Genomic DNA, 72,089 nt, shown 5'->3' on the forward strand with positions numbered 1-72,089 from the left:
TCCCAAATAATTTGAAACCCTTCGGGGTAGCCCTAGATCAGAAGTTCCGCCGCCGAAAGGTCTCTGTATCCACGAAAACCAATCTAGACCCCGTTCCGGCACCCTACCAGAGGGGGAATCATCTCCGATGGCCATCTTCATCATCCCGGCGGCCACCACGATGAGGAGGGAGTAGTCCACCCTCGGGTCTGAGGGTTTGTACCAGTAGCTATGTGTTTGATCTCTCTCTCTCTCGTGATCTATATCATGGGCTTTGTTAATATAGTCAGATCATATGATGTTTCTCCCCTCTATACTCTTGTTATGATGAATTGAATCTTTACCCTTCAAAGTTTTGTCTTGTCGGATTGAATATTTAGAGATGAGAACACATGATATATGTCTTGCAATATGAATACTTGAGGTGACAATGAGGTATCTTTTGATTCACTTGATATGTGTTATGGCATGCAACTCGCGGATTCCCGCGGTGATATTAGGTTAATCTATGCATAGGGGTTGATGCACGTTTTTCTTCGACAGAAACTTTGGGGTCTCTTTATAGTTCTTTGTGTGGATTGAGTATTATGAATATGAATTTGCTTTGGTGTTATTCTAGTACGAACTCTAGGATAGATCGAACGGAAAAAATAGCTTTGTGTTATTTTAGTACGAACTCTTGAATAGATCGAACGGAAAGAATAGCTTTGAGGTGGTTTCCTGACCTACAAACAATTCCTATCTTTTGTTCTCCGCTAATAGGAACTCGGGAGTGATTCTTTATTGCACTTCGAGGGATAATCATATGATCCAACTATGTTAGCATTGTTGAGAGGTTGCACTAGCGAAAGTACAGGGCCCTAGGCCTCATTTTTAAGCATTGCAACACCGTTTTTGTGCCCGTTTACTATTTGCTACCTTGCTGTTTTTATTTATTCAGATTATAAAAATATATTTCTACCATCCATATTACACTTTTATCAACATCTCTTTGCCGAACTAGTGCACCTATACAATTTGCCATTGTATTGGGTGTGTTGGGGACACAAGAGATTTCTTGTATTTGGTTGCAGGGTCGTTTGAGAGAGACCATCTTCATCCTACACCTCTCATGGATTGATAAACCTTAGGTCATCCACTTGAGGGAAAATTGCTACTGTCCTACAAAACACTACGCTCGGGGCCCAACATGTGCCTACAAGAATAAAGTTGCGTAGTAGACATCAAGGTGTGGGTCATCCGAAAAGTAATGTCTTAAATCATAGAAAAACTTTTTCTCTTGCTGGTATGTGAAACTAGGTGGTATAAATTTAGCAACAATGTAATTAGCATAATCAACATACCATGGAGTATTATGAGAAGCATTTATGATAGCTAGTTGTTCATCAGGAAAACTATCATCAATAAGCAGTGGGTCATCAAGAACATTTTCTAACCTAGACAAGTTGTCTGCAACGGGGTTCTCATCTCCCTTTCTATCAATAATATGCAAACTAATTTCTTGTAGCAAGAGAACCCATCTAATAAGTCTAGGTTTAGCATCTTACTTTTCCATAAGATATTTAATAGCAGCACGATCAGTGTGAACAATCACTTTGGAATCAACAATATAAGATCTGAACTTATCACAAGCAAATACAACTGCTCAAAATTCTTTTCAGTAGTAGCATAATTTCTCTGGGCACTTTCTAGAGTTTTACTAGCATAACGAATAGCATCACACATAATTTCAAAGGGTAAATTCCAATCAGGTGGCTGAACAATAGTTGCAAAAATCAAGGCTTTCTTAAGTATTTCAAATGCTTCTACACAATCATCATCAAAAACAAAAGGAACTTCTTTTTGCAAGAGATTAGTGAGAGGCCTAGAAATTTAAGAGAAGTCTTTAATAAACCTCCTATAGAAACCATCATGACAAAGGAAACTTCTTATACCTTTGATATATTTAGGACATGACATCTTTTCAATAGCATCTAGTTTAGCTTTATCAACTTCAATACCACTTTCAGAAATTTTATGGCCCAAGACAATACCTTCATTAACCATAAAGTGGCACTTCTCCCAATTCAAGACAAGATAGATTCTTTGCATCTCTGCAAAACTCGATCAAGGTTGCTTAAGCAGTCGTCAAAAGAAGTTCTGTAACGGAGAAATCATCCATGAAAACCTGAACAATCTTTTCATAGAAGTCAGAGAATATAACAGTCATACATCTTTGAAAGGTAGCAAGTGCATTGTATAAACGAAAAGGCTTACGTCTACGAGCAAAAGTACCGAAAAGGAAAGTAAAAGTGGTCTTTTCCTGACCCTCTTTTGACATAGGTATTTGAGAGAAGCCAGAATAACCATCTAGAAAGCAAAAAATATATATGTTTGGATAATCTTTCTAGCATTTGATCAATAAAAGGTAGAGGGTAATGAACTTTCTAGTAGCTTTATTTTAATTTGTAGAAATCAATTACCATTCTATACCCTGTAACAATTCTTTGTGGGATCAATTCATTCGTATCATTAGGAACAACAGTAATGCCTCCGTTCTTAGGGACACAATGAACGGGGCTTACCCACTGACTATCAGCAATAGGATAAATTATATCTGCCTCCAGAAGCTTTAGTATTTCATTTCTTACCACTTCTTTCATCTTAGGATTTAACCGTCGTTGATGATCAACAACTGGTTTAGCATCTTTCTCCAATTTTATTTTGTGCTGGCATAGAGTGGGGCTAATGCCTTTAATATCATCATGAGTATATCAAATAGCGGCACGGTGCTTCATTAGAGCTTTTAATAATTTCTCTTCTTCGTGCTCTAAAAGGTTAGCACTAATAATAACAGGATATATCTTATTTTCATTGAGATAAGCATATTTAAGAGTATCAGATAATTGTTTAAGATCAAACACGGGATCACCCTTGGGTGGAGGAGGATCTCCGAGAATTTCAACAGGCAAAATGTGTTTCAAAATAGGTCCTTTCTTAAAGAATACTTCATCTATTTTCCTTCTTTCATTCATAAACATATCATTTTCATGGTCTAGCAAATATTGTTCTAAAGGATCATTAGGAGGCACGACAATAGAAGCAAGACCAATTATTTCATCTTTACTAGGCAATTCTTTATCATGGGGTTGTCTACGAAATTTGGAGAAATTAAAATCATGAGACATATCCCCCAAACCAATAGTAGCAACATCCTTTTCGCAGTCTATCTTAGCATTAATAGTATTCAAGAAGGGTCTACCAAATATAATGGGACCAAAGTTATCTTGTGGGGAACCAAGAACAAGAGAATCAGTAGGGTATTTTAATTTCCCACACAAGACTTCAACATCTCTAACAATCCCAACTAGTGATATAGTATCTCTATTTGCTAGCTTAATATTAACATCAATCTCTTCTATTTCAGCAGGTGCAATATCATTCATAATTTATTTATATAGGGTATAAGGTATTGCACTCACACTAGCACCCACATCACACAAGCCATGATAACAATGATCTCCTATTTTAATAGAAACAACAGGCATGCCAACATCAGGTCTATGTTTATCTTTAGCATCGGCTTTAGCAATCTGAGTAGCTTCATCACATAAATAAATAACATGCTGCTACCTCTTGAGCACTGCGTTGGTTTTCCATGAAGAGGAAAGGGTGATGCAACAAAGTAGCGTAAGTATTTCCCTCAGTTTCTGAGAACCAAGGTATCAATCCAGTAGGAGGCTCCTCAAAAGTCCCACGCGCCTACACAAACAAACAAGAACCTCGCAACCAACGCAATAAAGGGGTTGTCAATCCCTTCACGGTAACTTGCGAAAGTGAGTTCTGATAGAGATAATAAGATAAGATAAATATCTTTGGTATTTTTATGATATAGATTGGAAAATAAAAGATGCAAATAAAAGATAGATGAAAAACTTATATGATAAAAGATAGACCCGGGGGCCATAGGTTTCACTAGTGGCTTCTCTCAAGATAGCATAAGTATTATGGTGGGTGAACAAATTACTGTCGAGCATTTGATAGAAAAGCGCATAGTTATGAGATTATCTAAGCATGATCATGTATATAGGCATCAAGTCCGTGACAAGTAGATCGAGACTATTCTGCATCTACTACTATTACTCCACACATCGACCAACTCCTGCCTGCATCTAGATTATTAAGTTCATGAAGAACTGAGTAACGCACTAAGAAAGATGACATGATGTAGAGGGATAAACTCATGCAATATGATATAAACCCCATCTTTTTATCCTCGGTGGCAACAATACAATATGTGCCTTGCTGCCCCTGCTGTCACTGGGAAAGGACACTGCAAGATTGAACCCAAAGCTAAGCACTTCTCCCATTGCAAGAAAGATCAATCTAGTAGGCCAAACCAAACTGATAATTCGAAAGACTTGCAAATATAACTTAATCACACATAAAAGAATTCAGAGAAGATTCAAATATTTCTCATAGATAAACTTGATCATAAACCCACAATTCATTGGATCTCGACAAACACACCGCAAAAAGAGTTACATCGAATAGATCTCCAAGAAGATCAAGGAGAACTTTGTATTGAGATTCAAAGAGAGAGAGGAAGCCATCAAGCTAATAACTATGGACCCGAAGGTCTATGGTAAACTACTAACAACTCATCGGAGAGGCCTTGGAGATGATGTAGAGGCCCTCCATGGTCGATTCCCCCTCCGGCGGAGTGCCGACGAAGGCTCCAAGATGGGATCTCGCGGATACAGAAGGTTGCGGTGGTGGAATTAGGTTTTCGTGGTGCTCCCCAATGGTTTCAGGGTACGGGAGTATATGTAGGAGGAAGAAGTAGGTCGGTTGACCCTCGAGGGGCCCACGAGGGTGGGGGCGTGCCCACCCCCAAGGGGCGCGCCGGGCACCCTGATGGCCGCCTTGTTTGTTGCTTGACGTCCACTCCAAGTCTCCTGGTTGGCATTTGTTCCAAAAAGATTGCTCCCAAAGGTTTCATCCCGTTTGGACTCTGTTTGATATTCCTTTTCTTCGAAACGCTGAAATAGGAAAAAAACAGCAATTCGGGTTGGGCCTCCGGTTAGTAGGTTAGTCCCAAAAATGATATAAAAGTGTAAATTAACGCCCACAAACATCCAAAACGGGTCATATAATAGCTTGGAACAATCAAAAATTATAGATACGTTGGAGACGTATCAAGCATCCCCAAGCTTAATTCCTGCTCATCCTCGAGTAGGTAAATGATAAAAACAAAATTTTTGATGTGGAATGCTACCTAGCATAATCCTTAATGTAATTGTCTTTATTGTGGCATGAATGTTTAGATCGAAATGATTCAAAATAAAAGTTCATATTGACATGATAAACAATAATACTTCAAGCATACTAGCAAAGCAATCATGTCTTGTCAAAATAACATGGCTAAAGAAAGTTATCCCTACAAAATCATATAATTTGGTTGTTGCTCTATCTTCATCACATAAAGTATTTAATCATGCACAACCCCGATGACAAGCCAAGCAATTATTTCATACTTTAGTAATCTCAAATTTTTCAACTTTCACGCAATACATGAGCGTGAGCCATGGACATAGCACTATATGTGGAATAGAATGTTGGTTGTGGAGAAAAAAAGGAGAAGATAGTCTCACATCAACTAGGCGTATCAACGGGCTATGGAGATGCCCATTAATAGATATTAATGTGAGTGAGTAGGGATTGCCATGCAACGGATGCACTAGAGCTATAAATGTATGAAAGCTCAACAAAAGAAACTAAGTGGGTGTGCATCCAACTTGCTTGCTCACGAAGACCTAGGGCATTTTGAGGAAGCCCATCATTGGAATATACAAGCCAAGTTCTATAGTGAAAAATTCCCACTAGTATATGAAAGTGACAACATAGGAGACTCTCTATCATGAAGATCATGGTGCTACTTTAAAGCACAAGTGTGGTAAAAAGGATAGTAGCATTGTCCCTTCTCTCTTTTTCTCTCATTTTTTATTTGGCCTTTCTCTTTTTTTATTTGGCCTTTCTCTTTTTTTTGTTAAGTCTGAAGTCTCACTCCGACTTGTGGGGGAATCATAGTCTCCATCATCCTTTCCTCACTTGGGACAATGCTCTAATAATGAAGATTATCACACTTTTATTTACTTACAACTCAAGATTACAACTCGATACTTAGAACAAAATACAACTCTATATGAATGCCTCTGGTGGTGTACCGGGATATGCAATGAATCAAGAGCGACATGTATGGAATTATGAAGGTGGCTTTGCCACAAATACGATGTCAACTGCATGGCCATGCAAAGAGCAATATGACAATGATGATGCGTGATATAATAAACAGAACGGTGGAAAGTTGCATGGCAATATATCTTGGAATGGCTATGGAAATGCCATAATAGGTAGGTATGGTGGCTGTTTTGAGGAAGGTATATGGTGGGTGTATGGTACCGGCGAAAGTTGCGCTGCACAAGAGAGGCTAGCAATGGTGGAAGGGTGAGAGTTCGTATAATCCATGGACTCAACATTATTCATAAAGAACTCATATACTTATTGCAAAAATCTACAAGCCATTGAAAACAAAGTACTACGCGCATGCTCCTAGGGGGATAGATTGGTAGGAAAAGACCATCCCTCGTCCCCGACCGCCACTCATAAGGAAGACAATCAATAAATAAATTATGCTCCAACTTCATCACAAAGCGGTTCACCATATGTGCATGATACGGGAATCACAAACTTTAACACAAGTATTCTTTAAATTCCCAATTACCCAACTAGAATGACTCTAATATTACCATCCTCATATCTCAAAACAATTATCAAGCATCAAATTGATCATAGCATCCAAATCACTTTTTATGATAGTTTTTATTATAGCCAACTTGGATGCTCATCATTCTAGGACTAATTTTATAACCATAGCAAATACCATGATGTTCTAAAATACTCTCAAAATAATATACGTGAAGCATGAGAGATCAACAATTTCTACAAAATAAAGCCACCGCCGTGCTCTAAAAGATATAAGTGAAGCACTAGAGCAAAATTATCTAGCTCAAAAGATATAAGTGAAGCACATAGAGTATTCTAATAAATTCAAAATCATGTGGGTATTTCCCAAAAGATGTGTACATCAAGGATGATTGTGGTAATCTAAAAAGCAAAGACTAATATCATACAAGACGCTCCAAGCAAAACACATATCATGTGGCGAATAAAAATATAGCTCCAAGTAAAGTTACGGATAGACGAAGACGAAAGAGGGGATGCCTTCTGGGGCATCCCCAAGCTTAGGCTTTTGGATATCCTTGAATATCTTGGGGTGCCATGGGAATCCCCAAGCTTAGCCTCTTGCCACTCCTTATTCCATAGTCCATCAAATCATTACCCAAAACCTGAAAACTTCACAACACAAAACTCAACAGGAAATCTCATAAGCTCCGTTAGTCGAAGAAAGAAAAACCACCACATAAGGTACTGTAATGAACTCATTATTAATTTATATTGGTGTTAAGCCTACTGTATTCTAACTTCTCTATGGTTCATACCCCCCGATACTAGCCATAGATGCATCAAAATAAGCAAACAACACACGAAAAACAGAATCTGTCAAAAACAGAACAGTCTGTAGCAATCTGTAACTTTAGAATACTTCTGGAACTCTAAAAATCCTACCAAAATAGGAAGTCCTGGAAAATTTGTCTATTGATATACAACAAAAAGAATCAATGCAAAAGCATGTTTCTGTGAATTACTAAAATTATTTTTGTGCGTGCAAAGGTGTTTATTTTTCAGCAGAATCAAATTAACTATCACCGTAGGTTATCCTATAGGTTCTACTAGGCACAAACACTAACTAAAACATGAAAACACATCTAAACAGAAGCTATATGAAAATTTTATTACTAAACAGAAGCAAAAAGTAAGAAACAAAAAATAAAATTGGGTTGCCTCCCAACAAGCGCTATCGTTTAACGCCCCTAGCTAGGCATAAAAGCGAGAATAGATCGAAGTAGTGCCATCTTTGGCATTTAATTCTTCAATAGAGCACTTATAATCCTTAGGAGTTTCTTCATTTTTACCAATGATTAAACTAATAAAATTGGGTGATTTGATTGTGGATCTTTTTATCCAAATTTTCAATTAACTCAACAGTGGCAACTTTATTTTCAATAATTTCAAGCCTTTGCATCACATGTTCTAGAGTTAAGATAGTTCCATTAACTAACAAAGGTGGTGGACCAAACAAATCCAACATAGCATTATAAGCATCAAAAGTGTGGCTACCCTAGAAATTCCCTCCGGTAATGGCATCAAGAATACATCTATTCCAAGGAGTAATGCCTACATAAAAATTGCGAAGAAGAATGGAAGTAGATTGCTTCCTAGTAAGATCTATTTTGAGCATTGCAAATTCTATGTCAAGCATATTTTAAATTTTCTCCCTCCCTTTGTTTAAAATTGAGAACTTCATGATCGGGAGTATTAGCAATGATAGGAGGACTAGCCATAACGACAAAATAAACGATCTAACACACGAGCACACAAAAAGGCAAGTGAAAGAGAGAGGAGAGATTGGGAAATAGAGGGTGAATAAAACGGCAAGGGTGAAGTGGGGGAGAGGAAAACGAGAGGCAAATGGCAAATAATGTAATGCGAGGGAGATAAGTTTGTGATGGGTACTTGGTATGTCTTCACTTGAGCAAAGACCTCCCCGGCAACGGCGCCAGAAATCCTTCTTGCTACCTCGTGAGCACTACGTTGGTTTTCCTTGAAGAGGAAAGGGTGATGCAGCAAAGTAGCGTAAGTATTTCCCTCAGTTTTTGAGAACCAAGGTATCAATCCAGTAGGAGGCTCCTCAAAAGTCCCACGCACCTACACAAACAAACAAGAACCTCGCAACCAACGCAATAAAGTGGTTGTTAATCCCTTCACGGTAACTTGCGAAAGTGAGATTTGATAGAGATAATAAGATAAGATAAATATTATTGGTATTTTTATGATATAGATTGGAAAATAAAAGATGCACATAAAAGATAGATGGAAAACTTATATGATAAAAGATAGACCCGGGGGCCATAGGTTTCACTAGTGGCTTCTCTCAAGATAGCATAAGTATTACAGTGGGTGAACAAATTACTGTCGAGCAATTGATAGAAAAGCGCATAGTTATGAGATTATCTAGGCATGATCATGTATATAGGCATCATGTCTGTGACAAGTAGATCAAAACGATTCTGCATCTACTACTATTACTCCACACATTGACCGACTCTTGCCAGCATCTAGAGTATTAAGTTCATGAAGAACAGAGTAACACATTAAGAAAGATGACATGATGTAGAGGGATAAACTCATGCAATATGATATAAACCCCATCTTTTTATCCTCGATGGCAACAATACAATACGTGCCTTGCAGCCCCTACTGTCATTGGGAAAGGACACTGCAAGATTGAACCCAAAGCTAAGCACTTTTCCCATTGCAAGAAAGATCAATCTAGTAGGCCAAACCAAACTGATAATTCGAAGGGACTTGCAAAGATAACTTAATCACACATAAAAGGATTCAGAGAAGATTCAAATATTTCTCATAGATAAACTTGATCATAAACCCACAATTCATCTGATCTCGACAAACACATCGCAAAAAGAGTTACATCGAATAGATCTCCAAGAAGATCGAGGAGAACTTTGTGTTGAGATTCAAAGAGAGAGAAGAAGCCATCAAGCTAATAACTATGGACCCGAAGGTCTATGGTAAACTACTCACAACTCATCGGAGAGGCCTTGGAGATGATGTAGAGGCCGTCCATGGTTGATTCCCCCTCCGGCGGAGTGCCGGCGAAGGCTCCAAGATGGTATCTCGCAGATACAAAAGGTTGCGGCAGTGGAATTAGGTTTTCGTGGTGCTCCCTGATGGTTTTAGGGTACGGGAGTATATGTAGGAGGAAGAAGTAGGCTGGTTGACGCTCGAGGGGCCCACTAGGGTGGGGGGTGCACCCACCCCAAGGGGGCGCGCGAGGCGCCCTCGTGCCCGCCTCATTTTTTGCTTGACGTCCACTCTAAGTCTCCTGGTTGGAATTTGTTCAAAAAGATCGCTCCCGGAGGTTTCATCCCATTTGGACTCCATTTGATATTTCTTTTCTCCGAAACACTGAAATAGGCAAAAACAGCAATTCGGGCTGGGCCTTCGGTTAGTAGGTTAGTCCCAAAAATGATATAAAAGTGTAAAGTAAAGCCCATAGACATCCAAAACGGGTAATATAATAGCATGGAACAATCAAAAATTATAGATATGTTGGAGACATATCACATGCCCATCAATATTATCGACCAAGAGATCATTAACCATAGCAATGCTAGGTTCAACTTCAATTTGTTCAGGGGGTCTAGTGTTCTAGTATAACTCTTAGGAACCAAAGTTGAAGATTTAGCATGATCCTTTATTCTAACAAGAAAAGGTGGTTTCTCAATATAAGCAGTAGGAACAATAGGATAAATATTATAAGTAATAGTTTCTTCTTCAACTTTAATAGGTTCTACTACTTTCACTTCAATGGGAGGATGATATTAAACCACTTCTCCTTAGGGAGATCAACATGAGTAGCAAATGATTCACAAAAAGAAGCTACTATCTCAGAGTCAAGTCCATATTTGGTGCTAAAATCACGAAAAACATTGGTATCCATAAAAGATTTAACACAGTCAAACTTAAGGTTTATACCTGACTCCTTACCTTCGTCGAGTTCCCAATCTTCAGAGTTGCGTTTAATTCTTTCCAATAAATCCCATTTGAATTCAATAGTCTTCATCATAAAAGAACTAGTACAAGAAGTATCGAGCATGGACCGATCATTATGAGAAAGCCGAGCATAAATTTTTTGAATAATAATTTCTCTTGAGAGCTGATTGGTGCATGAATATAACATTGACTTAAGCCTCCCCCAAGCTTGAGCGATACTTTCTCCTTCACGAGGCCAAAAATTATATATATAATTACGATCACGATGAACCTAATGCATAGGATAAAACTTCCAATGAAATTCCAATTTCAATCGGTTGTAGTTCCATGATCCAATATCATCACATAGCCTGTACCATGTCAACGCCTTTCCCTTCAAAGATAAAGGGAAGAACTTCTTCTTGACAACATCCTCGGGCATACCTGCAGGCTTAAATAATCCACAAACTTCATCCACATAGATTAAGTGCATAAAGGGATGTAATGTTCCATCTCCTGTATAGGGATTAGCTAGCAGTTTCTCTATCATATCCGAAGGAATTTCAAAGTAAATATTTTCAGTAGATTTAGTAGGTTGAGGAGCAACTCTTTGCTTTTCTGGTTGAGGTGAAGATACCCCGAACAAGCCCCTCAAAGTATTATTTTCCATAGTAACAAGTGATAGTAAATTTCAGCACACTATATAAATGTTTCCTTACCAAATTCCACTTACCAAAGGCGCTTCACTCCCCGGCAACAACGCTAGAAAAGAGTCTTGATGACCCACAAGTATAGGGGTTCGGGATCTATCATAGTCCTTTCAATAAGTAAGAGTGTCGAACCCAACGAGGAGCAGAAGGAAATGACAAATGGTTTTTAGCAAGGTATTCTCCGCAAGCACTGAAATTATCGGTAACAGATAGTTTTGTGATAAGGTAATTCATAACAGGTAACAAGTAACAAAAGTAGCTAAGGTGCAGAAAGTTGGACCGATCCTTTTTGAAGCAAAGGACAAGACTGGATGAACTCTTATATAAAGCAAAGCACTCCCGAGGACACATGGGAATTATTGTCAAGCTAGTTTTCACCATGCTCATATGATTCGTGTTCGTTACTTTGATAATTTGATTTATGGGTGGACCGGTGCTTGGGTGTTGCCCTTCCTTGGAAAATCCTCCCACTTATGATTAACCCCTCTCACAAGCATCCGTAACTATGAAAGAAGAATTAAGGTAAACCTAACCATAGCATGAAACATATGGATCCAAATCAGCCCCTTACGAAGCAATGCATAAACTAGGGTTTAAGCTTCTGTCACTCTAGCAACCCATCATCTACTTATTATTTCCCAATGCCTTCCCCTAGGCCCAACTCATGGTGAAGTGTGATGTAGTCGATGTTCACATAACACCACTAGAGGAAATACAACATACATCTCATCAGAATATCAAACGAAAACGAAATTCACATGATTACTTATAACAAGACTTCTCCCATGTCCTCAGGAACAAATGTAACTACTCACAAAGCATAATCATGTTCATAATCAGAGGAGTATTGAATAACATTAAGGATCTGGACATATGATCTTCCATCGAATAAACCAACTAGCATGAACTACAAGGCATAATCAACACTACTAGCAACCCACATGTACCAATTTGAGGTTTTGAGGCAAAGATCGGATAGAAGAGATGAACTAGGATTTGAGAGAAGATGGTGCTAGTGAAGGTGTTGATGGAGATTGACCCCCTCTCGATGATAGGATTGATGGTGATGATGATGGTGGTGATTTCCCCCTCACGGGGGATGTTTCCCTGGCAGAATAGCCCTGCCGAAGCCCTAGATTGGTCCTGCCCAGGTTCCGCTTCGAGAAGGCGGCACTTCGTCCTGAAAGCTTCTCTTTGATTTTTTAGGGCAAAATACACCATATAGCAGAAAATGGGTGTTGGAGGCCTGCTAGGGGGCCCAGGGGGCGCGCCCAGGGGGGTAGGGCACGCCCTCCACCCTCGTGGCTGGCTGGTGGCCCCCTCTGGTGCTTTCTTCACCCAATATTCTTTATTTATTCCAAAATGGATCTTCGTGAAGTTTCAAGACTTTTGGAGTTGTGCAGAATAGGTCTCTAATATTTGCTCCTTTTCCAGTCCAGAATTCCAGGTGCCGGCATTATCCCCTCTTCATGTAAACCTTATAAAATAAGAGAGAAAAGGCATAAGTATTGTGATATATTGCGTAATAACAGCCTATAATGCAATAAATATCAATATAAAATCATGATGCAAAATGGACGTATCAAACATTCGTGCCACAATAAAGAAGATTACATTTATAAATATGTTAGGTAGCATTCACACTTCATAAATTCTTTCTTTTATCATTTACCTACTCAAGGACGAGCAACAATTAAGCTTGAGGATGCTGATACGTCTCCAACGTATCTACAATTTGTGAAGTATTCATGCCATCTTTGCAACAAATTAATATGGTTTTGGTATGATTTTATTAGAACTAACTCGGACTGAAGCTGTTTTCAGAAGAACTACCATGGTGTCGTTTTTTTGTGCAGAAATAAAAGTTCTCGAAATGGGCTGAAAATATACGGTCATATTTTATGGACCAAAAGAGACCCCCGAAGCACCGGAGCTGGGCCAGGAAGTGACCAAGGTGGCCACAAGCATGGGGGCGCGCCTCCCGAGCTTGTGGGCCCCTCGGGCACCCCTCTGACTTGTTTCGAACTTCAAAAATTCTTATAAATACGGAAACCCCCGAAAAGAACCCTAGATCGGAAGTCCCGCCGCCGTAAGCCTCTGTAGACACGAAAAACCAATTGGGAGCCCATTCGGGCACCCTGCCAGAGGGGGAAATCATCACCAGAGGCCATCTTCCTCATCTCGGCGATCTCCATGACAAGGAGGGAGTAGTTCACCCTCAGGGCTGAGGGTATGTACTAGTAGTTATGTGTTTGATCTCTCTCTCTCTCTCTCTCTCTCTCTCTCGTGTTCTTGATTTGGCACGATCTTGATGTATCACGAGCTTTGTTACTATAGTTAGATCATATGGTGTTTCTACCCCTCTACCTTCTTGTGATGAATTGAGTATTGCTCTTTGAGATTTCGTTATGTTGGATTGAGTATTGGATTTGAGAATACTTGATGTATGTCTTGCGATGGGATATCTGTGGTGACAATGGGATGGTCTATTGATTCACTTGATGTATGTTTTGTCACTCAACTTGCGGATTCCCGAGGTGACATTGGGGTAATCTATGCATAGGGTTGGTGCATGTTTTTGTCCTACATTCTCCGATAGAAACTTTGTAGTGATTCTTTGTCGCACGTTGAGGGATTGCCATATGATTTAATTATGTTATCATTGTTGAGAGACTTTGCACTAGTGAAAGTATGAATCCTAGGCCTTGTTTTCAAGCATTGCAATACCGTGCTTGCTCACTTTTATTACTAGTTACCTTGCTGTTTTTATATTTTTAGATTATAAAAACCTATATCTACCATCTGTATTACACTTGTATCACTATCTCTTCACCGAACTAGTGCGCCTATACAATTTACCATTATATTGGGTGTGTTGGGAACACAAGAGACTCTTTGTTATTTGGTTGCAGGGTTGTTTGAGAGAGACCATCTTCATCTTACGCCTCCCACAGATTGATAAACCTTAGGTCATCAACTTGAGGAAAAATTGCTACTGTCCTACAAAACTCTACGCTTGGAGGCCCAACACGAGTCTACAAGAATAAGGTTGCATAGTAGACATCAATGCCCAGTCACAAAATGAAAAAGAAATTTACTTTATGTTGTCAAATAATAAATTCCTTGGAAAGTGATGGTATGGACGGCACCCGTGGATACGACTAGCCGTGGAATGGGAAAGAATGGTGGAAAAGGAATAAACTTTATTTTCTGTTTGGGAACCGCCTTTGATATATCTAGCATGGAAAGTGTTTGGAATTACTCGATCGTTTTTGTTGACAGGAAAAGTATACGTCTCAAAAAATGTATCTCTCAATTTTTGTTTTGAGCTCTGGCACCTCTACAAATCCCTACTTTCCTCTGCGAAGGGCCTTTCTATTTACTTTATGCAATTTTTATTTTTATTTGAGTCTCCATCTTCTCTTATAAAGCACCAACTAAGGGGCACTATGATCGTATGTGAGCATTGGATGTAGCTAATATGCGAGTGTGTTTCATGAATGGATCAATGATTGAGCATGATGGGCTAGGGATAACTTTCTTTAGTGTTGATATTTTGAAAGACGGTTGCTTGTTGATATGCTTGAGTATTGAAATCTTCATGACAAAACTAGACTACTACTTTGAACCATATAAAGGCCATATGTCCATGCTACAAAGAAAAGAATATGTGATGAACATGTTAGGCAGCATTCCGCATCAAAAATTCTGTTTTTATCATTTACCTACTCGAGGACGAGCAAGAATTAAGATTGGGGATGCTGATACGTCTCCAATTTATCTACAACTTTTTATTGTTCCATGCTGTTATATGATCATCCTTGGATGTTTTACAATCATTTTATAGCAACTTTATATCATTTTATGGGACTAACCTATTGACATAGTGCCCAATGCCAGTTGTTGTTTTTTTGCTTGTTTTTTACTTCACAGAATATTAGTACCAAACGCAGTACAAACGTAGCGAAACTTTTTGGAGAATTTTTCTGGACCAGAAGACACATGTTGGGCCAAAGAAGTACCAGAGGGGCGTCCCGAGGGGGGCAGAACCCACCAGGGCGCGCCTGGGGGCCTAGGCGTGCCCTGGTGAGTTGTGCCCACCTCGGTGGCCCCCCCCACCACCATTTCACCCTATAAATACCCAAGTATTCCACAAACCCTAGGGGAGTCGACAAAACACAATTCCATCTGCCACAAGTTCCTGAACCACGAGATCCAATCTAGACACCATCATGGAGGGGTTCATCATCATCATTGGCGCCTCTCCAATGATGCGTGAGTAGTTCATTATAGACCTACGGGTCCGTAGGCAGTAGCTAGATGGCTTCCTCTTTCTCTTTTGATTCTCAATACAATGGTCTCTTGGAGATCTATTTTATGTAACTCTTTTTGCGGTGTGTGATACGTCTCCAACGCATCTATAATATTTTTATTGTTCCATGATGTTATATTATCATTCTTGGATGTTTTATAATCATTTTATAGCAACTTTATATCATTTTTTGGGACTAACCTATTGACATAGTGCCAGGTGCCAGTGCTGTTTTCTGCTTGTTTTTCTACATCACAAGAAATCAATATCAAATAGAGTCCAAACGCAACGAAACTTTTTGTGGATTTTTTAGACTAGAAGACATTCAGTGGGCCAAAAATGTACCGAAGAGGGGGGCCCGAGGTGAGCACAACACACCAGGGCGCGCCTGGAGGCCCAGGCGTGCCCTGATGGGTTGTGCCCATATCGGTGACCTCCCGCACAGCCTCTTTGCTCTACAAATACGCCAATATTCCAGAAACCCTGGGGAAGTCGACGAAAGTCAATTCCAGCCGCCGCAAGTTCCAGAACCACCAGATCCAATCTAAACACCATCACAGAGGGGTTCATCATCCTCATTGGTGCCTCTCTGATGATGCGTGAGTAGTTTATTGTAGACCTACGGGTCTGTAGTTAGTAGCTAGATGGCTTCCTCTCTCTCTCTCTCTCTCTCTTGATTCTCAATACAATGGTCTCTTGGAGATCTATTTGATGTAACTCTTTTTGCGGCGTGTTTGTTGGGACCCGATGAACTTTGAGTTTATGACCAGATCTATGTTTTTATCCATGAAAGTTATTTGAGTCTTTTGATCTCTTATATGCATGATTACTTATAGCCTCGCATTTCCTCTTTGAATCTTTGGTTTAGTTAGGCCAACTAGATCCATTTTTCTTGCCATGGGAAGAGGTGCTTTGTGACGGGTTCGATCTTACGGTGCTTGATCCCAGTGACATAAGGGGAACCGACACCTATGTATTGTTGCTATTAAGTATAACAATATAGGGGTCTATTTCTACGTAAATAGATCTTGTCTACATCATGTCATCGTTCTTATTGCATTACTCTGCTTCTCCATGAACTTAATACAATAAATGCATGCTGGATAGGGGTCGATGTGTGAAGTAATAGTAATAGATGCAGGCAGGAGTCGATCTGCTAATCTTGGACGTGATGCCTATATAATGATCATTGCCTGAATTTCGTCATGATTATTTGAAGTTCTATCAATTTCCCAACAGTAATTTGTTTGCCCACCATATGCTATTTTTCTCAAGAGAAGCCACTAGTGAAATCTACGGCCCCCGGGTCTCTTCTTAATCATATTTGCCTTCGAGATCTATTTTCATTTGCTTTTATTTTCAGATCTATTAATACAAAAATACAAAAATACCTTGCTGCATTTTTATTTATTTATTTTATCTTGCATTCCCACGAGATCTATTTATCCAAACTACTACAATTTTACCTATCTTTTTACCCATGAGGGATTGGCAACCCTCTCTTACGTCGGGTTGCAAGTATTTGTTCTTTGTGTGCAGGAGATGTTTATGTGGTGTTACGTGGTTCTCCTACTAGTTCGATAACCTTGGTCTCATCACCGAGGGAAATACCTACCGTTGTTGTGCTGCATCATCCCTTCCTCTTTGGGGAACACCGACGTAGTTCAAGCAAACATCAAAAGGAATTTCTGGCGCCGTTGACGGGTAGATATCATCAACATCTACTAGGTTCCTAATCACAAATCTCATCTCCTTGCAATTTATATTATTTACCAATTGCCTCTCATTTTCCTCTCCCCCACTTCACAAAAATTTGTCATTTTATTCGCCCTCTTTTTTGTTCGCCGTTTTTCTCGTCAGATCTATTTTTGAGTGCAATCTTGTTTGCATAGTCATGATGCCTCAACGAGGATATTATGATGTTCCTTACCCCAATATTTTGCTTGAAATTGAGAAAAGTACTAAGGAATATATGACTACACAATTTGAGAATAATAAATATTTTACCGAAGAACTTAAGGAACACTCTATTGTGCTGGAAGCTATAACTAAGCAACTTGATGATATTAGTAGAGAAGTTTGCAATCTCCAATCTAAGTATGCTTTTGCTGAAAGTTTTCTAGGGAAAAATATCCGATGCACAAGCCACCCTAGTAAATCAAATGGTCGCTAAACCAATCTCGTTAGAAGATAAAAGTGACGAAGATCTTAAAATGATTGGTGTTTCTTCTATTGATTCTTTGTTTAGCAAAATTAAAATTGATGATTAAGGAACTGAAGAAGAGTCAACTTTAGCTAGAGGGCGTACCTATAATTTGGAGGGTGAAAAACTTGTTGAGAAAATTGATAAAAGTGGGTTTGAAGAGGTCAAAACTTTAACTAGTGATGTGCCCACTCTTTTTGGATTATAAAGACTTTAATTATGATAGTTGCTCTTTGATTGATTGTATTTCTTTGTTGCGATCCATGATAAATTCACCCCATGCTTATGAACAAAATAAAGCTTCTACTAAACATATCATTAATGCTATGATGAAAGATTTACAAGAAAAGTTGGAATTAGAAGTTTCAATTCCTAGAAAATTGCATGATGAATGGGAACTTACTATCAAAGTCAATATTAAAAATTATGAGTGTTTTGCTTTATGTTACTTGGGTGCTAGTGTTTCTACTATTCCGAAATCTTGATGTGATCTGCTTGGTCTTATCGATATTGAAGAGTGTTCTCTAAATTTGCACTTGGTGGATTCTACTATTAAAAAACCTATGGGAAGAATTAATGATGTTCTTATTCTTGCAAATAGGAATTATGTGCCCATAGATTTTGTTGTTCTTGATATTGATTGCAATCCGTCTTGTCCAATTATTCTTGGTAGACCATTTTTATGTACTATTGGTGTCGTGATTGATATGAAAGAAGGCAATATTAAATTTCATTTCCCACTAAGGAAGGGTATGGAACACTTCCCTGGAACTAGAATTAATCCACCATATGAATCAATCATGAGAGCATCATATGGATCTAGAAACAAAGATGACAACACTTAGATTGTTTGCTTTATGCCTAGCTAGGGGCGTAAAACGATAGCGCTCATTGGGAGGCCCAACTTGTATCTTTTTGCTTTTTAGTTTTCTTGTTGTTTTCAATAAAGTACCCAATTATGCCTCTGTTTAGATGTTTTTTTGTGGTTTAAATTAGTGTTTATGCCTCTGTTTAGATCTAGAAACAGAAACTTTTGCGCTTAGAAAAATAATTTTCATAGATCACAGAAACGTGATTTTGCTCTGAATTTTTTACGCAAGATTTTATACAAATTTAACACGTTGTCCTAATTTTTCATAATTTTTGGAGTTACAGAAGTATACGAAGTTCCCTGATTACTACAGACTGTTCTGTTTTTGACAAATTCTGTTTTTGTTGTGTTATGTGCTTGTTTTGATGATTCTATGGTTTCCTTTGAAGAGTTTTTGCCATGGAAAAGTTAGAATACATTAGATATAATACAATAACAAAATATGAATGGGTTTGCAACAATACTTAAAGTAGTGATTTGCTTTCTTATACTAACAGATCTCAAGTAGGTTTTGTTGAGTTTTGTGTGATTGAAGTTTTCAAGTTTTGGGTGAGATCGCGATGGATGAAGGAATAAGGATTAGCAAAAGGCTAAGAATGGGGATGCCCGAGGCACCCCAAGATAATATTCAAGAAGTATCAAGCAACTAAGCTTGGGGATGCCCCCGAGTGGCATCCCCTCTTTCTTCTAACAACCATTGGTATTTTACTTGGAGCTATATTTTTATTCGTCACATATTATGAGTTTTGTTTGTAGCGTCTTGTATGATATGAGTGTTTGCTTGTTTTTCTTTGTGTTTCAAGTCATCTATCCTTGCTGGACACACCTAGTTGAGGGAGCCAAAATTATGCTATGACTTGTTAGAATTGCTCTTTATGCTTCACTTAAATCTTTATGAGCTATGGAATTGCTCTAGTGCTTCACTTATATCTTTTTGAGCATGGTGTGCTTTACTACTTTTTAAGAAATTCTCTCTTGCTTCACTTAAATTATTTTGAGAAAAGGAAATCTTTATGCTCATGTTCTTTACTTAAATTTTTTTGAGCTATCAAAAGCAACATATGAAATTAGTCTCAAAGTGATAAATATTCAAGAAGGATATAATAAAAACTTTCATGAAGATCATTGGACAAAATAAACTTGATTCTTTGTAATAGTTTTGAGATATGATGATAGTGATATGTGAGTCATGTTGATGAGTAATTATGCTTTAGTAAGAATATTGGTGTTAAGGTTTGTGATTCCCTATGCAAGCACGAAAGTCAATAGTTATGCAATGAAATTACATCCTACTTGTGGTGCATTGTTCGGTGTTAGTTATGCTTAATGGTCGCTTACGAGATTTTTCGTTTCTTGGTTGGATGCTTCCCAATCTTTTGCTAGACTTCATTTGCACTAAGTATGATCACTACTTGTGCATCCAAAATCCTTTAAACCAGTTTTTGCCACATGAGTCCATTATACCTACCTATATGTGGTATTTCCGTGCCATTCTAAGAAAATTTGTATGTGCCATCTCTAATTTTCAAAATAAATTTCTATCTTGTGTGCTCATACTACTCATGAAATGGTAGGGGGTGGCTGATATATTTCCATGCTAGATATGTTATTCTCAAGATGAGTGTTTATTCAATCGTCATTGCATGAGAGTACGACAAAGGTATTAGGGATGTCTAGTCCCGAAATGAAAAATGAATTTACTTTATGTTGCCAAATAATAAATTCCTTGGAAAGTGTTGGTATGGAAGGCACCCGTGGACACAGTTAGGCATGGAAAGTGAAAGTATGGTGGAAAAAGGAATAAACTTTATTTTCTGTTTGGGAACCACCTATAATATATCTAGCATGGAAAGTATTGGGAACTACTCGATCATTTTCGTTGACAGGAAAAGCATGCCACCCAAAATGTTTTATCTCTATCTTTTTCGCTTTGAGCTATGGTACCTCTACAAATACCTACTTCCCTCTGCGAAGGGCCTTTCTATTTACTTTATGCAATTTTTTTACTTGAATCTCCATCTTATCTTATAAAGCACCAACTAAGGGGCACTATGATCGTACTTGAGCATTGGGTGTAGCTAATATGCGAGTGTGTTTCATGAATGGATCAATAATTGAGCATAATGGGCTAGGGATAACTTGCTTTAGTGTTGATATTTTGAAATACATGGTTGCTTGTTGGTATGCTTGAGTATTAAAGTCTTCATGTCAAAACTAGACTATTGCTTTGAACCATATAAAAGTCCAAATGTCCATGCTACAAAGAAAAGAATATGTGATAAACATGTTAGGGAGCATTCCACTTCAAAAATTCTGTTTTTATCATTTACCTACTCGAGGACATGGGTGAAGTCTTGCTATTAGTAGTCATGTGAATTTGGTATTCGTTCGATATTTTGATGAGATGTATGTTGTCTTTCCTCTAGTGGTGTTATGTGAATGTCGACTACATGACACTTCACCATTATTTGGGCCTAGAGGAAGGCATAGGGAAGTAATAAGTAGATGATGGGTTGCTAGAGTGACAGAAGCTTAAACCCTAGTTTATGCGTTGCTTCGTTAGGGGTTGATATGGACCCATATGTTTAATGTTGTGGTTAGTGTCGGTGTCAAAACTGGCGGATCTCGGGTAGGGGGTCCCGGACTATGCGTCTAGGGGGATGGTAACAGGAGACGAGGGACACGATGTTTTTACCCAGGTTCGGGCCCTCTTGATGGAGGTAAAACCCTACGTCCTGCTTGATTAATATTGATGATGTGGGTTACAAGAGTAGATCTACCACGAGATCAAGGAGGCTAAACCCTAAAAGCTAGCCTATGGTATGATTGTTGTTCGTCCTATGGACTAAAGCCATCCGGTTTATATAGACACCGGAGAGGGCTAGGGTTACACAGAGTCGGTTACAATGGTAGGAGATCTACATATCCGTATCGCCAAGCTTGCCTTCCACGCCAAGGAAAGTCCCATCCGGACACGGGACGAAGTCTTCAATCTTGTATCTTCATAGTCTTGGAGTCCGGCCGATGATGGTAGTTCGGCTATCCGGACACCCCCTAGTCCGGGACTCCCTTAGTAGCCCCTGAACCAGGCTTCAATGATGACGAGTCCGGCGCGCATATTGTCTTCGGCATTGCAAGACGGGTTCCTCCTCCGAATAATTTATAGAAGATTGTGAACACCAGGATAGTGTCCGGCTCTGCAAAAATAAATTCCACATACCACCGTAGAGAGAATAATATTACACAAGATCAATCTGCTGACGTATTCTGCGGCGTGACGTCACACCACTTCCAAGCCTTTACTCGAATTGTTTTTATTGTTCCACCTCAGCGCGTAGCGAGGCGGTTTCCTTGGCACGTCTTGTCGAAGCAGAGATAGTGTTCCCCTTATTCCGGGATTCCCATCAATACGGACGTGGGTAACCCAACCGCGCCATTGATTGTGACGCTTCGGAGATAAGCGAGTTTTACCAGGCCGGTGGGGACGCGTGTTTCTGTCCGCCCATATAAGGGGATAAAGATCCAACCTTTTTACCTGCGCCTTCTTCCTCCTTGGCTTATCCATCTCTGCGAACTCGAGCCCTAGCGCCCAAGCCCGCACATCTCACCTCAACCTTCTCCAAATATGTCCGGAGCGGGAGGCAAGTGGATGGCCTCCTCCGTCATGGAGGGGCATATCCAGAAGCTGCGCAGCGCCGGATACTTGTCCAGCAACATCGCGCATCGGCTCCCCGACAAGGGAGAGCTCATCCCCACCCCTAGGCCCCATGAGAGGGTAGTATTCCTTCCCCATTTCATCCGCGGACTGGACTTCCCACTTCATCCCTTTGTCCGGGGGCTCATGTTCTACTACGGCCTAGATTTCCATGATCTGGCCCCGAATTTTATCCTCAACATCTTGGTATTTATCGTCGTGTGCGAGGCCTTCCTCTGCATCCAGCCCCACTTCAGCTTGTGACTCAAGACCTTCAGTGTCAAGCCGAAGGTTGTGAATGGCAGCCAAGCGGAGTGCAGAGGCACCATGGTGGGCAGGATGTCCCACGTTACGTGGCTGGAGGGCACCTTTGTGGAAACCATCAAGGGGTGGCAATCGGGGTGGTTCTACATCACCGAGCCGCGTGATCCCGAATGGGCAGCGGCCCCCGAATTCAGATCCGGCATCCCCACACGGCTCACCTCCTGGAAAGAGAGCGGCCGGATTTGGGGTGACTCGGAGGAGCTGACCGGACTCCAAGCCTGCGTCCAAAAGCTGGTGGACAAGAAGCTCAAGCTTGTCAACGTAGTCCAGGTCATGCTCATCCGCCAGATTCTCCCGTGCCAACGACAGGGCTTCAATATGTGGGAGTTCGATCCGGCGCAGCACCAGACTTTGAATGGGCTCTTTGACACTACGTACGAAGAGGTCTGGAAGGTGCTGTTCAAAGGCGCCGAGGCTCCCGCATCCGCTACCGAAGATCGTGGATTCAGCTCTCAGCGTCCAGCTAACGAGGTAAGTGATATTGTCCTTTACGGGACGCTTGTTATTCATAGTTTGACTCTATGCGGGATCTAAACTCCCTTTCCTTTGACAGGACTGGCTGAAGAAGGCCGCACAGGCTATCTGTCCGGCCCCATTGCCAGAGGACCCAGCTGACGCCCGCCTAACGGGGCTGCTGGCTCCGGCACCCCCACGTGGTGCCGGAGAAGAAGGCCAAGAAGAGGGCCACGGGGACTCGGAAGAGTTCCCATTTTCAGGTGCTATCGGACGATGAATCCGAGGCCGACTCCTCCCACCAAGGCGAGGAGGAGAAGAAGAAAGCCTCTCCCCCAACGGGGGAGGGAAGAAAAGGAAGGCCTCCCCAACAAGGAAGGCCGAAGGGTCCAAGAGGGGAAAAACTCTTCCCGCGGACTGTTCCGCCAACGCAAGTGATGACGATGAGGACTGGCCTCCAAGGGCCAAGCCTCTGGCGAGATCGTAAGTATCCGGGCTCCCGAATAACTTCAAGGTTTTCGTTTTCCACCACATTATGTCTTTCTAATGCCGCATACAACCCTGCAGTCCGCCTAAGGATGATCTCCCCACTTTGTCGAGCGGGTCCTTAGGGGCGTCGGATATGGATTCTCTTCCGACTGCCTCCACCCCCCGTGATGCGGACGATGACGAGGTGGGACCCCAGGAAGGGACCCACCAGGAGGAGAGGGCCCCGGAGGTGTTGTTGGACAACCTCCCGGACTTTGCACCGAACTTAGCCCCGGAACCCATAGTGGCTCCGGAGTCCGGCGAGCGACCCCTTCGTAAGAAGGGCAAGACCGTGACGCCGGCTGCCTCCGTCCAACCAGAGGTGCCGGATAGTTTGCTAGAGGCGCTCAATAGCACCTCTATTGAAGAGGAACACCGCACTGTTATGAGTGCGGTGATTCAGAAAGTTCAGCTCGCCAAGAACGGGTTGACCGAAGCCTGCAGCAGCCTTCTAACAGGCTTTGAGGTAAGAATTTCAATATATGTAAAATGGTACCGCATAGACAGTAGCCCCTGATGCTCGGTTCGGTGTTCGGAAAGAAAAGCCGGACTGAGGATCTTTAGAAAGATAAACACAGGAGTCATGAAAATATGTCAATATGGGATTGCAGGTTGTGCTGCTGACCTCTGCCGCACTGACTGCGGAGGTCAAAACTTTGAAGGAAAACCTCGAGTGGTCCGAGAACGAGCTCGGCCATGCCAAGAAGCAGCTCGAGGAAAAAGAAGGTGAGTAATACCTTATGAAAATTGTACCTTATAGAAAAGGATTTGGTTGCGAGAAAAATGACAAGGATAACTGGGGTATTGCAGGGGCCACTAACGAGGTGGCGACCCTGAAGGAGGCGGTGGCCGCGGCCGAATGCAATGCGGCTGCGGAGCGCACCGAGCGAGAGAAACAGGAGGCGCGGGTGGCGGAGGTACAGCAAGAGCTCCAGGATCTCGTGAGGAAACATGAGAGCCTGGAGCGTGACTCGAAGACTCGGGAGTCTGAGCTTGCAACGGCTCTTGAGAGTGCCAAAGCCGCTAAGGCCGAAGCCTGCAAGGCCCTCCAGGAGATCGAGGCGGTAAAGAAAATAGCAGCGGGTAAGGCATTTTTCATGCAAAGTAAGCATGTGAGTGTTAATTACCTGTCGCTTACCCGAATTCAGAGCTCTCCAGGAGCGTTCGCAGATCTTCCTTGCAGCGTGTCCGATGCTGCCGCATTCTACCGGGCCAAGGAGGGGAGCTCGACGGAGAAGGTCTTCTGGTCTCAGTATGCTGAGGCCGAACATCCGGTGCCCCTTAGCGACCAGCTGAAGCAGCTGGTAGAGCTCCACAAGGCGGCCGAACAGGCCATGAAGGGCCTCATAGTTCGGCTGTGTCCTAAGGAGGCCATGCCTGGGAGCTACTTCGGCCTGGTGCGGCGGCTGGTTGATGCGTGCCTGTGGGTTGAAGTCATCAAGCACTCCGCCTGTATTAAAGGTGCGCGTCGGGCCCTTGCCCGCGCAAAGGTGCACTGGGGCAAGATGGATGCCCAGAAGCTTGTGACGGACCCCCCACCAGAGGGCAAGGAGCATCCCACGCCCGAGATGTATTATAGGAGTGTGCTGAAGGGCGCCCGCACTATTGCGGGTGAGTGCTCCAAAGATGTAATATTTGAGTAGACTCACATTTTGTTATCATGTGCGCTGAAAACTTGGTTCATATGCGCTAAGCAACGTTTGTTAATTTAAAATATTACCTTCTGTGCGGCTGTTTATCAAATCTGAGAGATGGCAAGTCGTCGGCTTCAGCCCCCATGCCACGAGTGCTGGGGTGTTCGGGATAAACTCGAGCGCTCTTGTTCCCCTTTTTGGGTCCATCTAGGGAGGCGCTCAACACAACGAACAAGGCAACCGGACTTATAATGCTTGAACACTCTCACTTAGCCATAGAATTCTATAATTTTAAATTTCGGCGAAGCCCCTAGTTTTCGGAAGGCCGAATTTGGGGCGCTATCCACGCCTTGGCCGGATAGAATCCGGCTCCTCGCTCGAAGCGGCATAAGTCTTTAGGGACTCGCAAAGAACCTCTCGAACAGCGACCAACTCTCGCCTCATCATGACGGTCAGTTTTAGCTTTCTCCACTGAGGCGTTGACCCAGCTCAACTGGGGCGCAATCACAGTGGTTCTCCCAGTGCTACCTTAGCCGATAAAACGGAACGTAAGGTACCAAAACATGGGAGCCGGGCAAACCCAACTATTGACCCAAGAACATGATTCGGAGCCGATGCATATAATGCTATAAGCTCGGAGTGCCGCACTTGTGAAAGTGTTCGGACTTATCACACCATAACGCGGGAAACATAAGCCCCTGGTGTATTTAGTCGTACCAAAATGTACGGATGCAACATGTCATAGATGAACATATGTGTAAGAAAGAAATGCAATTAGAAGCAAAAATGTGCTGCATTGCTTTATTCAATAAAAACTGCTGTAAGTGCAGGACGATACAAGTGTTGCGGTAAGCAAGGGATGGGACTGTTTAACATGTCCCCCTCCAGGGGTAGGCTATAGAATAATGCATAAAACAGATTTAATGCTCAAGATGGAGACCACCTGGATTTTCGTTGTAGCCTTTCTCCTTCCCTGGCTGTTGCATCGTGGGTTCAGCATGTCTGCTGCCGGACAAGGCCTCTGATGAACGGAGACCTGTAGGTAAAAAATAAAAGGAAAATAAAAAGAAACGACACACTTAAGAGCCCCTGGTGCGGTTGAGCCGCAGTCTGGGATTATCGTGGTCGAGCCCCTTGCCCCATGCCCATGGTATCTTCAGGGCGTAATGGAGTACGCGAAGGGTCTGTCTTAATGTTTTACAGGGGCTGGGGTTGGGGCCGCACTGCTACGCGTGCTCGGAACGTGCCAGGTGGTCGTGTTGTAGGTTACTCCGGGCACGCTTAGCTGTGTCCGGCCGCTTGGCAGCCAGAATCGAGAATTGCCTTAAAAGGCTGCTTTGTACTTCTGCCGCGAGAGCCGCTGTATGTTCCTCCGTTCGGAGGGAGCGTTCAGTGTTTCCGTTGACCGTGATGACTCCTCTAGGGCCTGGCATCTTGAGCTTGAGGTATGCGTAGTGCGGCACCGCGTTGAACTTTGCGAACGCGGTATGTCCGAGCAAGGCATGATAGCCGCTGCGGAAAGGGACTATGTCGAAGATTAACTCCTCGCTTCGGAAGTTATCCGGGGATCTGAAGACCACTTCCAGTGTAACTGAGCCTGTACAATTGGCTTCTACACCTGGTATGATGCCTTTAAAGGTCGTCTTGGTAGGTTTAATCCTTGAGGGGTCTATGCCCATTTTGCACACCGTGTCCTGATAAAGCAGGTTTAGGCTGCTGCCGCCGTCCATTAGGACTCTGGTGAGATGAAATCCATCGACGATTGGGTCTAGAACCAATGCGGCGAACCCACCATGGCAAATGCTGGTGGCGTGGTCCCTTCGGTCAAAGGTGATCGGGCAAGAGGACCATGGATTGAACTTCGGGGCAACTGGCTCCATCGCGTAGACATCCCTGAGTGCACGCTTCCGCTCCCTTTTGGGTATGTGTGTGGCATATATCATGTTCACCGTCCGCACCTGTGGGGGGAAACCCTTCTGTCCTCTATTGTTCGCCGGTCGGGTCTCTTTCTCGTCGTCGCTAGGTAGCCCCTTGTCGTTGTTTTCAGCAATTAACTTGCATGCCTACTTGAACACCCAACAGTCCCTATTGGTGTGGTTAGCTGGCTTTTCAGGGGTGCCATGTATCTGGCACAAGCGGTCGAGAATTTGGTCCAAATTGGACGGACCCTGAGTTGTTCTTTTGAATGGCTTTTTCCGTTGACCGGGTTTAGAGCCTCTGAATCCGGCATTGACTGTCGTATCCTCACTATTATCACTGTTAATGTGGCGTTTGTTTTTGTTGCAACGCGACCTGCCACTACGGTCCTTGATATCCGGACTGCCAGAATTTTTGTTGAGGTTGTTGCTGCGTGCTAGCCAGCTGTCCTCACCCGCATAGAAGCGGGTCATGAGTGATGTAAGGGATGCCATGGATTTCGGCTTTTCCTGTCCCAGGTGCCGGGCAAGCCACTCGTCGCGGATGTTATGCTTGAAGGCCGCGAGGGCCTCGGCATCCGGACAGTCGACGATTTGGTTTTTCTTGGTTAAGAACCGTGTCCAGAATTGTCTGGCCGATTCGTCTGGCTGCTGAATTATGTGGCTTAGGTCATCTGCATCTGGTGGTCGCACGTACGTGCCTTGGAAGTTATCGAGGAATGCGGCTTCCAGGTCCTCCCAACTCCCGATTGACTCTGCTGGCAAGCTGTTAAGCCAGTGCCGGGCTGGTCCTTTAAGTTTGAGTGGGAGATATTTGATGGCGTGGAGATCGTCTCCGCGGGCCATGTGGATGTGGAGGAGATAGTCCTCGATCCAGACCGCGGGGTCTGTTGTGCCATCATAAGATTCAATATTGACGGGTTTAAACCCTTCTGGGATTTGATGATCCATTACCTCATCTGTGAAGCACAGTGGGTGTGCGGCGCCTCTGTACTGGGCGATATCGCGACGGAGCTCAAAAGAGCTTTGTCTGTTGTGTTCGGCCCGGCCGGACTTACTGTGTCCGGGGTGACGGTGATCGTCACGTATCGTGGGGCGCCCACGTGATCCATAGATCGATCTTGATTGTCTTGCCTTATCCTCCAATATGTCTCGCAGGTCCGGAGTGTTCCCCTGTGGCCTTGTGCTTTTCGAGCGATGCCGGGGTACGGGTCTAGTGAAGGACCTTGAGGCCTCTCTGTCGCGACCACGGGGGGGGGGGCGATCAGCCGTATTGTCTCCTGGTGAAGCGGGTTCATATGCCTCCACCTCTAATTGGGGGAGCAGCTTACGTTTGGGGTAGCTTTTGGAGGGGCGTTCGAGTTCATGCTCTTCGGCCGCGAGGACTTCGGTCCATCTGTCGGCTAGCAGATCTTGATCAGCTCTAAGCTGCTGCTGCTTTTTCTTGAGGCTGTTTGTCGTGGCCATAAGCCTGCGTTTGAAACGCTCCTGTTCGACGGGATCCTTAGGCACGACGAATTCGTCGTCGTCGAGGCTTGCCTCGTCTCCGGAGGGAGGCATATAGTCCTCTACCTCTTCTTCGGCCGCTCTCTCATGAGGGCTGGCATCCCCCTCCTCCTGTGCTGGATCTTGCTGGAGTGGGTTGTCTTTGGCGCTATCCGGTGTATTATTTTCTCCGGTGCCGGAATCCTCATTCTTGCTATGGCGGGATTTAGAGCGGCGCCGCTGACGCCGGTGCTTGGGCTGTTTCTTGGAGGGGTCATCCTCCGCTATTCCTTCGCCGTTCCCATCCTTTGGGATATCCACCATGTATATGTCGTATGAAGAGGTGGCTTTCCAGTGCCCGATGGGCGCTGGTTCTTGGTCGTCTCCGGCATCGTCGTCCATACCGTCGATGTCCTCAGAGTCGTAATCTAGCATGTCGGTTAGATCGTCGACAGTGGCTACCAAGTGGGTGGTGGGTGGGCTCTGAATTTCTTCGTCGTCCGCATCCCAACCGTCCTGGCCGCAGTCCGGCCAGGCCTCTCCTGATAACGAGAGGTACTTTAGCGAACTCAAGATGTCGCCAAAAGGTGAGTGTTGAAAGATGTCCGCCGTGGTGAACTCCATGATCGGCGCCCAATCGGATTCGACTGGAGGGGTCGCGGGAGGTCCGGAGTCCGGCACCTCGGAGTCACGAGCTTCATGGGGGACAAGATCGGTGTTCGGCTCTATCGCCATAGAGGTTGCAGCCCCCGAGGTGGTGTCTAGCCATCCAACCTTGGTCTGCGCAGCCGGCTCCGAGTCGAAGATCAGAGCGGGTTCGAGTGCGGCCTCCGGGGTACTGTCCGGCTGCAGAGCTAAATCATGCCCATCGTGATAGTACGGCACGCTCGGCTGTGGCTCGAATCCGTCGAGGATCAAGTCCCCGCGGATGTCAGCCGTGAAGTTCAAACTTCCAAATCTGACCTGACGGCCAGGGGTGTAGCCTTCGATCTGCTCCAGCTGGCCAAGCGAATTGGCCTGCAATGCGAAGCCGCCGAATACGAAGATCTGTCCGGGGAGGAAGGTCTCACCCTGGACTGCATCGTCGTTGATGATCGAAGAAGCCATCGAGCCTATCGGTGACGACACAGAGGAACTCTCAATGAAAGCACCAATGTCGGTGTCAAAACCGGCGGATCTCGGGTAGGGGGTCCCGAACTGTGCGTCTAGGCGGATGGTAACAGGAGACGAGGGACACGATGTTTTTACCCAGGTTCGGGCCCTCTTGATGGAGGTAAAACCCTACGTCCTGCTTGATTAATATTGATGATGTGGGTTACAAGAGTAGATCTACCACGAGATCAAGGAGGCTAAACCCTAAAAGCTAGCCTATGGTATGATTGTTGTTCGTCCTATGGACTAAAGCCATCCAGTTTATATAGACACCGGAGAGGGCTAGGGTTACACAGAGTCGGTTACAATGGTAGGAGATCTACATATCCGTATCGCCAAGCTTGCCTTCAACGCCAAGGAAAGTCCCATCCGGACACGGGACGAAGTCTTCAATCTTGTATCTTCATAGTCTTGGAGTCCGGCCGATGATGGTAGTTCGGCTATCCGGACACCCCCTAGTCCGGGACTCCCTCAGTTAGGTTTACCTTAATACTCCTTTTTGTAGGTGCAGATGCTTGCAATAGGGGTTAATCATAAGTGGGATGCTTGTCCAAGTTAGGGCAGTACCCAAGTGCCGGTCCACCCACATATCAAATTATCAAAGTACCGAACGTGAATCTTATGAACATGATGAAAACTACCTTGACGATAATTCCCAATGTGTCCTCGGGAGCTCCTTCTTCATTATTAGAATTTGTCTAGGCTTATCCTTTGCTACATAAAGGATTGGGCCACCTTCCTGCACTTTATTTACTTTATTTACTTTTTTCTCGTTACTATTTATCTTATCAAAAAACTATCTATCACCTACTATTTCAGTGCTTGAAGAGAAAACCATAATGAAAACCGCTTATCATTTTCTTCTGCTCCTCGTTGGGTTTGACACTCTTACTTATCGAAAGTACTACGATAGATCCCCTACACTTGTGGGTCATCAAGACTCTTTTCTGGCGCCGTTGCCGGGGAGTGTAGCGCTTTTGGTGAGTGGAACTTGGTAAGGAAACATTTATATAGTGTGCTGAAATTTTCTGTTACTTGTCACTATGGAAACTAATCCTTTGAGGGGCTTGTTTGGGGTATCTTCACACCAACCAGAAGACCAAAGAGATGCTCCTCAACCTGCTGAACCTTATGAAAATATTCACTTTGAGATTCCTTCGGGTATGATAGAAAAACTGCTAGCTAATCCTTTTGCAGGAGACGGAACATTGCATCCCGACTTACACCTTATCTTTGTGGATGAAGTTTGTGGGTTGTTTAAGCTTGCAGGTATCCCCGATGATGTTTTCAAAAGGAATGTCTTCCCTTTATCTTTGAAGGGAGATGCAATGACATGGTATAGGCTATGTGATGATACGAGATTTTGGAATTATAAACGATTGAAGTTGGAATTTCACCAGAAGTTCTATCCTATGCATCTTGTTCATCGTGATCGTAATTACATATATAATTTCTGGCCTCGCGAAGGAGAAAGCATCGCTCAAGCTTGGTGGAGGCTTAAGTCAATGTTATATTCATGCCCCAATCATGAGCTCTCTCGGGAAATGATTATTCAGAATTTTTATGCTCGGCTTTCTCTTGATAATCGCATCCTGCTCGATACTTCCTGTGATGGTTCCTATATGCTGAAGACTATTGATTTCAAATGGGACTTATTGGAAAGAATTAAACTCAACTCTGAAGATTGGGGTTCCGATGATGGCAAGGAGTCAGGTATGACACCTAAGTTCGATTGTGTTAAATCTTTTATGGATACCGATGCTTTCCATGGATTTAGCTCTAAGTATGGACTTGACTCTGAGATAGTACCTACTTTTTGTGAAACTTTTGCTACTCACGTTGATCTCCCTAAAGAGAAGTGGTTTAAATATAATCCTCCTGTTGAAGTGAAAGTAGTTGCACCTATTACTGTCGAAGATAAGACTATTACATATAGTGATCCTATTATTCCTAATGCTTATGTCGAGAAACCTCCTTTTCCTGTTAGGATAAAAGATCATGTTAAAGCTTCGACTGTTGTTCGTAAGAGTAATACTAGGACCTATACACCTCCTGAGCAAATTAATGTTGAACCTGGTATTGCTATGATTAAAGATCTCTTGGATGAGGACTTAGATGGGCATGTTATCTCTGTCTTGGGTGAAACTGCTAATATTGCTAGACCCGATACTAAGACACGTAGACGTGTTGTAGGCACGCCTGTTATTTCTATTAAAATAGGAGATCATTGTTATCATGGCTTATGTGATATGTGTGCTAGTGCTAATGCGATACCTTATGATCTTTATAAAGAAATTATGCACGATATTGCACCTGTTGAATAAGAAGACATTGATGTTATTATTAAGCTTGCTAATTGGGACACCATTAAACCTATTGGGATTGTTAGAGATGTTGAAGTCTTGTGTGGGAAGATTAAATACCCTACTGATTTTCTTGTTCTTGGATCCACACAAGATGTTTTTTGTCCCATTATTTTTAGTAGAGCCTTCTTGAATATTGCTAGTGCTAAGATTAATTGTGAACAGAATATTTTCACTGTTGGCATAGATGGTATGTCTCATGAGTTTAATTTCACTAAGTTTAGTAGACAACCTCGTGAAAGGGAACCACCTAGTAAGGATGAAACTATTGGTCTTGCTTCCAATGCTATTCCTCCAAGTGATCCATTAGAACAATATTTGTTCGACCATGAAAACGATATGTTTATGAAGGAAAGGGAAGAAATAGATGAAGTGTTCCTTAGACAAGAACCAATGCTAAAACATAACCTTCCTGTTGAAATTCTTGGGGATCCCCCTCCACCCAAGGGTGATCCCGTTTTCGAACTCAAACCCTTACCTGATAATCTCAAGTATTCTTATCTTGATGAAAAAGAAATATATCATGTTATTATTAGTGCTAACCTTTCAGAGAAAGAAGAAGAAAGATTATTGAAAACTCTGAAGAAGCACCGAGCTGCTATTGGATATACTCTGGACGATCTTAAGGGCATTAGTCCCACATTATGTCAACACAAAGTTTCAGTGGAGAAAGATGCCAAACCAGTTAGAGATCCTCAAAGACGATTAAACCCCAAAATGAAGGAAGTGGTGAGAAAGGAGATTCTAAAACTCCTTGAGGCAGGTATTATTTATCCCGTTGCTGATAGTGAATGGGTAAGCCCTGTCCATTGTGTCCCTAAAAAGGGAGGCATTACCGTTGTTCCTAATGATAAAGATGAATTGATCCCGCAAAGAATTATTACAGGCTATAGGATGGTAATTGATTTCCGTAAGTTAAATAAAGCTACTAAGAAAGATCATTACCCTTTACCTTTTATTGATCAAATGCTAGAAAGGCTATCCAAACACACACATTTTTGCTTTCTAGATGGTTATTCTGGCTTCTCTCAAATACCTGTGTCCGCGAAGTTTCAATCTAAAACTACTTTACTTGCCCTTTTGGTACTTTTGCTTATAGAGGTATGCCTTTTGGTTTATGTAATGCACCTGCTACCTTTCAAAGATGCATGATGGCTATATTTTTTGTTTTTTGTCAAAAGATTTGTGAGGTATTCATGGATGACTTCTCCGCCTATGGATCCTCTTTTGATGATTGTTTGAGCAACCTTGATCGAGTTTTGCAGAGATGCGAAGACACTAGTCTCGTCCTGAATTGGGAAAAGTGTCACTTTATGGTTAATGAAGGCATTGTCTTGGGGCACAAGATCTCCGAGAGAGGTATTGAAGTTGATAAAGCCAAAGTTGATGCTATTGAAAAGATGCCATGTCCCAAAGACATAAAAGGTATAAGAAGTTTCCTTGGTCATGTCGGCTTTTATAGGAGGTTCATTAAGGACTTCTCTAAAATCTCTAGGCCTCTGACTAATTTATTGCAAAAAGATATTCCTTTTGTCTTTGATGATGATTGTGTAGAAGCATTTGAAACACTTAAGAAAGCCTTGATCACTGCACCTATTGTTCAGCCACCTGATTGGAATTTACCTTTTGAAATTATGTGTGATGCTAGTGATTATGTTGTAGGTGTTGTTTTAGGGCAAAGAGTCGATAAGAAATTGAATGTTATCCAGTATACTAGTAAGACTCTTGATACTGCCCAGAGAAATTATGCTACTACTGAAAAAGAGTTCTTAGCAGTTGTGTTTGCATGCGATAAGTTTAGACCTTATATTGTTGATTCCAAAGTTACTATTCACACTGATCATGCTGCTATTAAATATCTTATGGAAAAGAAAGATGCTAAGCCTAGACTCATTAGATGGGTTCTCTTGCTCCAAGAATTTGACTTGCATATTATTGATAGAAAGGGAGCTGAGAACCCCGTTGCAGGCAACTTGTCTAGGTTAGAGAATGTTCTTGATGACCCACTGCCTATTAATGATAGTTTTCCTGATGAACAATTAGCGGTTGTCAATGCTTCTCGTACTGCTCCTTGGTATGCTGATTATGCTAATTAAATTGTTGCTAAATATATACCGCCTAGTTTCACATACCAGCAAACGAAAAAGTTCTTTTATGATTTAAGACATTACTTCTGGGATGATCCACACCTTTATAAAGAAGGATTAAATGGTATTATTAGACATTGTGTGCCTGAGCATGAACATGAACAAATCCTACGCAAGTGTCACTCTAAATCTTATGGAGGACACTACGCTGGAGATAGAACTGCACACAAGGTACTACAATCTGGTTTTTATTGGCCTACTCTCTTCAAAGATGCTCGTAAGTTTGTCTTATCTTGTGATGAATGTCAAAGAGTAGGTAACATTAGTAGACATCAAGAAATGCCTATGAATTATTCTCTTGTTATTGAACCGTTTGATGTTTGGGGCTTTGATTATATGGGACCTGTTCCTGCCTCCAATGGTTATACACATATTTTAGTTGTTGTTGATTGCGTTACTAAGTGGGTAGAAGCTATTCCAACTAGTAGTTCTGATCATAACACTTCTATTAAAATGCTTAAAGAAGTTATTTTGCCGAGGTTTGGAGTCCCTAGATATCTTATGACTGATGGTGGTTCACACTTTATTCATGGTGCTTTCCGTAGGATGCTTGCTAAGTATGATGTCAATCATAGAATCGCATCTCCTTATCACCCACAGTCTAGTGGTCAAGTAGAGTTGAGCAATAGAGAGCTCAAATTGATTTTGCAAAAGACCGTGAATAGATCTAGAAAGAATTGGTCCAAAAAACTTGATGATGCATTATGGGCCTATAAAACTGCATACAAAAATCCTATGGGTATGTCTCCTTATAAGATGGTTTATGGAAAAGCATGTCATTTACCTCTTGAACTTGAACATAAAGCATATTGGGCTATTAAAGAGCTCAATTATGACTTCAAACTTGCCAGTGAGAAGAGGTTGTTTGATATTAGCTCACTTGATGAATGGAGAACCCAAGCATATGAGAATGCCAAGCTTTTCAAAGAAAAAGTCAAACGCTGGCATGATAAGAGGATACAAAAGCGTGAGTTTAACATAGGAGATTATGTGTTATTATTCAACTCTCGTTTAAGATTTTTTGCAGGAAAACTTCTCTCAAAATGGGAAGGTCCCTACGTTATCGAGGAGGTCTATCATTCTGGTGCTATAAAAATCAACAACTTCGAAGGCACAAATCCGAGGGTGGTTAACGGTCAAAGAATTAAACATTATATATCAGGTAATCCTATCAATGTTGAAACTAATATTATTGAAACCATAACCCCCGAGGAATACATAAGAGACACTTTCCAGAACGTTCCAGACCCCGAAAAGGCATAGGTATGTGGTACGGTAAGTAAACCAACTCCAAAACAACTCTAATGGCAATTTTTATCAGTTTTGGATTATTTAAGAATTTTAGGAAGAAAGAAGTAGTCCGAAAGGGACACGAGGCTCCCACGAGAGAGGAGCCCCCCCCCCCCCCCCGTAGTGCGCCCCCCTGTCTCGTGGGCACCTCGTGTGCCTCCTGGACTTCGTTTTCTTGTATGTTATGTATTTTGGTCGGTAAAAATTCATTATATATACTCCCGAAGGTTTTGACCACCGTATCACGAAAATATCTTCTGTTTTCGTTTCGAGCTATTCCTGTTGCAGAATAAAGCAAGATGTCTTCTCAGGAATTAGTTGGGGAGAGCAAATGGCAATGCCTATCACTTTGGAACATCAATGGAGGATGAGATGGAGGCTGATTTGAAAAGGATAGATGCCATGGTGGAAGATCAAGAAGTTACCTCTCGTCTCCAAGCAAAATTCACTATGGGGGAACTACCTAGCCTGGCTGTCCCTGCTTTGGTCATCCCTTCCAACTCTAGATTTCTTTCTTATGAAAATATTAAAAAGAGTTTCACGTGTTCTCCAGAAGCTATGCATCATCCTTGGGTAAAAGGAGCTTTGGCCGTTACGGGCAAGCTCCGTAAAGAAATTATGGACCTCAAACAACAAGTCAATAAGCTCGAGGAGGAGAACCGTATCCTGAAGGGCATCATCGCCAAGAATATCATAACACCAACCGTGAAGAAGGAGAAATAATCACATGGGTATGGGCACTCCCCTTGGCAACTGCCAAGCTTGGGGGAGGTGCCCTAGTATCATATCACCTTCACACTCCTATCTTTACCGCTTTATTTAGTTCGATCCTTTTAGCAGTATCTTGATCTAGTAGATTGAAGTTTTTATATCAAGTAGTTTTAGTTTTGCATTGTGATCTCTTTATGTAAGCGAGTCTGTGTGCTATCTATAATAAAGATTAGTGTTGAGTCAAGGGCTTTGCTATGTTGCTATGATCTTGAGAAAGTAGAAAGAACAAAGGAGTTTATATTGATCTTATGGATAGTGATAACTTCACACATAGAAAGTATGATGCATAAAAATTGTTGAGAGTTGAACGTAGCCTTGGTCATCGTTGCAATTAATAGGAAGTGATAAGGAAAGAGGGGTTCACATATAAATATATTATCTTGGGCAACTTTTATGATTGTGAAGCACTCATTAAGTATGACATGCTAAAAGAGTTGATGTTGGACAAGGAAGACTACATAATGGTTTATGTTTTCCGACATCTTAGTTAAAGTATAGTGTCATTGACCTTCCAAACATGTTGAGCTTGCCTTTCCCCCTCTTGCTAGCCAAATTCCTTGCACCAAGTAGAGATACTACTTGTGCTTCGAAAAATGCTCAAACCCAGTTTTGCCATGAGAGTCCACTATACCTACCTATGGATTGAGTAAGATCCTTCAAGTAAGTTGTCATCGGTGCAAGCAATAAAAATTGTTCTCTAAATATGTATGACTTATTAGTGCAGAGAAAATAAGCTTTGTACGAACTTGTTGTGGAAGTAATAAAAGCGACGGATTGCATAATAAAGGTCCACGTACAAGGGGCAATATAAAGTGACGTTCTTTTGCATTAAGATTTCGTGCATCAACCCTAAACGTGCATGACAACCTCTGCTTCCCTCTGCGAAGGGCCTATCTTTTACTTTATGTTTTTACTTTATGCTTGAGTCAAGGTGATCCTCACCTTTCCCTTTTTCATTTTATCCTTTGGCAAGCTCCTCGTGTTTGAAAGATCATGATACCTATATCCAATTGGATGTAAGTTGGCATAGGCTATTATTGTTGACATCACCTAAAGGTGAATATGTTGGGAGGCAACACAATAAGCCCCTATCTTTCTCAGTGTCCGGCTAAAACTCTATAACCACAAGTATTGCGTGAGTGTTAGCAATTATGGGAGACTACGAGATAGTTGAGTATGTGAGCTTGTTGAAAATCTCTATTATTGACTCTTTCTGATGTTACGATAAATTGCAATTGCTGCAATGAATGAGATTATAGTTTGTTAGTTCCCAATGAAGTTTATGAACCATACTTGACATTGTGAATTGCTTATTACTTGAGCATAGGAAATCATATGACAAAATCTATATGTGTTACTGTTATTAGAATGATCATGATGCCCTCATGTCCATATTTTATTTTTATCGACACCTCTATCTCTAAACATGTGGACATATTTTTCGATTTCGGCTTTCGCTTGAGGACAAGCAAGGTCTAAGCTTGGGGGAGTTGATACGTCCATTTTGCATCATGCTTTTATATCAATGTTTATTGCATTATGGGCTGTCATTACACATTATATCTCAATACTTATGGCTATTCTCTCTTATTTTACAAGGTTTACCATGAAGAGGGGGAATGCCGGCAACTGGAATTCTGGCTGGAAAAGGAGCAAACGTTGGAAACCTATTCTCCACAACTCCAAAAGTCCTAAAATTCCACGAAACAACTTTTTGGATTTATTAAGAATTTATGAGCGAAAGAAATAGGCCAGGGGGCTCACACCCTGTCCAGGACACAGGGGGGCGCCCCCCTGTAGGGCGCCGCCCCCTATCTCCTGTGCCCCCTGGTGGCCCTCCGGCGTCCATCTTCTGCTATATCATCACTTTTACCCTGGAAAAAATCGTGGGCAAGCTTACAGGATGAAACTCCGCCGCCACGAGGCGGAACCTTGGCGGAATCAACCTAGGGCTCTGGCGGAGCTGTTCTGCCGGGGACACTTCCCTCCGGGAGGGGGAAATCATCACCAACGATCCTCTCATCGGGAGGGGGTCAATCTCCATCAACATCTTCACCAGCACCATCTCTTCTCAAAACCCTAGTTCATCTCTTGTATCCAATCTTGTATCAAAACCACAAATTGGTACCTGTGGGTTGCTAGTAGTGTTGATTACTCCTTGTAGTTGATGCTAATTGGTTTACTTGGTGGAAGATCATATGTTCAGATCCTTTATGCATATTATTACTCCTCTGATTATGAACATGAATATGCTTTGTGAGTAGTTACGTTTGTTCCTGAGGACATGGGTGAAGTCTTGCTATTAGTAGTCATGTGAATTTGGTATTCGTTCGATATTTTGATGAGATGTATGTTGTCTTTCCTCTAGTGGTGTTATGTGAATGTTGACTACATGACACTTCAACATTATTTGGGCCTAGAGGAAGGCATAGGGAAGTAATAAGTAGATGATGGGTTGCTGGAGTGACAGAAGCTTAAACCCTAGTTTATGCGTTGCTTCGTTAGGGGTTGATATGGACCCATATGTTTAATGATGTGGTTTGGTTTACCTTAATACTCCTTTTTGTAGTTGCGGATGCTTGCAATAGGGGTTAATCATAAGTGGGATGCTTGTCCAAGTTAGGGCAGTACCCAAGTGCCGGTCCACCCACATATCAAATTATCAAAGTACCGAACGCGAATCTTATGAACGTGATGAAAACTAGCTTGACGATAATTCCCAATGTGTCCTCGGGAGCTCCTTCTTCATTATTAGAATTTGTCCAGGCTTATCCTTTGCTACATAAAGGATTGGGCCACCTTGCTGCACTTTATTTACTTTATTTACTATTTGCTCGTTACTATTTATCTTATCACAAAACTATATATCACCTACTATTTCAGTGCTTGTAGAGAAAACCTTACTGAAAACCGCTTATCATTTCCTTATGCTCCTCATTGGGTTCGACACTCTTACTTATCGAAAGAACTATGATAGATCCCCTACACTTGTGGGTCATCAAGCCCCTCGTGACATTGGCGCCTCGACACTAGACCCCCCAGCTCCCGGCGATGCTTGCCTGCCTGCACCACCTCTTGAGGCAGGATCGACGTGGGCGACGGGGAGAGGATCTACGGCAACTGGATTCTCACAGGCCCCCGCGAGGCCAACTGGGCGCAACCCCCATTCATCGAAGCGGTGCATCTGCCTCGCGAACTCGGCCCTGCCCGAGCAATGGTACAAGAGGCCGCCCCCATGCCGGATGCTGCCCGGAGAGGGGTCGCCAGTCAAGACCTTCAGCACCTGCCTCAACACTTTAGGCGCAAGATCCCCTTCCTGGAGCCTCATGCGGTCTTGATGCCCAGTTAGGGTCCACATCGGACGGGAGTGGCGCTGGAGAGGAGCAATGCGGCACTAAAGGAACTCCTTCACCACCTGGGGTGCTGTCACACCAAGCGTCCTCAACCTCTCGAATTGGCACGAAACAAAAGCGAGCTGGGGGCTCGTGAGCTTCTCGTGACCCCAGCCTGGATTGGGGATAGCAGGCAATTTCGGGTGCACGAGCAGGGGCTGGGCACCCCGGCGTCCACGTACAACCACCGCTCCCTGAATCCACTCGTAGAAGGAGGAAGGCCGAAATCAATGCCCGAGGCGGCCGTCTCTGGCACGGCCTGGAAGCTCACGCACCCCGAGCACTGCGATGGGTTGGACGGGCGTAAGGAGAGGAAGTGGCGTAGGAGAGCGACTGAAGGGGAAATGCCCACCATGGCTTCGCAGACGAAGGCGAAGATAGCAAGGAGAGTAATGGATTGGGGACCGAGATGCATCATATGGATCTGGTAGTGGGAGATCACCTCATTGCAGAAGGCGGAGAAAGGGGGAACCAGGACCGCCTACAGGGCGTCGACGAAGAATCAAACCTCCATGATGATCCTGTCGAAGGAGGCATGGGACGCGGGCCAATCCGTCGTCCTCCCACACTCTTTTAAGCGGACCTTATCCAAGGCTTCCGGATTGAGTATGAGCGACTGGCCGACGGCGGGCGCAACTGCCGGAGGCGAGCTGGCCGAAGGCGCGGGTTTCTTCCCTTTCTCCCTTTTTGTTGGCGCCATGGCAATAGGAGGGGACCAGAGCTCGAGCCGGATTGAAGGCAGAAGCAGAGGCTCAAGGAAGAAAGGGGAACAGAAAGCACGCGAGCAGCAAGGAGGGAATAATTGTGTACAGTTTCATGGCCGCCTAGCCAGGCGGATATTGGGGGAGCGAGGGTGTCGGTGTCAAAACCAGCGGATCTCGGGTAGGGGGTCCCAAGCAGTGTGTCTTAGGATCAATGGTAACAGGAGGCAAGGGACACAATGTTTACCCAGGTTCGGGCCCTCTCGATGGAGGTAAAACCCTACTCCTGCTTGATAAATATTGATGATATGGGTAGTACAAGAGTTGATCTACCACGAGATCAGAGAGGCTAAACCCTAAAAGCTAGCCTATGGTATGATTGTTGTCGTCTATCTATCGACTAGCCTGGCCCCGGTTTATATAATGCACCAGAGGCCTAGGATAACAAGAGTCCTAGCCGAATACGCCGGTGGGGGAGGAGTCCTTGTCTTGATCGCCAAGTCTTGTGGATTCCTCCTTGTATGTGGCAGCTGTCCGGACTGGCCCATGAGTATACGGCCATGGGGGTCCTCGGCCCAATCCAACTGATCAGGAGACGACGTGTTGAGTACCCCCTAATCCAGGACACCGTCAGTAGCCCCCTGAACCGGTCTTCAAGTTGGGGACGCTCCTCGATTCTTCCGAACTGTTCTTCATCTTCGGTCATCGGTCTTGAAAACTGGTTCAACATATCTTCTCATCTTCGATCTTGAGTATCGCCGAAATGCATTCGACGAGTTTACACATCGGGTATCCGAGGAGCCCCTTTAAGTTTCCCGCCTTTATCAATGCCTTATTATTTTTATGCCATACCTCGGGTTTGAAGTTGTTCCTGGGCGGCAGCGTCCTCTTGCATCTGAGCTCCAATGTCGGACTGCATTCAAGGTATCTTTTGCAGCCGAGCACCAATGTCGGACTGCTTCCCAGCTCTAACGCCAGAATGTATCCGAGCTCCAACACCGGACTATGTATCCGAGCTCCAACGCCGGACTGTATCCGAGGTGTCGTAAATCACGTTGGTTCAAAGAAGTTTGAAGGAGTTTAGCCGAGCTTAATGTCAGAAATGCCCTCTAAGGAGCCAGCCACTTGCTTCCGAGCTATATGCCGAACTGCTTCTGAGGTGGTTAAGCACCTCGGTCCTGGGCTGATTTTTGGTCAATGTTTTTTATTGATGCAATTTATTCTCTGACGAGATATATAGCCAGTAGCCCTCAAGGTGTGTATCGGTCCAAAGCCCGAGATGCACCTGAAGGATGACATAAGACCACTGATCCCAGTACCCGCTGAGACTCAGGTTGATTTGCAAAATTGGCCTGAGGATCAAGTCCTAGCTCGGCAGAATACTTCGGGACACAAAAAGCGGCGTGCTCAGTCCTCGAGACTCGGGTTGGGTGCGACCGACCAACCTGAGGATCAAAATCTCCTCGGAGACTGTATTACACTTAAAATTTTCTGCATTGGACAGGCAATGCAGTAGCTCCCGAGACACTGGTCGGGTGGCAACACCAGATCAGGGGATCGATGTACCCTTCAATATTTGTAAATACTAAGCCCGAAGCCCAGTAGCCCCCGAGCCTTAATGCGGGCACGGGAGGCCGAATTAAGGATCAATATCCATAGTAAAATCACAAATTATGTGTAATGACTCTATGTATCCAAGTACTTTACGTCATTAATGCTCGGATCCGCATTGTACAAAACTTTGTTGATAGACCATCGGCTTCCACCTCCTCGTCCAATAGCCGAGGAGTGTTTGTCATACTTTATAAAGCCTTTATGAGGGCAAAGATTTACAACAAACAAGGCAATCTGGCCATACGGTTTTATAAACAAAGGTATGCGGAGAGACATGTTATATTATTGTTTAACAGAAGAAATGTCTTCCAAAGAAGATAGTCCCGCTATCGGTTCCTTTCTTTGGGTTGTCATGCTAAGCATGATCATGAAACCTCCACTCCAATGTAAGAGCAAAATATCGAGGATTTAGTTTGGGAGGCCAGTTAATAGCCCCCGGTAGTGTTCAGCGACAGTCGAGGTCAAGCCGTAAACACTTCGGCCATTGTTATGAATGGCCCGTCGTTTAACACCGTCATCGGATCGCTGACCAGTTTACGCTTATTGTGACAGTCAGTTTTCGGCTTTCTCCACTGAGGTGCTTAACCATGTGAGCTGGAAGCACAATCACAGTGGTTCTCCCTTTGCACATCTAGCCGAACAAAGAGGAACATAGGAGGCAAGCGCAGGAGCCGGGCAACCCAACTATTGATCGAAGACACAATTCGAAACCGATGCATATATAGCAATATCCGAGAATGTTTTTTGTCGAATCTCTAAAGGTGTCTGGCATTGCACTGGGAGACTTGTGCTGAAAACACACAAATAGTTTAAAAGTGCCATAAGCTTGGAAAACCAAGAAAAATGTCAGTAAAAACTTGACGTCCAAACAAGATCAAGTGTTCGGTGCCAATCCGAAAATTGGCCTTAGCAAAAGAAGTGCTTCTGTCGTGCTTTAACATGATACATCTTATCTCGAGACTTCAAGCGGGTCAGCCTACGGCTTCAACCTCCTATCCCGAGGGCGGAGTACTTCTCATTAGGCCGGTTTAGCAAACTAAACTCTAGCAGATTTGAGAGAGAAATTAGGCTCCCCATCTAGTGACCACACGCTCGTGTCGAGAAAAGGAGTGATAGATAGTAATAATAAAACTTTGCAATGACTAAGAAGAAGAACACTTATCATAAAACGGCTCATATAAATTTAAGAGCCCCCAAGTGACTTGGGTGAAAGAATGATTGCATGTACCGAAGTACTTATGTCATATCTATGTTCAACCAAACTTTAAACGCGTCTTAACCGACCGTCGGCTTCTCCCTCTTCGGTCAAGGACCGAAAAGTGTTATGTACTCCATCTGTTGAGAATATCGACGGTGTTTCCCATAACCAGGCAATCAGGCCATAAGGCTGTAACAGACAAAGCGCGCTCAGGGAACTTATGCTATATTACTAACAAAGTGTAAGAAGCATCTTCGAAGAAAATAGTACCCCCACCGATACCTTTCTTCGGTGCTCATTGTTAATATGAGACTTGTGCAATAGATTTTTTGTACTCATGAGTTCCGTTGTGTGCCGACCATAATTGAATAACAATAAGAGAGCTAGCTTTCGGCTTCACCCAGTCTGAGGTCCGGCTCGGATGAACCGATCATGACAATCGCAGAGGTGCTCCCTTTACTCCCTAGCCGAACAATCGGGAACGTAGGGGTAAGCACAAGAGCCAGGCAACCCAGCTTGCAAATCTCTTAAGTCAATATGGTTCATATTGTGGCATAATACACGAACAAGGAACAAAGCCGTACAAGTATACTCATACGCAAGAGGAAAAAGCTTCATGAAGGAAGCCCCCAAGTAAACGGGGTATTTGAATTTGCGCGTCACAAACAAAGTTTGGACAAGGAAATTTTTACAAGCAACTTTTTTCCAAAAAAGTATAATGCTTGGTCGAGTCGAACACAAGTTAAAAATTTAAAACTTTGAGCATGAAGGCAACTTAGCTGGTTAATGTGCTCGGTATTGATGACGCGGTCTGAGCTTGATGCGGGACAAGGTTCCATCCCCCAAGCCGGTCTCGAGGTGGCGGAGCAAAGAGCTCGGCACTCCGAAGTGGTGACATAGCACGGTCAATGCAGGACAGCAGGGTGATGCTGAAGTCCCCGGCATGGGGTAATGAAGTGTTGACGAAGCCCCCCGTCCAGCCGAGGTGACGCCAAAGGATATAGTCCGGCTGGATCATTTTCCTGTGCACACAAAAAATAGTGCAACCCAGAGATAATAGTAATAATTAAAAAAATTGTTGCATAACAAATAATTTATGCAAAGTGAGTAATAAAAGAAATATGGACTGGCACCGAAGTCAATGTCGATGCAGGGCGGCGGCGTGATGCAGTAAAGGCATGGCGAGGCCTGAATTCACAGGTCGGTTCGAGTTCCGGATGCGGTGTTCGCCGGACTATGTACGGAAACTGACCGAACAACCATGCGACCGTCGTTAATGCGACCACCATTTGATAGACCTGCGTATAGATGATGGAACAAAGCAGAGTAATAATTCCTTGGGAAAAATAAACCCGAACAAGCAAAAATTGCTGGGATTAATAGCACCTGGTTTATTTGTTGTAGCGGTTCGAAGAAAGGTTACTCCCAAAATTGGGACTCGATCCGCACACCCATGTCCTGATGGGTGATGAAGCGAAGGCATGACGATGCTGGCAAAGGCTGGCTCGCCGAGGCAAAGCCCGTGGTCCAGCTAATGCGATGAAGCTGGTTGGCCGGTGACGCCGGAGTCTCCGGGGTAAGTTGACGAAGGGATGACGAAGCCCCAGTCCACGCGAGGAGACGGAGCAGGTCGGTGAGGAAATGTGTCAGCCGAGGTGTTGAAGTAGTTCGGCGTGATGGACACCGGCTCGATGAAGCAACAGTTCGGCCATGCCGATGCAGGTCGTAGCTTGTGACGTGATCAATGCTGGCTTGATGAAGTGACCGTGCGACGATGCCGGTGTGCCCGCTCCGTGTAATCCGTGGGGCGGTGATGTTGGTGACGATTTATCCTTCGCGATGCCGAACTATTGTTCGGCTGGCCGAGATGATGATCCGAAGAAATTGAGCTCGGCTCAATAAAGCGACGACGTGTCTAACGCAGGTCGGCCGCCGTGGAGTGATGTTGTCGGGCTGGTTTGACACCGACGCGACGGTGAAGTTCGTATTGCAAGAATACTTTTAGTACTACTGGGATGTGTTCAAGAATAAAACACAACACCCCATACGAAAACTTCCTTCAAAAAGGATGTCTGAGATCCCGTTCATAAATAAGATGAATTCGGGTCGGATTCTTTCTCGCGGAGAAAACAGATCCAAAAAGTGATGCACTAATCGGAAGTTTCCCGGAGTTTGGATGGTCGGATCGAGTTGAATTGTTGGCAGGTGGTAGATATGGGAATTCCACAGCAAATCAACGGTTGGATCTTCCAAAGGACATCCGAGCTAGTTGATGGATACCATGCTCTAAACTCGTCCGGATTCTCATCCAGATTCAACAGGGCTCCGGTATATCGGAGATTGCCGGGGATTCCTCCATCGGAACTCGACGAAATTTTTGCAGGGTTGTTGTAGACTTAGTTCCGCATAATTCCACCGAAGTAATCGTTTAGGCGACACTCGAGGAGGCGGCGGCGGCGGATACAAGTTTGTTATCCAGAAAAATAGCACGGTCGCCTGAGGGCAATGTTGACGTAGAGCCCCCGAGCTCCATGGATGACTCCTCCATGATCTTGATAGAGATCGGAGTTGGTGTTGATGAAGGCCCTCATCCGAACATGACGATCGGAGGTAGGGTGCAGTCCTCGGTCAAGCCAAGGTGACCAGTCGAGCTGGTGACGAAGAAGCCAACGTCGCAGTTGACCTGCAGTCGAGCCATTGATCCTTTCGCCGATCACACAGCGGAACTCTCAATGAAAGCACCAATGTCGGTGTCAAAACCGGCAGATCTCGGGTAGGGGGTCCCAAGCAGTGTGTCTTAGGATCAATGGTAACAGGAGGCAAGGGACACAATGTTTACCCAGGTTCGGGCCCTCTCGATGGAGGTAAAACCCTACTCCTGCTTGATTAATATTGATGATATGGGTAGTACAAGAGTTGATCTACCACGAGATCAGAGAGGCTAAACCCTAAAAGCTAGCCTATGGTATGATTGTTGCCGTCTATCTATGACTAGCCTGGCCCCGGTTTATATAATGCACCAGAGGCCTAGGATAACAAGAGTCCTAGCCGAATACGCCGGTGTGGGAGGAGTCCTTGTCTTTATCGCCAAGTCTTGTGGATTCTTCCTTGTATGCGGCAGCTGTCCGGACTGGCCCATGAGTATACGGCCATGGGGGTCCTCGGCCCAATCCAACTGATCGGGAGATGACGTGTTGAGTACCCCCTAATCCAGGACACCGTCAGTGGGGAAGCGGAGACGCCCACGTCCAATCAACCACCATGCGGCGACCAAGGCCGCATGTTGTTGGGGCCCGCGGCGCTCCGCACTTGCCCTTTCGCTTCGCTGCTAAGCCAAGTCCGAGCGCGCCTTGGGCTCGGGGGCTACTGTTGGCGTTTTGGGAACGGGGGTCCCCAGACTTGCCTGCCTACAGCCTGCGGCGTGGCTCAAGGAGTCGCCCAGTATGGCCTGTCTTCATCAACTCAAGCTCAAGACCCTCGCGAGGGGCCAAGCCTCACGGGGCGGACAACGCAAGGCTTCCTCAGGAGTGGCCTCACCAGGCAGGCTCGCGAGGAGGCGGAGAGATCAAGACAAGGGGTACCTCGCGAGGTGCTCGTGACGCAAGCCATGACGATCGAGGAGAGGCGGGCGCCAAGTGGGCGCCGGCCTATCCAATGTCCTTGTTCCCTCTTTGGTGCAAAGGGGGCAAGCGCAGGTGCGGAGTACCGAGGCATCAAGAAAAGGTTACCATTTCGGTGCAACGAGACCAAGACCAGTAGAGCGGCAGGACGGAGGTCACCGTGGAGCCCAAGACGGCGTCATCACCAGTGCCTTAGGCAGTCGAAGACCAAGTTTAGTCGGGATAAGTTGTACTAGATGTTCCCCTTCAAAATGGCCGTTGTTGGCTCCCTTTCCGCTCAATATTTGGGGAGAGGACCAGGGCCTCTATATATAGGGCTAGCCACCACAGTAGAAGGGGGGTGAAGTGCAGTTCATCCACACACCACACAACCACAAGAACACCCCTCGCGAGGTTGTTCTTCCAATGTACTGTTCGTCATCAGCCCCTAAGGCAATCCACCACACCACAAACTGGAGTAGGGTATTACACCACAACGGTGGCCCGAACTAGTATAAACCTTGTGTCCCTTGTGTTTTTCATCGTGTAGCTTAGATTCGAAGTGAGGCGTTGGGATGTGGATCGGTAAGGGGAAGATCTCCACGCGCACCCCAGAGTTCGAACCTTAAGGGTTTTGCCGGAACCCGATATCCGACAAAGTCGACGAAAATCAAGTCGCCACAAGTTCTAGAACCACCAGATCCAATCTAAACACCATCACAGAGGGGTTCATCATCCTCATTGGTGCCTCTCGGATGATGCGTGAGTAGTTCATTGTAGACATACGGGTCCGTAGTTAGTAGCTAGATGGCTTCCTCACTCTCTGTTGATTCAGAATACAATGGTCTCTTGGAGATCTATTTGATGTAACTCTTTTTGCGGTGTGTTTGTTGGGATCCAATGAACTTTGAGTTCATAATCAGATCTATGTTTTTATCCATGAAAGTTATTTGAGTCTTTTGATCTCTTATATGCATGATGACTTATAGCCTCGTATTTCTTCTTCGAATCTTTGGTTTAGTTAGGCCAACTAGATCGAATTTTCTTGCCATGAGAAGAAGTGCTTTGTGATGGGTTCGATCTTACGGTGCTTGATCCCAATGACAGAAGGGGAACCGACACCTTTGTACCGTTGCTATTAAGGATAACAATATGGGGTCTATATGTACATAAATAGATCTTGTCTACATCATGTCATCTTTCTTATTGCATTACTCCGTTTCTCCATGAACTTAATACTCTAGATTCATGCTCGATAGTGGTCGACGTGTGGAGTAATAGTAGTAGATGCAGGCAGGAGTCGGTCTAGTTTACACGGACATGATGCCTATGTTCATGATCATTGGTATCATCATAATTATGCGCTCTTCTATCAATTGCTTGGCAGTAATTTGTTCACCCACTGTATTATTTGCTATCTTGAGAGAAGCCACTAGTGAAACATATGGCCCCCGGGTCTATTTTCCATCATATAAGTTTCTGATCTACTATTTTGCAATCTTCTACTTTCCGATCTATAAACCAAAAATACCAACAATATTTACTTTATCGTTTATCTATCTATCTCAGATCTCACTTTTGCTAGTAACTGTGAAGGGATTGATAACCCCTTTATCGCGTAGGGTGCAAGTTTGTTTGATTGTTTGTGCAGGTATTCAGTGACTTGTGCGTTGTCTCCTACTGGATTGATACCTTGGTCTCAAACCGAGGGAATTACTTACTATACTTTGATGCATCATCCTTTCCACTTCAAGGGAAAAACCAAAGCAAGCTCAAGAGGTAGCACGGCTCCGTCGCATGAAGGACGAGAACGCGTCGCCCCCGCCGCAAGCCGCTACGCGTGGATCGACGGGCCCTGATACGTCTCCAAGGTATCTATGATTTTTGATTGTTCCATGTTGTTATATTATCATTCTTGGATGTTTTACAATCATTTTATAGCAACTTTATATCATTTTTTGGGACTAACCTATTAACATAGTGCCCAGTGCCAGGTGTTGTTTTTGCTTGTTTTTTACTTCGCGGAAAATCAATACCAAATGGAGTCCAAACGCAGCAAAACTTTTTGGAGATTTTTTTGGACCAGAAGACATCCATTGGGCCAAAGAAGTACTAGAGGGGTGTCCCGAGGGGGGCACAACCCACCTGGGCATGCCTGGGGGCCAAGGCGCGCCCTAGTGGGTTGTGCCCATCTCGGTGGCCTCCCGCACCGCATCTTTGCCCTATAAATTCCCAACTATTTCAAAACCCTCGAAGATAACCCTAGATCAGAAGTTCTGCCGCCGCAAGCCTCTGTAGCCACGAAAAATCGATCTACACCCCGTTTCGGTACTCCGTCGGAGGGGGAAATCATCACCGGTGGTCATCTTCATCATCCCTATGGCCACCATGATGAGGAGGGAGTAGTCCACCCTCGGGGTTGAGGGTTTGTACCAGTATCTATGTGTTTAACCTCTTTATCTCTCGTGTTCTTGAGATGGCACGTTCTTGATGTATCACGGGCTTTGTTGATATAGTTGGATCATATGGTGTTTTCCCCTCTCTATCTTGCTGTGATGAATTGAGTTTTCCCTTTGAGATTTTGTTTTATCGGATTGAATACTTTTATGGATTTGAGAGCACTTGATATATGTCTTGCATATGAATACCCGTGGTGACAATGGGGTATTATCTTGATTCACTTGATATATGTTTTGGCACTCAACTCACGGATTCCCAAGGTGACATTGGGGTAATCTATGCATATGGGTTGATGCATGTTTTGTCCGTGTTTCTCCAGTAGAAATCTTGGGGCACTCTTTGAGGTTCTTTGTGTTGGATCGAGTATTATGAATCTAAAATTATTTGATGCATATCGTATAATCAAGTCACGGATACTCGCGGTGGCATTGGAGTATCTAGGTGACATTAGAGTTTGGTTGATGTGTATCATATGGTGCTATTTTAGTATGAACTCTTGGTTAGATCGATCGGAAAGAATAGCTTGGTGTTATTTAAGTATGAACTCTAGGGTAGATTGATCGGAAAGAATAGCTTTGAGGTGGTTTCTTACCCTACAAACAATTTCTTCTTATGTTCTCTGCTAGATAAGAACTTTGGAGTGATTCTTCATCGCACGTGGGATGGTTATATGATCCAATTATATTAGCATTGTTGCGAGATTGCACTAGCGAAAGTACGGATCCTAGGCCTCATTTTTAAGCATTGCAATACCATTTGTGCTCACTTTTCTTACTCGTTACCTTGTTGTTTTTATGGTTACTATTATGAAAATCAATATCTACTATCATTACTACACTTGTATCACCATCTCTTCGCCGAATTAGTGCACCTATAAAATTTAACATTGTATTTGGTGTGTTGGGGACACAAGAGACTTTTTATTATTTGGTTGCAGGGTTGTTAGAGAGAGACTATCTTCATCCTACGCCTCCCACAGATTGATAAACCTTAGGTCATCCACTTGAGGGAAATTTGCTACTGTCCTACAAAATTCTATGCTTGGAGGCCCAACACGAGTCTACAAGAACAAGTTGTGTACTAGACATCAGGCCCTCGTTGCCACCACGACGCCACCGTCAGCAAACGAAGGAGGAGCTGCCGCCTGCGATCGCAAGGCGCGTGGCCACATCCTCCACTACCTCAGAGGTAGTGGTTTCGGCGGTGCCTCAGACTCTCGCCTGGTGGTAACTGAGGCCGAGTGCGCGGCGCGGCAGCAGGCGAGTTACGATCGACACAATGTCGGTCGCCGCTCCGTGTTCACCAAGACGGACGTGGCGCCGAAATGATCTCGCAATGACCCGGACCTCGCCATGGCGTGGGCGCTCCACCGCTCCCTCACCACCACCGAGACATCCGCCAGGCGCAGCCGCCTTGAAGGCAAACTCGCCAAGACCGGCAAGGAGTGTCCGCTTGGCGACTGCTTCGCCAACGATGGTAGGGACAAGGCCGCCATCGGCGCCTTCGACAGTGGCTAGGGCAGCCCTTCGCACCGCGCTACAGGAGGCAGGAGTGGCTCCTCTGCGAGCGTCAGGCAGCCGCTGGACAGGGGTACCGCGGACCTCCAACATCCTTGCGGCGCTGGTGGGATGATGATGATGACACGGATGCCGACGGCAGTGCAGCAGGACAGGGCGGCCACACTTACGAAGTGGTCATCTGATATAGGGTTTAGTGTTTTTTAATAGTTTTTAGTATATTAGAACTTGAATGAAATCCATCCGATTTGATTGAATTTCATCTGGTTTGTTCAAATACACTTTTCAAGTATGCGGCTACGGTTGGATAATGGCCTCCGGCATCCGTGTCTGCAGACGGATGCAGGAGGAAATTTGCAGGTTGTCGTTGGAGATGCCCTAAGTGGTTGTTCGGCGGCGTAAAGACCTCGATGTAATTTTTAATGTGCTTGAGTTGTTTTATACTTCTGATGAGCTATTATAATAGATTTGATCTTTTTAGAAGAAGAAAAGGTATATGATTTTTTTAGCTCACATTAAAACATATCTCATCATCACATTTTTCATGCATGAGGCATACATATCTAAGTATGTATGTGTTTTTCTTTAGATTTTATGAAACTTAAAATGCTGATTTTTTTTATTTTTGAAAAAAAAAAATTTGAGGGTACGCCAAAGGCATACCTTAACTTTATAGAAGGAGAGAGCAAATGTTATTTACAAGAGTTACAGGAATGAAAAAGAGCTTCCAAAGAGAAATGTGCACCCTGGCACACCCAACTAGCTAGCCTATGCCTACGCTCTCACAAAACGATCCATAACCTCCTCCACCCAAGCCCGCCAATCTCCATTCTTTTAGCTCCGCAATGATGGCAAGGGCCAGCTCATATGCGGTCTTTTGCTGGTTGATCCGGTGAAAGACTCTAGCGTTACGTTGCTTCCAAAGATCCCAAGTGGTCGCGATGATGACCATATCAAAGCCGCGCTTAAATCCTTTCCTGAAGTTAGTCCTCGTGGCTAGCCACCACTCAAGTAGTGTGTCCTCCGGTCTAGGGGTGCTACCCCTGAAGCTCAAAGTCTCAAAAATGTAGTGCCACACTTCCCTAGCATAGACGCACTGAGTGAGAATGTGCTCCGCATTATCCTCATCTTGAAGACACGTGAAACAAGAGTACGGAGCATCCTGGAGTCCATGCCTAGCTCTCCTGTCAGAAGTCCAAATCCGGTGTTGTACTGCCAACCAAACGAAGAGTTTGCACTTCAGGAGGGCCCAACTTCTCCAAATGCAAGTGGCGTGGGGTGCCCTTTCGGTGCCTTGGCAAATACGATTATAGGTGGACTTTGCAGAATAAGATCCGGACGGGTCAGCCGGCCACGAGAAAGAATTGTCCCTAGTGGGGTCGCGATTGATCATACTGATCGCGAGATTGAGATGTAAGAGCTGCATGTGGCCAACAAAGTTAACCTCTCCACTGATATCAAGCAGCCAATGCCCCTCCAAAAGCCCATCCACGACCGTGCGACGATTGATCGTACGCGTGTCCACTAACGCGTGGATGAGCGGCGTGATGTCCTTGATCGCAAAGCCATGGATCTATCGATCTCTCCAAAACAAGAACTTGCTCCCCTTCCCCACAGAGATGTGCACCATGCTATCAAAAACCTCCCGAGCCTCTCTGTCAACCGCCATGGGTAAGCCTTGCCATGGCCTGTCAGGATCCATCCTTCTGAGCCACTCCCATCGAACTCTCAAGGCCAACCCTTGTAATTGAAGATTAAGAACGCCCAAGCCGCCTTGCCAAGTCAGTTTGCAAACTGAGTTCCAGGCCACAAGGCATTGACCGCCGTTCGCTTTCTCTTTGCCAGCCCAAAAAAACGAGCGCATCCATTGGTCAATCTCTTCAAAAACCCAGACTAGAGCCTCTGCGATCATGAAGTGATGGATGGGTTTGGTTGCAATCACCGACTTAATGAGCACCAAACGTCCTGGGCGATGTATAAGCCCCCTTGGCCAGGTCGGGGTGAAGCTCTTGCCTTGGTCGATCATGGGCTGCCAATAGGACCTCGAAAGCTGTCGGATGGCCAGTTGGAGTCCTAGGTATTTGCACGGGAAGTTGCCCAAACGACAATGCAGGATGGACTGCACCCGATCTCTGTCGCTGATATCCCCATGAATCAACATGGCCATCGACTTATGGTAGTTGATTCTAAGTCCTGAGGCCTCACCAAACACTTGTAACACTGATCTAACAAACATGAGGTCCAGCTCCTTGGGTTTAACAAACAAGACCACATCGTCTGTGTAGATCATCACCGACTGATGAGCATCGATGCCCGAGAACTTTCCAATGACACCTAGGTTGACAACCTTGATCATGATGCTGATACGTCCAATTTGCATCATGCTTTTATATCAATGTTTATTGCATTATGGGCTGTTATTACACATTATATCTCAATACTTATGGCTATTCTCTCTTATTTTACAAGGTTTACCATGAAGAGGGGGGATGCCGGCAGCTGGAATTCTGGCTGGAAAAGGAGCAAACATTGGAAACCTATTCTGCACAGCCCCAAAAGTCCTGAAACTCCACGAAACAACTTTTTGGAGTTAATAAGAATTTCTGAGCGAAAGAAATAGGCTAGGGGGGCCACACCCTGTCCAGGAGACAGGGGCGCCCCCCCCCTATAGGGCGCGCCCCCTATCTCCGGGGCCCCCTAGTGGGCCTCCGGCGTCCATCTTCTGCTATATCATCACTTTTACCCTGGAAAAAATCATGGGGAAGCTTACGCGACGGAACTCCGCCTCCACGAGGCGGAACCTTGGCGGAATCAATCTAGGGCTCTGGCGGAGCTGTTCTGCCGGGGACACTTCCCTCCGAGAGGGGGAAATTATCACCAACGTCGTCACCAACGATCCTCTCATCGGGAGGGGGTCAATCTCCATCAACATCTTCACCAGCACCATCTCCTCTCAAAACCCTAGTTCATCTCTTATATCCAATCTTGTATCAAAACCACAAATTGGTACCTGTGGGTTGCTAGTAGTGTTGATTACTCATTGTAGTTGATACTAATTGGTTTACTTGGTGGAAGATCATATGTCCGGATCCTTTATGCATATTATTACTCCTCTGATTATGAACATGAATATGCTTTGTGAGTAGTTACGTTTGTTCCTGAGGACATGGGAGAAGTCTTGCTATTAGTAGTCATGTGATTTTGGTATTCGTTCGATATTTTGATGAGATGTATGTTGTCTTTTCCTCTAGTGGTGTTATGTGAACATCGACTAGATGACACTTCACCATTATTTGGGCCTAGAGGAAGGCATGGTGAAGTAATAAGTAGATGATGGGTTGCTAGAGTGACAGAAGCTTAAACCCTAGTTTATGCGTTGCTTCGTTAGGGGTTGATATGGATCCATATGTCTAATGTTGTGGTTAGGTTTACCTTAATACTTCTTTTTGTAGTTGCGGATGCTCGCAATAGGGGTTAATCACAAGTGGGACGCTTGTCCAAGTTAGGGCAGTACCCAAGTACCGGTCCACCCACATATCAAATTATCAAAGTACCGAACGTGAATCATTTGAGCGTGATGAAAACTAGCTTGACGCTAATTCCCAATGTGTCCTTGGGAGCTCCTTTCTCATTGATAGAAATTGTCCAGGCTTATCCTTTGCTACATAAAGGATTGGGCCACCTTGCTGCACTTTATTTACTTTATTTACTTGTTGCTCGTTACTATTTATCTTATCACAAAACTATCTATTACCTACAATTTCAGTGCTTGCACAGAAAACCTTATTGAAAACCGCTTATCATTTCCTTCTGCTCCTCGTTGGATTCGACACTCTTACTTATCGAAAGGACTACGATAGATCCCCTGCACTTGTGGGTCACCAAGACTCTTTTCTGGCGCCGTTGCTGGGGAGTGTAGCGCTTTTGGTGAGTGGAACTTGGTAAGGAAACATTTATATAGTGTGCTGAAATTTTCTGTTACTTATCACTATGGAAACTAATCCTTTGAGGGGCTTGTTTGGGGTATCTTCACCCCAACCATAAGAGCAAATAGTTGCTCCTCAACCTACTGAACTTGATGAAAATATTTACTTTGAGATTCCTTCGAGTATGATAGAGAAACTGTTAGCTAATCCATTTGCACGAGATGGAACATTGCATCCCGATTAACACCTTATCTTTGTGGATGAAGTTTGTGGATTATTTAAGCTTGCAGGTATTCCCGAAGATGTTTTCAAAAGGAAGGTCTTCCCTTTATCTTTGAAGGGAGATGCAATGACATGGTATAGGCTATGTGATGATACAAGATCTTGGAATTATAAGCGATTGAAGTTGGAATTTCACCAGAAGTTCTATCCTATGCATCTTGTTCATCGTGATCGTAATTACATATATAATTTCTGTCCTCGCGAAGGAGAAAGCATCACTCAAGCTTGGGGGAGGCTTAAGTCAATGTTATATTCATGCGCCAATCATGAGCTCTCTCAGGAAATGATTATTCAGAATTTCTATGCTCGGCTTTCTCTTGATAATCGCAACCTGCTCGATACTTGCTGTTTTGGTTCTTATATGCTGAAGACTATTGATTTCAAATGGGACTTATTGGAAAGAAATAAACGCAACTCTGAAGATTGGGGTTCCGACGATGGTAACGAGTCAGGTATGACACCTAAGTTCGATTGTGTTAAATCTTTTATGGATACCGATGTTTTTCGTGGATTTAGCGCTAAGTATGGACTTGACTCTGAGATAATAGCTACTATTTGTGAATCTTTTGCTACTCACGTTGATATCCCTAAGGAGAAGTGGTTTAAATATAATCCTCCTGTTGAAGTGAAAGTAGTTGCACCTATTACAGTCGAAGAAAAGACTATTACGTATAGTGATCCTATTGTTCCTACTGCTTATGTTGAAAAACCTCCTTTTCCTGTTAGGATAAAGGATCATGCTAAAGCTTCGACTGTTGTTCGTAAGAGTAATACTAGGACTTATACACCCCCTGAGAAAATTAATGTTGAACCTAGTATTGCTATGGTTAAAGATCTCCTGGATGAGGACTTAGATGGGCATGTTATTTCTTTCTTGGGTGAGACTGCTAATATTGCTAGACCTGATACTAAGACACGTAGACCTGTCATAGGCATGCCTATTATATCTGTTAAAATAGGAGATCATTGTTATCATGGCTTATGTGATATGGGTGCCAGTGCTAGTGCAATACCTTATGATCTTTATAAAGAAATTATACACGACATTGCACCCGTTGAATTAGAAGACATTGATGTTACTATTAAGCTTGCTAATAGGGATACCATTAAACCTATCGGGATTGTTAGAGATGTTGAAGTTTTGTGTGGGAAGGTTAAATACCCTGCTGATTTTCCTGTTCTTGCTTCCCCACAAGATGCCTTTTGTCCCATTATTTTTGGTAGACCCTTCTTGAATACTGCTAGTGCTAAGATTAATTGTGAAAGGAATATTGTTACTGTTGGCATAGATGGTATGACTCATGAGTTTAATTTTGCTAAATTTAGTAGACAACCTCGTGAAAGGGAACCACCTAGTAAGGATGAGATTATTGGTCTTGCTTCCATTGCTGTTCCACCAACTGATCCTTTAGAACAATATTTGCTAGACCATGAAAACGATATGTTTATGAAGGAAAGGGAAGAAATAGATGAAGTGTTCCTTAAACAGGAACCTATGCTGAAACATAACCTTCCCGTTGAAATTCTTGGGGATCCCCCTCCACCCAAGGGTGATCCCGTGTTTGAAGTCGAACCATTACCTGATAATCTTAAGTATGCTTATCTTGATGAAAAAGAAATATATCATGTTATTATTAGTGCTAACCTTTCAGAGAAAGAAGAAGAAAGATTATTGAAAACTCTGAAGAAGCACCGTGCAGCTATTGGATATACTCTGGACGATCTTAAGGGAATTAGTCCCACATTATGTCAACACAAGATTTCAGTGGAGAAAGATGCCAAACCAGTTAGAGATCCTCAAAGACGATTAAATCCCAAGATGAAGGAAGTGGTAAGAAAGGAGATACTAAAGCTCCTTGAGGCAGGTATTATTTATCCCGTTGCTAATAGTGAATGGGTAAGCCCTGTCCATTGTGTCCCTAAAAAGGGAGGTATTACCGTCGTTCCTAATGATAAAGATGAATTTATCCGCAAAGAATTATTACAGGTTATAGGATGGTAATTGATTTCCGTAAGTAAAATAAAGCTACTAAGAAAGATCATTACCCTTTACCTTTTATTAATCAAATGCTAGAAAGGCTATCCAAACACACACATTTTTGCTTTCTAGATGGTTATTCTGGTTTCTCTCAGATACCTGTGTCAGCGAAGGATCAATCTAGAACTACTTTTACTTGCCCTTTTGGTACTTTTGCTTATAGATGTATGCCTTTTGGTTTATGTAATGCACCTGCTACCTTTCAAAGATGCATGATGGCTATATTCTCTGATTTTTGTGAAAAGATTTGTGAGGTATTCATGGATGACTTCTCCGTCTATGGATCCTCCTTTGATGATTGTTTGAGCAACCTTGATCGAGTTTTGCAGAGATGCGAAGACACTAGTCTCGTCCTGAATTGGGAAAAGTGTCACTTTATGGTTAATGAAGGCATTGTCTTGGGGCACAAGGTCTCCGAGAGAGGTATTGAAGTTGATAAAGCCAAAGTTGATGCTATTGAAAAGATGCCATGTCCCAAGGACATAAAAGGTATAAGAAGTTTCCTTGGTCATGCCGGTTTTTATAGGAGGTTCATTAAGGACTTTTCTAAAATCTCTAGGCCTCTGACTAATTTATTGCAAAAAGATATTCCTTTTGTCTTTGATGATGATTGTGTAGAAGCTTTTGAAACACTTAAGAAAGCTTTGATCACTGCACCTATTGTTCAGCCACCTGATTGGAATTTACCTTTTGAAATTATGTGCAATGCTAGTGATTATGCTGTAGGTGCTGTTCTTGGGTAAAGAGTTGATAAGAAATTAAATGTTATCCAGTATGCTAGTAAGACTCTTGATACTGCCCAGAGAAATTATGCTACTACTGAAAAAGAGTTCTTAGCAGTTGTGTTTACATGTGATAAGTTTAGACCTTATATTGTTGATTCCAAAGTTACTATTCACACTGATCATACTGCTATTAAATGTCTTATGGAAAAGAAAGATGCTAAGCCTCGACTCATTAGATGGGTTCTCTTGCTCCAAGAATTTGACTTGCATATTATTGATAGAAAAGGAGCTGAGAACCCCGTTGCAGATAACTTGTCTAGGTTAGAGAATGTTCTTGATGACCCACTGCCTATTAATCATAGCTTTCCTGATGAACAATTACCAGTTGTCAATGCTTCTCGTACTGCTCCTTGGTATGCTGATTATGCTAATTACATTGTTGCTAAATTTATACTGCCTAGTTTCACATACCAGCAAAAGAAAAAGTTCTTTTATGATTTAAGACATTACTTCTGGGATGATCCACACCTTTATAGAGAAGGAGTAGATGGTGTTATTAGACGTTGTGTGCCTGAGCATGAATAGGAACAGATTCTACGTAAGTCTCACTCTGAATCCCCAGACGTTGGGCGCCAACTGTCGTGGTTCTAAGTCTGACAGTAGAATGGGGGGTAGGTATGGAGAGGCAAGATCCTAGCTATGGAGTAGTTGTACACATGAGTGTTTAACGAGTTCAGGCCCTTCTCTGAGGAAGTAATAGCCCTATGTCTTGGAGCCCGGAGGCCGTCGACTGGTTTATGTGTATATGAGTTACAGGGGTGTGAACCCTCTACACTGAGGAGGGGGGTGGCTTATATAGAGTTCGCCAGACCCCTCCGGCCCTCAGTTATGCAGGGTTTAAAGTACATTAAGACAGGGGGTTACTGGTAACGCCCTCATAAAGTGCTATGAAGACTATTAAAGCTACTTAATGACAGACCGTTGCGTGCTGAGTGACTTTAGGTCTCCTGGCCGTCGAGTGGTTAGCTTCATGGTCGAGTGGCTATCTTCGTCGTCGAATGTCCTTGAGTTCGTCGAGTGAGGTCCCTCTTGGTCGACTGAAAGGTAGCTTCGTCTAAGGATGTCCTTTGGTATGGTATCCTAGATAGGTCCATGACCCTACCCTAGGTACATAACATCATCATTAGCCCCCAAATAGATCGAGGTTCAAGTGAGGAAGGAGTTGATGATTTTCTCCGACCTATTTCCCGTGCTTTGATTATGTCGTATCCTGGATCGGTGATTTTTCTTTCGGCGTTGGTGTCAACTTTTACTTCAGTCACCTTGATCCATTCTTGTCTTCTGTCGAGTGAACTTTTGAACTTTAGTGAACTTCTGAGCGACGGATCGCAGGAAAGATATCGTCTGACAGATTGATCTGCTGTTAGAGGATTTTGCGGGATCCGAATTTTGGGAAGCGCGCGAAGCGGGGCGGACCATGGTACTCAGATGGGATAAGGCGTGGACACCTCGATTTCCGCGCCGCCTTTTTCGCCACGTATCGTGCGTGCGCGACTGTTTCGGGATGTGATAGGACCACCCGGACCCACTCGTCGGCCACTCGGAAGCGCCCTTATATAAAGCGCCGGGCGAGGGTTTTTTGAACAGTGCCTTCCCATTCTTCTCTCCGCCCTCTTTGCCTCCGCCCACTGCGCCTGCTCTCGCCTCCACCTATCCACTCCTCACGTGCTTCGCCGGCGACAATGGTGAAGGAGAAGACGGCGGCCCTACAGCACGCAAAGAAGGCGACGACGACGGGGAAAGCGAAGGGGAGGCCGTCTAGTCGGGGCGGATCTTCGTCAAGGTCCCGCCTACTGAAAGGTTGGGTCCAAGGGGATTGGATCCGCTCGACCATCACCGAGACAGATCTCAATGACCTAGCCAATGAGGGACTGATCCCCCACGGGTCAGCAAGGCTTCCGGGGACCGAGTGTCAACCGCAGCCGCAGGAGGGTGAGTGTGTTCTCCTAGCCACTCATGTAGACCGTGGCTTTTCTCTGCCGCCGAGTGTTTTCTTCCGAGGGTTTCTGAATTTCTTGAAGGAAATATGCCCTAGAGGCAATAATAAAGTTATTATTTATTTCCTTATAATCATGATAAATGTTTATTATTCATGCTAGAATTGTATTTACCGGAAACATAATACATGTGTGAATACATAGACAAACAAAGTGTCACTGGTATGCCTCTACTTGACTAGCTCGTTAATCAAAGATGGTTATGTTTCCTAACCATGAACAATGAGTTGTTATTTGATTAACGAGGTCACATCATTAGTAGAATGATCTGATTGACATGACCCATTCCATTAGCTTAGCACCCGATCGTTTAGTATGTTGCTATTGCTTTCTTCATGACTTATACATGTTCCTATGACTATGAGATTATGCAACTCCCGTTTACCGGAGGAACACTTTGGGTACTACCAAACGTCACAACATAACTGGGTGATTATAAAGGAGTACTACAGGTGTCTCCAATGGTCGATGTTGGGTTGGCGTATTTCGAGATTAGGATTTGTCACTCCGATTGTCGGAGAGGTATCTCTGGGCCCTCTCGGTAATACACATCACATAAGCCTTGCAAGCATTACAACTAATATGTTAGTTGTGAGATGATGTATTACGGAACGAGTAAAGAGACTTGCCAGTAACGAGATTGAACTAGGTATTGGATACCGACGATCGAATCTCAGGCAAGTAACATACCGATGACAAACGGAACAACGTATGTTGTTATGCGGTCTGGCCGATAAAGATCTTCGTAGAATATGTAGGAACCAATATGGGCATCCAGGTCCCGCTATTGGTTATTGACCGGAGACGTGTCTCGGTCATGTCTACATTGTTCTTGAACCCGTAGGGTCCGCACGCTTAAGGTTACGATGACAGTTATATTATGAGTTTATGCATTTTGATGTACCGAAGGTTGTTCGGAGTCCCAGATGTGATCACGGACATGGCGAGGAGTCTCGAAATGGTCGAGACGTAAAGATTGATATATTGGAAGCCTATGTTTGGACATCGGAAGTGTTCCGGGTGAAATCGGGATTTTACCGGGTTACCGGGAGGTTACCGGAACCCCCCCGGAGCCATATGGGCCATCATGGGCCTTAGTGGAAAGGAGAAAGGGGCAGCCCAAGGGGGCTGCGCGCCTCCCCCTTCCCCTAGTCCTATTAGGACTAGGAGAGGTGGCCGGCCACCCCTCTCCCTCTTTCCCCCTTGGGAATCCTAGTTGGAATAGGATTGGGGGGGAGTCCTACTCCCGGTAGGAGTAGGACTCCTCCTGCGCCTCTCTCTCTTGGCCGGCGCCCCCTCCCCCCTTGGCTCCTTTATATACGGAGGCAGGGGCACCTCTAAACACACAAGTTGACACAAGTTGATCCACGTGATCGATTCCTTAGCCGTGTGCGGTGCCCCCTGCCACCATATTCCTCGATAATACTGTAGCGGAGTTTAGGCGAAGCCCTGCTGCTGTAGTTCATCAAGATCGTCACCACGTTGTCGTGCTGACGAAACTCTTCCCCGACACTTTGCTGGATCGGAGTCCGGGGATCGTCATCGAGCTGAACGTGTGCTCGAACTCGGAGGTGCCGTAGTTTCAGTGCTTGATCGGTTGGATCGAGAAGACGTACGACTACTTCCTCTACGTCGTGTCATCGCTTCCGCAGTCGGTCTGCGTTGGGTACGTAGACAATACTCTCCCCTCGTTGCTATGCATCACATGATCTTGCGTGTGCGTAGGAAATTTTTTGAAATTACTACGAAACCCAACAGTGGTATCAGAGCCTAGGTTATTGATGTTGATGTTATATGCACGAGTAGAACACAAGTGAGTTGTGGACGATACAAGTCATACTGCCTACCAGCATGTCATATTTTGGTTCGGCGGTATTGTTGGACGAGACGACCCAGACCAACCTTACGCGTACGCTTACGCGAGACCGGTTCCCTCGACGTGCTTTGCACAGAGATGGCTTGCGGGCGACTGTCTCTCCAACTTTAGTTGAACCAAGTATGGCTACGCCCGGTCCTTGCGAAGGTTAAAACGGAGTCTATTTGACAAACTATCGTTGTGGTTTTGATGCGTAGGTGAGATTGGTTCTTACTTAAGCCCGTAGCAGCCACGTAAAACATGCAACAACAAAGTAGAGGACGTCTAACTTGTTTTTGCAGGGCATGTTGTGATGTGATATGGTCAAGGCATGATGCTGAATTTTATTGTATGAGATGATCATGTTTTGTAACCGAGTTATCGGCAACTGGCAGGAGCCATATGGTTGTCGCTTTATTGTATGCAATGCAATCGCGATGTAATGCTTTACTTTATTACTAAACGGTAGTGATAGTCGTGGAAGCATAAGATTGGCGAGACGACAACGATGCTACGATGGAGATCAAGGTGTCGCGCCGGTGACGATGGTGATCATGACGGTGCTTCGGAGATGGAGATCACAAGCACAAGATGATGATGACCATATCATATCACTTATATTGATTGCATGTGATGTTTATCTTTTTATGCATCTTATCTTGCTTTGATTGACGGTAGCATTATAAGATGATCTCTCACTAAATTATCAAGAAGTGTTCTCCCTGAGTATGCACCGTTGCCAAAGTTCGTCGTGCCCAGACACCACGTGATGATCGGGTGTGATAAGCTCTACGTCCATCTACAACGGGTGCAAGCCAGTTTTGCACACGCAGAATACTCAGGTTAAACTTGACGAGCCTAGCATATGCAGATATGGCCTCGGAACACGGAGACCGAAAGGTCGAGCGTGAATCATATAGTAGATATGATCAACATAACGATGTTCACCATTGAAAACTACTCCATCTCACGTGATGATCGGTCATGGTTTAGTTGATTTGGATCACGTAATCACTTAGAGGATTAGAGGGATGTCTATCTAAGTGGGAGTTCTTAAATAATATGATTAATTGAACTTAAATTTATCATGAACTTAGTACCTGATAGTATCTTGCTTGTTTATGTTGATTGTAGATAGATGGCTCGTGCTGTTGTTCCGTTGAATTTTAATGCGTTCCTTGAGAAAGCAAAGTTGAAAGATGATGGTAGCAATTACACGGACTGGGTCCGTAACTTGAGGATTATCCTCATTGCTGCACAGAAGAATTACGTCCTGGAAGCACCGCTGGGTGCCAGGCCTGCTGCTGGAGCAACACCAGATGTTATGAACGTCTGGCAGAGCAAAGCTGATGACTACTCGATAGTTCAGTGTGCCATGCTTTACGGCTTAGAATCGGGACTTCAACGACGTTTTGAACGTCATGGAGCATATGAGATGTTCCAGGAGTTGAAGTTAATATTTCAAGCAAATGCCCGAATTGAGAGATATGAAGTCTCCAATAAGTTCTATAGCTGCAAGATGGAGGAGAACAGTTCTGTCAGTGAGCATATACTCAAAATGTCTGGGTATAATAATCACTTGATTCAATTGGGAGTTAATCTTCCAGATGATTGCGTCATTGACAGAATTCTCCAATCACTGCCACCAAGCTACAAGAGCTTCGTGATGAACTATAATATGCAAGGGATGAACAAGACTATTCCCGAGCTCTTCGCAATGCTGAAAGCTGCGGAGGTAGAAATCAAGAAGGAGCATCAAGTGTTGATGGTTAACAAGACCACTAGTTTCAAGAAAAAGGGCAAAGGGAAGAAAAAGGGGAACTTCAAGAAGAACGGCAAGCAAGTTGCTGCTCAAGAGAAGAAACCCAAGTCTGGACCTAAGCCTGAAACTGAGTGCTTCTACTGCAAGCAGACTGGTCACTGGAAGCGGAACTGCCCCAAGTATTTGGCGGATAAGAAGGATGGCAAGGTGAACAAAGGTATATGTGATATACATGTTATTGATGTGTACCTTACTAGAGCTCGCAGTAGCACCTGGGTATTTGATACTGGTTCTGTTGCTAATATTTGCAACTCGAAACAGGGACTACGGAATAAGCGGGCACTGGCAAAGGACGAGGTGACGATGCGCGTGGGAAACGGTTCCAAAGTCGATGTGATCGCAGTCGGCACGCTACCTCTACATCTACCTTCGGGATTAATATTAGACCTAAATAATTGTTATTTGGTGCCAGCGTTGAGCATGAACATTATATCTGGATCTTGTTTAATGCGAGACGGTTATTCATTTAAATCAGAGAATAATGGTTGTTCTATTTATATGAGTAATATCTTTTATGGTCATGCACCCTTGAAGAGTGGTCTATTCTTATTGAATCTCGATAGTAGTAATACACATATTCATAATGTTGAAGCCAAAAGATGCAGAGTTGATAATGAAAGTGCAACTTATTTGTGGCACTGTCGTTTAGGTCATATCGGTATAAAGCGCATGAAGAAACTCCATGCTGATGGACTTTTGGAACCACTTGATTATGAATCACTTGGTACTTGCGAACCGTGCCTCATGGGCAAGATGACTAAAACACCGTTCTCCGGTACTATGGAGAGAGCAACAGATTTGTTGGAAATCATACATACCGATGTATGTGGCCCGATGAATATTGAGGCTCGTGGCGGATATCGTTATTTTCTCACCTTCACAGATGATTTAAGCAGATATGGGTATATCTACTTAATGAAACATAAGTCTGAAACATTTGAAAAGTTCAAAGAATTTCAGAGTGAAGTTGAAAATCATCGTAACAAGAAAATAAAATTTCTACGATCTGATCGTGGAGGAGAATATTTGAGTTACGAGTTTGGTGTACATTTGAAAAACTGTGGAATAGTTTCGCAACTCACGCCACCCGGAACACCACAGCGTAATGGTGTGTCCGAACGTCGTAATCGTACTTTACTAGATATGGTGCGATCTATGATGTCTCTTACTGATTTACCGCTATCATTTTGGGGATATGCTTTAGAGACGGCCGCATTCACGTTAAATAGGGCACCATCAAAATCCGTTGAGACGACGCCTTATGAACTGTGGTTTGGCAAGAAACCAAAGTTGTCGTTTCTTAAAGTTTGGGGCTGCGATGCTTATGTGAAAAAGCTTCAACCTGATAAGCTCGAACCCAAATCGGAGAAATGTGTCTTCATAGGATACCCAAAGGAAACTGTTGGGTACACCTTCTATCACAGATCCGAAGGCAAGACATTCATTGCTAAGAATGGATCATTTCTGGAGAAGGAGTTTCTCTCGAAAGAAGTGAGTGGGAGGAAAGTAGAACTTGACGAGGTAACTGTACCTGCTCCCTTACTGGAAATTAGTTCATCACAGAAAACTGTTTCAGTGACACCTACACCAGTTAGTGAGGAAGCCAATGATAATGATCATGAAACTTCAGATCAAGATACTACTGAACCTCGTAGATCAACCAGAGTAAGATCCGCACCAGAGTGGTACGGTAATCTTGTTCTGGAGGTCATGCTACTAGATCATGATGAACCTACGAACTATGAAGAAGCGATGGTGAGCCCAGATTCCGCAAAGTGGCTTGAAGCCATGAAATCTGAGATGGGATCCATGTATGAGAACAAAGTATGGACTTTGGTTGACTTGCCCGATGATCGGCAAGCAATTGAGAATAAATGGATCTTTAAGAAGAAGACTGACGCTGATGGTAATGTTACTGTCTACAAAGCCCGACTTGTCGCAAAAGGTTTTCGGCAAGTTCAAGGGATTGACTACGATGAGACCTTCTCACCCGTAGCGATGCTTAAGTCCGTCCGAATCATGTTAGCAATTGCCGCATTTTATGATTATGAAATTTGGCAGATGGATGTCAAAACTGCATTCCTGAATGGATTTCTGGAAGAAGAGTTGTATATGATGCAACCAGAAGGTTTTGTCGATCCAAAGGGAGCTAACAAAGTGTGCAAGCTCCAGCGATCCATTTATGGACTGGTGCAAGCCTCTCGGAGTTGGAATAAACGTTTTGATAGTGTGATCAAAGCATTTGGTTTTATACAGACTTTCGGAGAAGCCTGTATTTACAAGAAAGTGAGTGGGAGCTCTGTAGCATTTCTGATATTATATGTGGATGACATATTACTGATTGGAAATGATATAGAATTTCTGGATAGCATAAAGGGATACTTGAATAAAAGTTTTTCAATGAAAGACCTCGGTGAAGCTGCTTACATATTAGGCATTAAGATCTATAGAGATAGATCAAGACGCTTAATTGGACTTTCACAAAGCACATACCTTGACAAGATTTTGAAGAAATTCAAAATGGATCAAGCAAAGAAAGGATTCTTGCCTGTATTACAAGGTGTGAAGTTGAGTAAGACTCAATGCCCGACCACTGCAGAAGATAGAGAGAATATGAAAGATGTTCCCTATGCATCAGCCATAGGCTCTATCATGTATGCAATGCTGTGTACCAGACCTGATGTGTGCCTTGCTATAAGTTTAGCAGGGAGGTACCAAAGTAATCCAGGAGTGGATCACTGGACAGCGGTCAAGAACATCCTGAAATACCTGAAAAGGACTAAGGATATGTTTCTCGTATATGGAGGTGACAAAGAGCTCACCGTAAAAGGTTACGTTGATGCAAGCTTTGACACTGATCCGGACGATTCTAAATCGCAAACCGGATACGTGTTTACATTAAACGGTGGAGCTGTCAGTTGGTGCAGTTCTAAACAAAGCGTCGTAGCGGGATCTACATGTGAAGCGGAATACATAGCTGCTTCGGAAGCAGCAAATGAAGGAGTCTGGATGAAGGAGTTCATATCCGATCTAGGTGTCATACCTAGTGCATCGGGTCCAATGAAAATCTTTTGTGACAATACTGGTGCAATTGCCTTGGCAAAGGAATCCAGATTTCACAAAAGGACCAAACACATCAAGAGACGCTTCAACTCCATCCGGGATCTAGTCCAGGTGGGAGACATAGAGATTTGCAAGATACATACGGATCTGAATGTTGCAGACCCATTGACTAAGCCTCTTCCACGAGCAAAACATGATCAGCACCAAAGCTCCATGGGTGTTAGAATCATTACAGTGTAATCTAGATTATTGACTCTAGTGCAAGTGGGAGACTGAAGGAAATATGCCCTAGAGGCAATAATAAAGTTATTATTTATTTCCTTATAATCATGATAAATGTTTATTATTCATGCTAGAATTGTATTTACCGGAAACATAATACATGTGTGAATACATAGACAAACAAAGTGTCACTAGTATGCCTCTACTTGACTAGCTCGTTAATCAAAGATGGTTATGTTTCCTAACCATGAACAATGAGTTGTTATTTGATTAACGAGGTCACATCATTAGTAGAATGATCTGATTGACATGACCCATTCCATTAGCTTAGCACCCGATCGTTTAGTATGTTGCTATTGCTTTCTTCATGACTTATACATGTTCCTATGACTATGAGATTATGCAACTCCCGTTTACCGGAGGAACACTTTGGGTACTACCAAACGTCACAACGTAACTGGGTGATTATAAAGGAGTACTACAGGTGTCTCCAATGGTCGATGTTGGGTTGGCGTATTTCGAGATTAGGATTTGTCACTCCGATTGTCGGAGAGGTATCTCTGGGCCCTCTCGGTAATACACATCACATAAGCCTTGCAAGCATTACAACTAATATGTTAGTTGTGAGATGATGTATTACGAACGAGTAAAGAGACTTGCCAGTAACGAGATTGAACTAGGTATTGGATACCGACGATCGAATCTCGGGCAAGTAACATACCGATGACAAAGGGAACAACGTATGTTGTTATGCGGTCTGACCGATAAAGATCTTCGTAGAATATGTAGGAGCCAATATGGGCATCCAGGTCCCGCTATTGGTTATTGACCGGAGACGTGTCTCGGTCATGTCTACATTGTTCTCGAACCCGTAGGGTCCGCATGCTTAAGGTTACGATGACAGTTATATTATGAGTTTATGCATTTTGATGTACCGAAGGTTGTTCGGAGCCCCGGATGTGATCACGGACATGACGAGGAGTCTCGAAATGGTCGAGACGTAAAGATTGATATATTGGAAGCCTATGTTTGGACATCGGAAGTGTTCCGGGTGAAATCGGGATTTTACCGGGTTACCGGGAGGTTACCGGAACCCCCCCGGAGCCATATGGGCCATCATGGGCCTTAGTGGAAAGGAGAAAGGGGCAGCCCAAGGGGGCTGCGCGCCTCCCCCCTTCCCCTAGTCCTATTAGGACTAGGAGAGGTGGCTGGCCACCCCTCTCCCTCTTTCCCCCTTGGGAATCCTAGTTGGAATAGGATTGGGGGGGAGTCCTACTCCCGGTAGGAGTAGGACTCCTCCTGCGCCTCTCTCTCTTGGCCGACGCCCCCTCCCCCCTTGGCTCCTTTATATACGGAGGCAGGGGCACCTCTAAACACACAAGTTGATCCACGTGATCGATTCCTTAGCCGTGTGCGGTGCCCCCTGCCACCATATTCCTCGATAATACTGTAGCGGAGTTTAGGCGAAGCCCTGCTGCTGTAGTTCATCAAGATCGTCACCACGTCGTCGTGCTGACGAAACTCTTCCCCGACACTTTGCTGGATCGGAGTCCGGGGATCGTCATCGAGCTGAACGTGTGCTCGAACTCGGAGGTGCCGTAGTTTCGGTGCTTGATCGGTTGGATCGAGAAGACGTACGACTACTTCCTCTACGTCGTGTCATCGCTTCCGCAGTCGGTCTGCGTTGGGTACGTAGACAATACTCTCCCCTCGTTGCTATGCATCACATGATCTTGCGTGTGCGTAGGAAAATTTTTGAAATTACTACGAAACCCAACATTTCTTTGGGGCGCAACTCCACCATTTCACCCCCAATTCCATCGCCTATCTTGCTGCCTTTGTGTCCATGTGCGAGAACTTCCTGGGTTGTCGACCACACTGGGGTCTCTTTAAGCACATATTCACCTGTCGCTCACAGACAGTGAAAAAGGCGAGTCCGGACGATGAGAGGACTAAGGTTATCCAGATGTGCGGTGGTCTTGGGATTCAGATGAGGAATAAGAGTACTTTCCTGGCCATGACCCTTCCTGAGTCGGTCAGAGGGTGGCAGTCGACTTGGTTCTATTGCCAAGACGAGTCGACGCCGGGGCAATTGACTGGTCTCCCTCCATTCTCCATGGACCGAGTGGACAAACCCTCTTCTCTGAAGGTGCTTCCTGAGGAGAAAGCTCAGGTGAAAATGTTGATGGAGCGCGTAGTCCAACTTGTTAGGGACGGAGTGACGGGTATGGATCTTCTGGAGGTCTTTCTTAGACGGCGCATCCAACCGCTTCAGTACCGAGGCCACCCGATGTGGGTGTACTGTGGTACCGAAGACACCACTCGGGTCCATCCAAAAGCGGTCAACGACGCCACACTGGAGAGGTGGGTGGCAGCCATCACAGGGAATAAGGACAACCCTCAAGGGGCTAGGAGGATCCCACCACTCGACTGTACCTATACACCGGACACGGTATGACCACTTATCTCCAATTGTAATTTTGCTGTATTCATTCTGCTTTGCTGCGAATTGGTCGATTGATCTTTGGATGGACCTTGACGAAGATCCGCCCCGACTGGACGGTCTCCCCTTTGCTTTCCCCGTCGCCGTCGCCTTCTTCTTGCGCTCTAGGGCCGCCGTCTTCTCCTTCACCATTGTCGCTGATGAAGCACGCGAGGAGTGGATAGGCGGAGGCGAGAACAGGCGCAGTGGGCGGAGGCAAAGAGGGCGGAGAGAAGAATGGGAAGGCACTGTTCAAAAAACCCTCGCCCAGCGCTTTATATAATGGCGCTTCCGAGTGGCTGACAAGTGGGTCCGGGCGGTCCTGTCACATCCCGAAACAGTCGCGCACGCACGATACATGGCGAAAAAGGTGGCACAGAAATCGAGGCGTCCACACCTTATCCCATCCGAGTACCGCGGTCCGCCCCGCTTCGCGCGCTTCCCTAAATTTGGATCCCGCAAAATCTGCTAACAGCAGATCAATCTGTCAGACGATATCTTTCCTGCGATCCGTCGCTCGGAAGTTCACTAAAGTTCAAAAGTTCACTCGACAGAAGACAAGAATGGATCAAGGCGACTGAAGTAAAAGTTGACGCCAACGCCGAAAGAAAAATCGCCGATCCAGGATACGACATAATCAAAGCACGGGAAATAGGTCGGAGAAAATCATCAACTCCTTCCTCACTCGAACCTCGATCCATTCGGGGGCTAATGATGATGTTATGTACCTAGGGTAGGGTCATGGACCTATCTAGGATACCATACCAAAGGACATCCTTAGACGAAGCTACCTTTCAGTCGACCAAGAGGGACCTCACTCGACGAACTCAAGGACATTCGACGACGAAGATAGCCACTCGACCATGAAGCTAACCACTCGACAGCCAGGAGACCTAAAGTCACTCAGCACGCAAGGGTCTGTCATTAAGTAGCTTTAATAGTCTTCATAGCACTTTATGAGGGCGTTACCAGTAACCCCCTGTCTTAATGTACTTTAAACCCTGCATAACTGAGGGCTGGAGGGGTCTGGCGAACTCTATATAAGCCACCCCCCTCCTCAGTGTAGAGGGTTCGTACCCCTGTAACTCATATACACATAAACCAGTCGACCGCCTCCGGGCTCCGAGACGTAGGGCTATTACTTCCTCAGAGAAGGGCCTGAACTCGTTAAACACTCGTGTGTACAACTACTCCATAGCTAGGATCTTGCCTCTCCATACCTACCCCCATTCTACTGTCAGACTTAGAACCACGACAGTTGGCGCCCACCGTGGGGAAGGTGTCTTAGCGACTTTTTGGAGAAGTTGCAATTTGTCCGATTGCCTTCATCATGGTTTTCGGCGGAGCTCTGGTCGAGGGCCGCGAGATCCGTCTCGGTGCGCTCGCTTTCATCGCCGATGACTCCGCTTGGCTCCAGGAGGCACCACTCGACATCGACGCACTCCCTGTCCGCGGGGCGACGCACTTTCGGGTGTGTGTTCGTGGCGTCCTGCTGCGGCAGCCGTCGACCCCATGCCGGTCGACTCCTGCGATGTATTCCCTCCCTGTCTCCCGCCAGCGCAAGTGCTCTGGTCGGTCGAGGTTTCAACGATGGGTGAGACACGCAGTGGCTCGCCAATCGGCCACCACCCAAGTCGCGGCGATTGAGCCTGACAAATCTCTCTACGGCCTGTTCGATCTGTCGACTGGCTCCGTAGAGACTGCATCCAAGTGCGACAGCAGTGATCCAGCGGCGGAGGTCCTGATGGTCAATGGGCCTCGTAACCCTCCCGGTTTCCCCTGCATCGACGGGATGGACGATAGAGGCGACCCCGCTCAGGCCCACGAAGAATATCAGCCCGATCCGCTCACTTCTCAGCAAAGAGAAGATCTTCGCCGCCGGAACATGGATGCCCTGCATACTCCCATCGCAGGAGAAACTCCTGAGGCTTGTGCCTTGGAAGAGGCGCGTTTGGCCAACTTGGCTGAACGCACTCGACTGGAGAACCTCCAGCGAGCACTCAACGAGCGTGCGCGTCAATGAGTACCCGACTCCAGCCGACGTCAGCTCTTTCCGCAACCGACTCAGGTATATCGAACCCCGATTCAGAATTTGGCAGCTGCAGCCTGTATAGCGGAGTCAATTCAGCCCTCTCAGTCGGAGGCTGGAAGAGGCTTGATGCAGATCAGAGATTTGCTCCGGGCGGTAGGAGATCAGAATTTAGTTGTGTCACAGTCGCGCAACAGGATTCACAGTCGATCCATTGCTGCGAATACTGTTTAGTCGGCTCACTGTCCAAGGTCGCCTCCGAGGCGCGTGGGACGTGAAGGCCGGCGGGACCACTATGATGATCGATTTGATTGTGACGACAGGCGTCGAGTGCCCACTCCTCCTCCGAGAAGTGGGTCTAACGCCCATCGGCAGCAAGATGACAGAAGCCAGCTCAGTGTTGGGCGGAGAGCTCCAGTCGACCCCAGAGAGCCAGGGCTTTGACGCGAGATCCATCATCGTGCAAGGTTTGGTCGACCGGAACAGAGCTCATAGAGGTGGCCATGACAGAGATGTGCCCACAAGCAGCCGAGTCCATGTTTCAGGTCCAGAATGCTTT

The sequence above is a fragment of the Triticum aestivum genome, chromosome 4B (genome assembly GCF_018294505.1).
Source record: "Triticum aestivum cultivar Chinese Spring chromosome 4B, IWGSC CS RefSeq v2.1, whole genome shotgun sequence".
NCBI lineage: Eukaryota > Viridiplantae > Streptophyta > Magnoliopsida > Poales > Poaceae > Triticum > Triticum aestivum.